General features: G+C 41.8%; 6 protein-coding genes across 8 annotated transcripts in view; 4 read left to right on the forward strand and 2 right to left on the reverse strand.

The window, feature by feature from the left end:
• Positions 1-9,960: 9,960 nt before the first annotated feature.
• LOC114433657 (putative gonadotropin-releasing hormone II receptor) lies at positions 9,961-12,803 on the forward strand. Its single transcript, XM_028402300.1, has 3 exons — positions 9,961-10,512; positions 11,251-11,455; positions 12,343-12,803. Exons 1-3 carry the CDS (start codon positions 9,964-9,966, stop codon positions 12,801-12,803), a joined length of 1,215 nt encoding a protein of 404 aa, XP_028258101.1. The 5' UTR covers positions 9,961-9,963.
• A 12,980-nt stretch (positions 12,804-25,783) lies between these two features.
• LOC114433159 (high choriolytic enzyme 1-like) lies at positions 25,784-26,557 on the reverse strand. The gene has a single exon (XM_028401533.1). The coding sequence runs from the start codon at positions 26,555-26,557 to the stop codon at positions 25,784-25,786; it is 774 nt and encodes a 257-aa protein (XP_028257334.1).
• Positions 26,558-27,802: 1,245 nt separating this feature from the next.
• On the forward strand, positions 27,803-28,576 carry LOC114433157 (high choriolytic enzyme 1-like). The gene has a single exon (XM_028401530.1). It carries the CDS (start codon positions 27,803-27,805, stop codon positions 28,574-28,576), a length of 774 nt encoding a protein of 257 aa, XP_028257331.1.
• Positions 28,577-30,457: 1,881 nt separating this feature from the next.
• LOC114433580 (high choriolytic enzyme 1-like) lies at positions 30,458-31,231 on the reverse strand. Its single transcript, XM_028402220.1, has one exon. The coding sequence runs from the start codon at positions 31,229-31,231 to the stop codon at positions 30,458-30,460; it is 774 nt and encodes a 257-aa protein (XP_028258021.1).
• A 2,111-nt stretch (positions 31,232-33,342) lies between these two features.
• LOC114433579 (solute carrier organic anion transporter family member 3A1-like) lies at positions 33,343-48,186 on the forward strand. Of its 2 annotated transcripts, XM_028402219.1 has the most exons (11): positions 33,343-33,519; positions 33,601-33,853; positions 36,026-36,485; positions 44,539-44,637; positions 44,786-45,055; positions 45,139-45,303; positions 45,411-45,609; positions 45,692-45,827; positions 45,943-46,115; positions 46,356-46,420; positions 46,699-48,186. In XM_028402219.1, the coding sequence occupies exons 2-11, from the start codon at positions 33,695-33,697 to the stop codon at positions 47,073-47,075; spliced, it is 2,103 nt and encodes a 700-aa protein (XP_028258020.1). In that variant the 5' UTR covers positions 33,343-33,519; positions 33,601-33,694; the 3' UTR covers positions 47,076-48,186. The 2 variants fall into 2 exon arrangements, with proteins under 2 accessions (XP_028258020.1, XP_028258019.1); XM_028402218.1 differs by having other exon boundaries at positions 33,343-33,853.
• Positions 48,187-57,604: 9,418 nt separating this feature from the next.
• The window catches only part of LOC114433303 (COUP transcription factor 2-like), a 3,987-nt gene continuing 1,540 nt past the window's right edge, over positions 57,605-60,051 (forward strand). Inside the window, exons 1-2 of one of the 2 annotated variants that reach the window (XM_028401797.1) lie at positions 57,605-58,160; positions 59,210-59,734. In XM_028401797.1, coding sequence (XP_028257598.1) covers positions 57,656-58,160; positions 59,210-59,734 — 1,030 coding nt within the window. In that variant the 5' untranslated portion in view covers positions 57,605-57,655. The remainder of the gene's footprint in view (positions 58,161-59,209; positions 59,735-60,051) is intronic. The other variant, XM_028401796.1, reaches the window with a different exon arrangement.

A 60,051-nucleotide genomic window follows, 5' to 3' on the forward strand; every position in this document is an offset into this window, starting at 1 on the left:
ACAGGCAATCTCAATATGGGGGAAATGGAAACTATTATGTAATAGTTAAATAAATAGGCCTTTTTCTTACCTATTGCATTATGTGAGTGGATAAAATCCTCTGCACTGAGTTGATGTAAAGGCTTCATACACTACACACACAAGAGTGTGAGCCAATGTTACTTAAAAGTGGCATGTAAAATTACTGAGAACATTTAAATTATATTTTGAATATATAATTAAAATATAATTAATTATATAATTATAAGTTTTATATAATTATATAAATATAATAATACGTTTATTTAAGTCAAGTAAATACAAAAAAATACATAAAAAGAGCACATTTGATTAAAATTTTCAAGACTTTAAATCTACAAATATTGTTTATCGAAGAGTAACAAATAACCATGCATGAAAAGAATGTTAGTTTACGCGTGTATTATCCTTCTTCAACACATCAGACCTAAATGACCAACAGAAATGCTGCTACTTGCTGCATTTGTTCATGTAACATGACATACGTGCATCCCTATCACAAAGTACTGTGTCCATCCATCCATCATCTGAACCGGATTGTGTCCTGCAGTGCAGGGTCACGGAGCGGCTGTGTGAAAAGCCTTTTTAACAGTGGCATGAGTTATTCACAGTGTCAGAATATCACTGGAGCAGTGAAACTTAAATCACTGACGGTAGAATGACAGGCTTAGACAGCTCTTGATAAATTACCCAAAGCCTCTCACATGATACTGACATCACCGGTCCCGTGTGATGTTTCAGTCTTGGTACTTTGTTCATTTGTTGTGCAGGAAGATCCTGACACACTGTTTCCATCTCTACCCTGAAATAAATTTAAAATATAACAATATAACAGCCAACTGGCCTTAGAACTTTGACCTTCAACCAGCAAAATCTATCATTTTTGTGTGGAGAATTTCTTTCATGGTATTATGTCACAGTGATGGGCACCCTACAAAAACATAAACAATAGTTCCTTTCAGTGAATTAGTGGGAGAAATATTGTTCTAACTGTATTATGTGTTATGACATGCCAGGTGGGACAAAGAGCGAGGGCAGAGAAACAAGGCTTCAACTTACATCGTGCTCTTTGAGTAGTTGATCTGTGGATTCTCTTTTGTTGGAGGCAAACAGAGAGGAAACCCTGCAGCTAGCGACAACGTCCCAGTGAGCTAACACCAACACAGAGATGCACCAAGCACAGAAGCACTGCAAAATTTGTTGACCTTACCTTACTCTTGTTCAAGCAAGAGCCTCTAAATATGCTTCAATATGAAGCCCGTCTAGAAATAAACCTAATTATGAGTTTTAAACCAAGCTCATGAGCAAGAATCTGTAAAGACAATGCTGAATCACATCACTAAGAAAAAGGAGTAAGAGGGTAATGAGCATTGCTATATTTGTTATTTTGTTGTTGTTGTTTTGTTTTTTGCAGTATATAATGATTTCATCAACTGTTTCAACTGTTGATTTCCTGAACAGTTCAATACTGTTATTTAAACACTTTATACACTTTATATAGTCCTAGTAAATAACCTTCAAATCTCTTTAAAATTATATTTAAAAATATTTTATTTGTTTTTTTTTTGTTGTTGTTGGAGGTATTACAGAAGATGTTCATGACTGTAGTTATGACACGCCTAAACCATCCAGAGTTTTCTTGTTGTCGGCGGCCTTGTGGTATGTCTGTGCAGACAGACTGATCTTTGCTGCTTTGGGGTATAGCTGGAGCTACATCTGTACACCCATGATGCCTTCTGGTACATTTACTACAACACCTGGCTCGTTGTTACCCTCTCTTAGAAGCAGCTCAAAATCCATTCCTTGGTAGTCTCTAAACATTTCATGCCAGTGGATGAATGGAATTTCTTCTGAACTGCCTCTGCTTAGCGGGCTATAGTCCTCCGGTGCATTGACAACACCTGGCTCGTTGTTACCCTCTCTTAGAAGCAGCTCAAAATCCATTCCTTGGTAGTCTCTAAACATTTCATGCCAGCGGATGAATGGAATTTCTTCTGAACTGCCTCTGCTTAGCGGGCTATAGTCCTCCGGTGCATTGACAACACCTGGCTCGTTGTTACCCTCTCTTAGAAGCAGCTCAAAATCCATTCCTTGGTAGTCTCTAAACATCTCATCCCAGCGGATGAATGGAATTTGTTCTGAACTGCCTCTCGTTGTAGCAATGCCGATGTCCTCATGGTTTTTCACCTCCGGTTTCATTATAGAGTTATCTTCATTGATGTCCTTGAAAAGATCAGCCAAGGAGGTACCGGTAACTGAATTTTGTTGTGAGGTGGGCCTGGCTGTAGAGATTGTCCAGTCTTGCTGGGTATTAACTTCTGGGGTAGCTATGGCACTGCTTAGTGGGCTATAGTCCTTTGGTGCATTTACAACACCTGGCTCGTTGTTACCCTCTCTTAGAAGCAGCTCAAAATCCATTCCTTGGTAGTCTCTAAACATTTCATGCCAGCGGATGAATGGAATTTCTTCTGAACTGCCTCTCGTAGCAATGCCAATGTCTTCCTGGTTTTTTATGGAGCAGTCTTCTTGGTGGTCCTTGAAAAGATCAGCCAAAGAGATAACTGAACTTTTTCCACTGTCTGCAGCTGAGTTGTCTTCTTGCCTGATTTGAAACCATGTAACCAAGGACTCAGCTGAATCTGGTACACTGTGTGAAGCCATCTCTGATTTTTCAATGTGGTACCAGAGAGGCTGCTCATCGCTGGTGTCTGCTATGGCGGAAGGAGGGTGGCTTGTTGAAAAAAATGGGTGCTTTAACACCTCTGAAGGCTTAATACGCTTATCAGGATCTAGCTGCAGCATCTCCTTGATAAGCTGGACCAGCAGAGACTGGTCAGGGTGGTATCCATCCCTCTTTGCCATCATATCTCCAATGTCATCAAGGCAGCTGAGTTTGTAATACCTTGTCTCTTTAGAACAATACTCATACTCATTGCTGAACTCGTCACATGTCTTGAATCTCCACCGCTGTTCGCTGTCTGTTTGGTGTTGGAAGTAGCGATTGGTTGCTGCCCCACGATCCAGGATGTGGTCTGCTGGCTGGCCCTGAGTTTCTATTATGAATCTCATAACATCATAGGGGTCATCCCCGGGATATGGTGATGCTCCAAGTGCCAGGTCCACAGCTATCACACCAAGTGTCCACATGTCAATTGCTTCATTAAACGGAGCTTCCACGATCACCTCTGGTGCCTGGTACCAGAATGTTTGTACAGGGTAATCGTATGTGGTCGATGACGAAAGCTGTGCCAGACCGAAGTCAATGACTTTGACTTTGATTGGTTTATCAAAGCGGTCCACAACCATGACATTTAGGGATTTCAGATCTGCATGAATAATCCCAACTGACTGCAAGTGAACCAGAGCTGTGGCCAGCTGATACAAAATTGACTTAATCTCAGCTAGCGGAATAGGGTCCTGCTCACATATATAGTCATCCAGGTTTTGATCGAGGAGCTCAAAACGAAGACAAACATTGTCCTCGTGGACGAAAAACCCATGAAACCTAACAATGTTGCAGGTATCTGGATCCAGGGAGGAGAGATGTCGTAACATTTCCATCTCATATTGTGCCAGCTTTGCGTTTTCGTCTCCTCTGTTTATCTTGACGGCTTCTTGCATGTTCGTTTTTGTATTGCGGCATTGGGCCACAACACCAAAACCACCTTCACCCAGGACTTTTTCAATCCTGTGCGATTCCTGGAGAGTGCTTCCAACTTGAAAAAGATCAGTCATCGACATCCTGTTTTCTTTTCCAAAACAATCTTCCAGCAGTATGTGTACGTATTCCAAGTAATGCAGCTAAATGCCGTGTTGACTCCTAGTGCAATTGTCTATAGGATAGAGTTAGGGACTTGCACTTATACCTTTAAGTCACATGATAACTGTCATTTTATGATGTCATCAAAGTAAACATTTTATGCCTTTAATCTTCAAAGACATCATCGCCATAGCAACTGAGCATGTGCAGAGATTGTCTGCAGAGAAAGACAAATTACAGTGCAGAAGAGCTCAGAGTACTAACCATATTAACCATGATGTAAATATGTTTCTAAACTTTTCTCTTCACTTCATTTAAACCAGCAAAAGTAAACAAAATCAAACAGAAAAACAAACTTCCCTTTATAACTGATAACATGCACTAAATATTTAAAAAAAAAACATTACAATATTTCTGATCAGCTGTTTGCACAGTAAATGAGAATGGATATTCCAATTTTCATGCATCTATCCTTTAATCATGTAGTGGAAATTTGGCATCTCTAGCACGTGCTAGTAAGGCAAACAAAGGCAAGGTGATATAAAGAATAGCTGCTAAGCTAGCAGTAGCGACATTAGCTAGCTTACACGCCTTGATACAAAGATGAGCATGTTTAAGCTAGCGCTAGCAACATTAGCTCCTCACATAGGTCTTGTAAGACTCCATATTCATTAGAATTTTAAAAATAGAAAGCAAACATAGTGTGTACATTAATACCGCAGATAGGGATGTCCCGATCCGATCACATGATCGGAAGATTTCAGACTCGATCGGAATCGGACATTACCTCCCGATCAGGACTCGGATATATACTTTTTAGGGCTGTCAAAGTTAACGCCTTCTGTGCAGGGTGGCTCTGTGTCTTGTAGTGCAGGGGTATGACAGCTGCCTTTGGTGCGACAGGTCCTGGTTCGAGACCTCGATGTGCTGCGTGTGTGACATCTCCCAGGTGTGGCGGCACACGCACACACACAGGACTGTCGCGATAAAACAATAAATCAATTAATTGCACGATAACCGCAATAATTACATTTGCACGCTTGTTTGTTTTTCTCTCCCTCTCTCTCCCCCTCTCGCTGCCAAAGAGGCTGGATGACAAAAGGCGTCACTCTGGTGCGTCGTAGCGTATAAAGTGTGCAAAGTCCGGCCGTCAGATCTAATATGGCCCGCGGCTTCTGACTTAAAATGTGTCAAATCAACAGGTAGTTCTTATTTTTTTTAACTCATTGCGTGACGTTTACGGGATGTTCTGAGCAGACCACGGTCAGCTCGCTGTCTGCGTCGCCACGGTGCGTCACAGTGCTGCAGGGCTTGGACGTTACAGCAACACAGAGAGCTGTGAAGCTGCACAACACCGGTTCAACACTTCGACACAATTCACCACAAGACTAAACATGCTCATGAATACAACGTGCCATCAGAGAGAGTTGTACGAGTGAAGTTCTCTGCCTTCTTACTGGCGGCGCCACCCAGTCTAGTCCTCTTGCCCAGTCCTCTTGTGCCATCTCTGCTATTTTTATATTATATTATTATTATTATTATATATTTTATTTTTTTCTGTCTACATGGTGGCGTTTTTAAAATTCGCTGATGCGCATACACACACGCAAACGCGTGCGCACACAAACACATGTGCGCACAGGTGAGCCCACTCCCAGCAGCAGGTAGAGTGCGTGTTGTTTGGCTCTGTTGCTCATGACGTGCTAGTTGGTTTGACTTAACTCCATTGACTATGCTCAGATAAGCCATGGTAATAGGCCTACCACTACTCATAATAATAATAATATTAATATCATTAATAATAACAATAATAATAGTGTTGATAATTGGGGGCCTTTCCAATGTTAAATGTTCTTTAGAAATTAAAGTTTATTGATCTTTGAAAGGGTGTACTTGCATTATATGTCATTATCATTATGTTAGTTGAACATTGATTTGACAATATTATCGCTTATCTCAATAATTTCTCTTGGCAATTAATCGCCCAGCAAAATCTGTTATCGTGACAGGCCTACACACACACACACACACACACACACACACACGGGTTTTGCCGCAATGAGTGCCTTTATAGAAAGTATCGGATCGGGACTCGGTATCGGCAGATACTCAAAATCAAATGACTCAGACTCGGACTCGAGGGCAAAAAAAACTGATCGGGACATCCCTAACCGCAGAGCTGCTACACCCATTGATAGTGCAGGACATTGTATGTTAAGTAGGATATTTAGAAAAATTAGGTGTAGGTAAAGTTTACAACACCAAATTACACCTAATGTTACAGTTAATGTATTATGTTTGCAGTAATACAAATATTGTGCAGAGTATCTGAAAATATCAATAAATCCTTCCTTCTGAGCAGGTTTTAGCTGTTGCTGTCACAAATGTCTGCATTACATTTGCACTTGAACAGATTTGAATCTGCTGTTCATGCTAATAAATTTGAATGTTTTCTTAGAGGGCAAATAAACTGTTTTTATGTCCCTTGCAAACTGTCATTGTCATGGTTTCAGCCAGGTCTTTTATTTTGTAGTTCATTTTCTGTTTGTATTAGTTTTAGTTTTACTAGTCACTTCCTGTTTTATTTTGAAACTCGATCTTCCCCTTGTGTTTCAGTTCTGTTTACTTCCCCTTCCTCATGTGTGCTCCCTTCCCCCGCCTGTGATTACCTGCTCCGCCCTAATGTGCTTCACCTGTGTCCAATTGTCTTCCCGCCCTCCTGTGTATAAAGCCTGTGTGTTTCCTGCCCTTGTTGCAGTTCGTTTTTGTGAGTTATCCTGCGACACAGCTGTCCAAGTAGCCTTCTGCTCTTGTGATTTCCCAGTGAGTTTTCGATGTGAACATTTACATTTACCTAAACTTACATTTACTAAGAAGTCTAACACAGTTATTTTGAGCTTTAACAGCTTAAAGTTATAGACATACTTAACTTTGAAATTTTGAGGCAATCGGTTTCCTTATTTTTTTTAAGTAAGGTCAACAAATTACATTTTACAGTGAGCCTATAGATAAAAAAAACACATGTATCAAAAGAAATAGTAAAAAAACTGCACGTACTCTGTTGTAGTTTTGCTGTGGAAAGGTGCTATTTTCTAATTATAGGGCATTAAATATGTATTAACAACTAATTATGTAAACATTAAAGACTAAATTGTAAATACAGAGGAATTTTTGTCGATGAAATATGTGAGGCTCAGATCGCCGCCATTTGCTTCTTCTGCCACTACAGCTCCATTGAAACTTACAGTGCAGTGAATAAAGTTCACTGCCCAAAGAAATAACACCTAAAGAACTCAGTGTAACTCCCAGTCAGTCACACCTCTGTGGAATCAGCCTGTCCAGTTAGGATCAACACTGATTGTGAATCAGTTTCAGCTGCTGTTGTGCAAATGGAGCAGAGAACAGGTGGAAATGAGAGACAAGCCCTATAAAGCAGAGGCTCTGCAGGTGCTGACCACAGACCATTTCTCTGCTCTCATCTTTTCTGCCTGATGTTTGACCACTTTTGCATTTTGTCAGTGCTCTCACCCCTAGAGGTAGCATGAGGTGGTGTCTAAACCCACACAAGCTGCTCAGGTAGTGCAGCTCATCCAGGATGGAACATCAATGAGAGCTGTGGCAAGAAGGTTTGCTGTGTCTGTCAGCACAGTGTCCAGAGCATGGAGGAGACACCAGGAGACAGGCCAGTACACCAGGAAACATGGAGGGGGCCGTAGGAGGGCAACAACCCAGCAGCAGGAACCGCTACCTCCTCCTTTGTGCAAGGAGGAGCAGGAGGAGCGCTGCCAGAGCCCTGTAACATGACCTCCAGCAGGACACTAATATGCATGTTTCTGCTGAAACCGTCAGAAACAGACTCCATGAGGGTGGTATGAGGGCCCGACGTCCACAAGTGGGGCTTGTGCTTACAGCCCAACACTGTGCCGGGTGATTTCTAGAGAACAAGATTGTTCACCCTGTGCTCTTCACGGATGAGAGCAGGTTCGCACTGAGCACATGTGACATGTGACAGACATGACAGAGTCTAGAGACGCACAGCCCTCCATGTGCTAGCCAGAGGTACCCTGACTGCCATTAGGTACCAGGATGAGATCATCAGGCCCATTGTGAGAGCATGCTGGTGCAGTGGGCCCTGGGTTCCTTCTGATGATGACGATGCTAGGCCTCATGTGGCTGAAGTGTGTCAACAGTTCCTACATGATGAAGGCATTGATGTTATGGACTGACCTGCCCGTTCCCCAGACCTGAATCCAATCCAGCACATCTGGCACATCATGTCTCGTTCCATCCACCAACATCACATTGCACCACAGACTGTCCAGGAGTTGTCTGATGCTCTAATCCAGGTCTGAGAGAAGATCCCTCAGTAGAACATCCACCGCCTTATCAGTAACATGCCCAGGCGTTATAGGGAGGTCATACAGACTGTTGGTGAACCTGCAAAATACAGTGGGGGTGAAAAGTGAGTGAAATAAATCCCAGTGAGTAAAATCCATCCATGTTCTAGATGTTTTACATTCCTGATAAAATCTAATTAAACTCTACTCGGTGTATAGAGCAAACTTAACTCGATCAATACCTGTGTAGAATAAATAAAAAATATATATTGAATTGAACTGATTTTTACTAATAGTTATTTATTAAACATGACCTAAACTCTTATTGTTTGGCATCACTGGTTGAACATAAATATTAGCAGCAGGTTTCTATAAAGCCTTGCTTTGATGGGTATATGGTCATTGTATCAGCATTACCTGGGCAGGATAAGTGAAAACAGTGCGTGGCTGCTCATGTTCATTTCAGACCTCAAAGCAGATGGAAAACATTCTTCCATTATTTCTATGTTTGAGCTCTGCTGCTAATGGAATCCTGATGTAAGACTGGAAAATGTCTCTGAAGCTATTACTTTGACAGGTAAAGAAAACCTGTCATGCACAACATCAACACATGGTCCTAAAATGTAAAAAATGTAAATGTAAACATCAGGCTCACATATGGTTTATATATATATATATATATATATATATATATATATATATAAATTTTGCCCACTCGTGTATGAACATTCAGGCTGGCGGACCAGTTCCATACGTTGGATCAGAGCAGGTCTTGGTGTGGTCTTCACGGCGGCCGTGCTGATGGGAGAGGCTGTGTCTCATTACATTTGTTCTGGTCGGGTTTAAATTTAGAAACTTTGCCGGGGCTCAGTGAACTGACGCCGCCGGGAGATGCGGAGATGCTCGTGACCGCGCCCACAGAGCGGCGGACGCGCACAGCGGAGGGAGAACAGAACACGGCACAGAACTCCTGCAGGGAAAACGGAGACACGGAGAAGAGTGGCCAGACTCCACACGGACTACCGGGCTGTTTACAAACTCAATACGGTACCACTCGCTTTCAGCAGTCCAGCGGAGACATGGAGCCGCGGCGCGGTTTGGGACCTCTATAAAAAAAAAAGATTACTTGTTTTTATCAGCGGGGAATTCATTCATTATACTTCAGGACTCCACGGACACAAAAGTGAGTTTTATGTAGCTTTTATTCTACCTATTTATATTCCAGAATTGTTACAATCTCCACAGTTATACGCGAAATGTCTTTTTAAGATGATTTTTACGCACAAAATTTATTCATTATTATTAAAAAAAATCTGGTTGACTTAGAGCCTAAGAGTTAATTTACATATTATGTGACAGATATCCCACATCATGCAAATGTTAGCCACAATTAGTCTTTTATTTATTTGAACTACTATAATGTAAACATTATATATAACTTCTTATTATTTTACTTAAATAATATCAACATTTCTTATTTAATAATGTTACAGTCAGAGGTCCTACACTCTTAGTGGTGCATTAGCAGCAATTATTCTGATTGCTTGTCAGGTGTTGCTGCAAATTCAATAATCCAGGGACCCCTCTATGCACATAATGTGATTTGTTAGAGGCAATCATAACGTCCTTCCACCTACTCACTGAGTATCAGAGATGTGCCCTACACAGCAGATTGCTCCCTCTCTGTCAGTTACTGTATTACTCACAGAACTATATTCTTATTATATAAATCCATGCAGATAAATGCTCATGTAAAGTACTGTTTTTTTTTTGCTTTATCTCCCTTTGGCAACACCAGCCTCCATGTGCAGCTCAACACAATGCTGACTCCTTGGTGAGGGTCAGAAGATGAACGCTTCCTCCTGCTCTGATCCTCCGGTCATCATGTATCAGCAGAACTCAGCATCTCAGCTCAATGACAGCTGTGACTGGCTGGCTTCTCACTGCAACTGGACGTCAGTGGACAGGGCTCCACAGCTGCCGACCTTTTCCACGGCTGCCAAAGTCAGAGTGATCATCACTTTCATCCTTTGTGGTGTATCCACTTTTTGCAATTTGGCCGTGCTTTGGGCAGCCAATGGGCACAAGCGCAAGTCCCACCTCCGCGTGCTGATGATCAACTTGACCGCAGCTGATCTTTTGGTTACCTTCATTGTGATGCCGGTTGATGCTGTGTGGAACATCACAGTTCAGTGGTTGGCAGGCGACCTGGCCTGCAGGTTCCTCATGTTTCTCAAGCTACAGGCCATGTACTCCTGTGCTTTTGTCACAGTGGTGATTAGTCTGGACAGACAGTCAGCTATCCTTAACCCTCTGGCCATCAGCATGGCCCGGAAAAGGAACAGGGTCATGCTTATAGTGGCATGGAGTATGAGCGCCTTGTTCTCAATCCCTCAGGTAAGGCCAGATGGCACAGAACTGACAAGACAGGTGAATACAACTTCTCTGAAAATTACAAAATTTGAATTGGGGAGGAAGTGTTGAGTGAAAATGAAGAATGAACAAACTGTTTTTTAGACCTTTCCTCATGAACAGCCATATAAAAAGCAGCAGGATAGAGAGGTTTTTATGTGATGGCAGATGGCTGCATTTGCATATATTATCTCAAGGAGCCACTAAATTGTAGTAGAAGAAATTAAAATCTTTTTTTTTTCAGCAGGCTGCATGCTTTTCAAAACCCACAAAGTCTCAATGTTTGGGATTAGCAGCTCATTCATGCAGTTCCATAAGATTGAGGATGTGTAATCCTGCTGCTGGTATAGATGCTTCCTCATAAACAGCGAGACATATGGTGGCTTGGCATGCGAAAACGTTGGCTGGGTTGTGACAAAATGACAAAAAAGCAGGAGCTTCACATCAAAAAGATCACCCATGATGGATGATGCTGAGTAGGACTGGAGGACACAATATAATGGCAACATAATTAAGGCTGTTCAAGGAGTCCTGCTATCTCTGCAAAGAAAATTCTAGGATTAGCAGACTAAATCATTTGGATATTAATCTGTAATTACTCAGATTACAAAAACTGCATCCATGTCCAGATTCCAACAAGCACCAACAGCCAGGGCAAATAAATTACTGGAAGACAATCACTGCCAGAAAAAGCCTAATGTTTCTTTCATTCTAATCCCACAGATGTTCATTTTTCATAATGTCACCATTACATATCCAGCAAACTTCACTCAGTGCACCACAAGGGGGAGCTTTGTTGCTCACTGGCAAGAAACTGCATACAACATGTTTACCTTCTCCTGCCTCTTCCTGCTGCCGCTGGTCATTATGATCGTCTGCTACACCAGGATCTTCATCCAGATCTCCAAACGGATAACTAAAAAGAACTGTAAGTGCACAGACGAGTCTTGCTTCAAACCTACACCAAAGTCTAAAGTGCAAATCGAATTTAGAGACCTTTGTTCAGCTCAGCCAGTTGTTTTTCTTTCCTTCATCTTTTGCCTTTCTGTACCATTCCAGTCATTTTGGACTTGCGCTGCATTTGCCTCAATAGCTCCTCCACATGCATCGCTATCTTTCTCACACACACATGCACACCTGCTGCTAGTCCTTTTTCATTTGCCGTATCTGTTTGCCTGTTGATTTTCTATCTGTGGCATGTCTCTAAACAAAGAGAGCCTCTTTTTACTTGTCATTGTGCGATGCTTGAGTCTCATCACCTGTCCCATCCCTTTGTGCTTTATTGTAGCCACACTGGCAGCACGGCTCTGTGTGCTTCTATATCATCCCACCACTTTAGTCCAGATTAAATCTTATCTATTGGGTGCATTTTTATAAGGATGAATCTTGTAGCCTTAAAGAGCACCGTCTTTGAATGCTTACATACAGCATGCACTTTACTGAGGCCAGAAACCTCGCAGACTCTGTGTCTTGTATATTTCTAGTTATGAAATGATCTCCTGGCCCAAAACCAATTCTCCAATCCAGACTTTTCACAAACAAAATCTCCATGTAATGTACACAGCATTATGCCAGGGGCTATTGGATTTAAATGCTGATTGTGCAATAGATACACTTGTTAAGTTTCTAGACAGCTCTGTAAATACCTGTGATACCCCCACTGCTGCATACCATGAAACATTACCTGTAAGGTTTGTAAGAGGAAAAGCTATGTGATTGCATCATGGATTTATGTTTGGACTCATAAAAATATAGATGGAAATCTTCGAAACCAAAGCATTTTAGATGATCAGTAATTCTCCTTCTCTCCTTCAGCATCTTCTGACGAGCCACATCTCCGCTGCTCAAGGAACAACATCCCCAAAGCCCGAATGAAAACTCTGAAAATGAGCATCGTCATAGTGATCTGCTTCATAGTGTGCTGGACTCCATATTACTTGTTGGGTCTGTGGTACTGGTTTTTCCCAGATGACCTGGAAGGAAAGGTGTCTCACTCCCTCACGCACATCCTGTTTATTTTTGGGCTTTTTAACGCCTGCCTGGACCCCATCATCTATGGCTTGTTCACCATACGCTTCAACAGGGGGCTGAGAAACTGTTACCGCAAAGCCGCGGTAATGTCCAGCCTGGACACTAACACAGTGACAACAAAGTCCTTTAAATGCACAAAAGAGACGACTATCACTGAAACAGACAGCAACTGTGAACAGACTGAACCAAAGTCCACTAACAGCTGTCTGACTGTTCATTATGGAGGAGGAGGGAGTGGGCTATAGTGCACTGAGAGCAACACATTATGAGGAACATAATGAATTTCTTCTACCTTCTTTTCGGGGTTACCTTTTTGTGTCGCTATCAAAGCATGCATGTGTAGAATAGGTCTGAGGATGGGACCTCTCGATCACTTCAGTGTTTTTATCTCCAGCCGTGTCTTTCTGTGTGTGGTGCTGGAGGCTGTCCATTGTACTTCAGGGTTACATAAGCCCTTTATGAAGAGTAAAAGATGTCTGGATCTGTTTAATGGTATGTATGTTGTGTAACATGCATTTTACTGCATACAATGCTGTACATTCATAATGCAGACAGCTTTAGTAATAAATGAAGAAAAAGAAAACCTTGATTGTCTGTTTGGATGGAGAGCTGCCTGCACTCTGCTGCGTGTCTGTATGTGCACAGCTATGGGTGTATACTGTAGAGCCAAAAGTAATGGTGAGCTACTGAGGTTATTGATTTGTCTTCCAAAACATTATCCAGAGTAACTTCTAAGGACAAACACTGACTCATTGATCTTAAGCCAGTTGACACATATATAGAGAATTCTGCTCTGAAACCAAATAAGCAAAAATGGTAAAAATCCCTTGATGTTGGATTCTAGCCAACTTAATACTGTATAGCTGCCAGCCATGAAGAAAATATGCAGGTATGACAATAGTGACAGTGAAATTGTGACACTTCATAATGAGTTGCTGCTTATAATTTAACTTTTACCCAACTAACTTCATGCAAATAATTGAGTGGTGGGCTGTGTAATGAGTTCTAAAGGCTTTTATTTGATGTGACGGCATCTCGGTTTTGTTTTTTGTCAGCTGCTGGCTTGACATAATGTAGCCATTGGGCTCCCCTACACATACATATACATACCTGTGGGTACACAGGTTGCAAAAATTGGCAGGTAGAGTTAGAGTGATGGCTTTACATTATGTAGGTGTTTCATGACCCATCACAAATGTAATTTCACTTTACTCATGGATGGTTACGTGCAGGTAATAAAGCTACTGGGTTAGGATTTAAAAGGATTTCTATTTTCTCTGTGTGGATAAATAAAATTAATCTTAATTTGGGGTAACACAAATCTGCAAATGGTTTTGTGTCATTTTTAAGTCCTACCAGGTTTTATCAGGTTTTTTATGACCAACCCTGCTCATTTCAATGGCCTGCACATCCAACTTCATGTTTTTCCTGGTTATGGATTGTAACACTTGTAATCCAACATCTTTGGAAATTATATAAAGTCTCCATCTACAACAGGCACATCTTGAACAGTACATTTGGTACAGGTATAAACATCTTGTTGTGTTTTCTTGGTAGAGACAGGCTGGAAATATACATAAGCAAATGAAGACTACTTGCTTCTCAGTTTGCAAGTATTGTCTTGGCCTGTCATACATGAAACCTTCCATTTGATAGCATTTATAGCATAAAGCCAGCCTGTTCTCACCAGGGAAAGGACAGTAATGCTTAACTTTTGAAGGCAACTTAAAAAACCAGTATCCTGTACTTGTTTGAAGACTGTAGAATGTGGCGATTGAAGCTGAGATACACAGATGCTCTTTTCGCCAATTAGTTCTTGGCTTAGAAAATATCAATTTGACTTCTCCCCCTAGCGCCAGGTGGCTCCTGGAACTCCCACTACATCTCATAAAAGTCTGTTCAATGAGCCCAGAACACCAAACACACTGGAGCTTACATGTTGTGGCAATGCAACAGACAGGCCACAAATCAAAGGCTCCCATCTCCCTCTGAACAACAAAATGGATGTCTGAAAACTATGAACATGACACAATCTTCACAGTGTGCGGTACTAAGAGTCTTCCTGACTGTTCCCTTTGAACAGCAAAGAGAGCTTTAAGAGAAGCTCAGTGCACTAAACTTCTACTCTTAAACACGAGTAGACTAATCAATATCTATATCCTATCTATATTCTGGACTAAATCAATATAAACTGGCTGGATCTTCTGGGGATGAACTGATTTGCCCTTTGATTTTTTTACTGTAGGAACCTTAACTCATAAAGGTCAACTGACTATCAGATACAGCTTCAGACAGTCTGAACATCACTAGTCGTACTTTGGCTACAGAAGGTACACAACCAGTGTGTACCTTCTGGTATGACCTGAGCGCTGATCTCCTGGTAATACTTAAGAAAGGTCAGTGACTTTCTGTGCTATTCCTCCTCAGGTGAGGTCTTCCTGTTGGCATAGAGCACAGCAGGAAGCATGGCTGCTCTGGTGCTCTGCCTCCCCTCTGGGACTCGCTGGCTGGCTTGTGATCGAAATGAATGTTATCTGAAAAGACTGAGCTGACAAAACCTTTTATAGAGAATTTTGTTAATATCTCTTGAGTCAGGTCTTATATAAGCCATGAGTTAAAAGTTTGAATTAAATAACCATCAAATGGACATTGATGAACAACATTATTACAGTAGAGCCTTAATAGTTATAGTAGTGTATCTGTCTGTGTGTCAGTGAGGGTGCACAAGCTGCATTCATGTGATGTTGTAACGTACACACATGGGCTGTAACGACAACGGAGCACATCTCTCATTTAACCAGACAAGATTAATTTCAATCCATTTTTAGATTAGGATGAATTAAGATTACCATATAGTTTCACACAAAGCTTGCAGTCACAAAAATAAATATGATTATATATTTATGAATATTCATGAGCTGCTGCGGGAGCTTCATGTTCCTGCATCTATATCACATCACATCCATAAGACAAGATTACATCTCTACTGATCTCCTGGAGGGGATAATTCAAGCTGATACAACCACCCACATGGAATAAGTGAATGAATAATCCAATATGGGAAAACAAACAAACATGCGGATCAATAGCATCCACTTGGTATGAATGGTTTATGAATAACTATAACTGTAAACTGGATATGTGCACACATTTTTATTAGATGATAGATGTGTTTATAAATGTTTGCTTCCATACAAACATGTCTGTTGCAGCAGCTTAAGGTTGTGATCCTCTGTCCTTGCCCTCGGTATATCTGCCAACACTCCCTCCCCTCTTCAGTATTTCCAATGCTGAGCTAAGGGGGAGCTGCTGTTGCACAGCGAAGGGTAACATGCTGAATGCTGCGATGTTGTGGGGTCAGAGGGCTGACGAAGCAAAAGTGACCCAAAATGTTTTGGGCGCATGGTTGGATAATGGACGTGCCCATGAGTCACATCAACCTTCTATCTTTTATCCTCTTCTCTGTCCGTCTTCGCTGGCTTTTATATTTTCTTGACACCTTAAGTCCTGGTGCCACCTCTGCAGCATGTAAGGGGAATCACAAAACAACATACAACAAGGTGAACAACCAATCATTTTCCACTGTGACAGTTTTGTATGATCAATATGTGTGTCACTTAGACAATATTGATCATGTTACAGGATCACTCTTACACTCTTAAGTTACACTCTTTAGATTGCTGAGGAAATTGATGAATTGTTTGTATTTCACATGGCATATTTTCTGATAGTTATGGGTCATACCCAATGCACTCAATGCAAACTTTATGTCCATTGTGGAGCTTTCAGGAGACAAGAAGTCACAATGGAAGACATAACACATGATTTTTTCCTTCTTGAGTGTGCTAACTTTGGCTAAGCTAATACTTTATTCCTAACTTAATTCAGCATTTGTGATAACTTAAGCTCCACTGTTCAGATGGGCTTCTACATATGCAGGGTGAGTCACAGTGTGATGTGGTCATACTGTACCTACTTTAACGAATGACAGTCGCCACAGTAGTCATCACATATGGTCAAGGACAGGCTATATAACTCCATTGGCTTAAAGCATTACATAGAGCTATAGTGACAGGCAGAGCTGTTGTTTAAGTCAGTATGGATACCTGCCAGGATCCATATCACTGATACTGGAGTAACTTGTTTTTTCAGCCAAAACGGAAACCTACTATGTTTGCTGTTATTGTTTTCCATCAGACTTGGCCCTGACATTAGTTTCTCATTTTAGCCGACTGGAGGATGCCAACTCATTCACTGCTCACTGATCCTACACAGGCCTGTCCGCTCCTATTACATCTCCTCTGGTGAGAGGGGAGAGCATCGTGTGATGAGCACGTCACCACACAGGCCTCCCTTCAACATTTATCCCAGTCATTCTGCTCTCAGGAAAACAGATGCACATACCTGTAGCTCACTATAGGCCAGCTGCTGCAGTGAAAAAAAAACATGCTTATTTTGTGTTTGCTCCTTTGCAACCGCTAATGCAATGGTACTGAAATCCAGCAATCAGCCAATGCAATCAACCTGAAATCCACACAGATGTAGACGTACTTGAGGGCGAGTTTCACAGACCACTGGCTGTGTGTAAGTTGTTCTTCCCTTACAGATTTCATTTAAAGCCGTGATTCACAGTGCTGAATCAGCCAGCTGCTCTGGTCAAGCTTAGCCTCTGGTGAAAGCACCACTGCTCAGTCTCTTTTCTCACATCATGACAGCTGGGTCAGATGATGCTCTGCCTGAGACAGCTAGCCTGAGAACATTATAGGACCAACTGTAGCTTAGCCACCATGAGCCTGAATAAACTTCATAGCCAGCAGAGTTCATATTTAACTAGTTATTTAGTTTGGGGTTTGTTCATGTCTGATCACATCATATCTGTTGTTGGCTGACAGTTAAACACTAAAGAGACCGAGGAGGCCAAATGTAACACAGCGCAGGGATGATTCCGCCCATCTCTCAAGTCAATCTGCTTTGTGAAAGGGAAGACATTTTTAAATCAGTAGTTATAATGTGGTAGAAATGTTTAAACATCGAACATTACAGAGGACAAACATGGCAGATTGTTCATCTTGTCAAGTACGCTGAAACTCTTTATATTACAGCTGATGTATGTATCTTAACTTCATTATGCTGGTAAAACAAAGATGAATACTAAGACACCGTGGAAGTGTTTTTGGCCACACTACATTAAGTCAGTGCATAGCCTGTACATCCAAAGTCATTTGGATCAGTCATATCCTCCACAGGCACTAAAGGCACAAGTGCTTTTGAGCAGGAGTAGACGCCATGATGAGGCCATAACAGTTCTTACTTTGAAGGCAGCAAATGTAGGACAGGGCAGGAGTGACAGATTATTAGGCCTCTTGTGAGGTCATTAAAGTTAATAGCATTGTCATTGGGGGTTGTTGACCCAACGTGTCCTCCATATGAGTTATTCTGTTTTTTTTCTTACAATCAAGGTGTAAATGGAAGGACCTTAAGTAAGCAGATGTAAATTTATGCAACATTTACAACCTCTCAGGATTGATTTTTATATCTACCCAGCAAAGGGCTGGTTAGAGCAAATCAAGGAGCAGGGTCAGCACACTGCTGGGCTGCTACAGTCTTTTAATGCTAACTGCAGCATTTTGATCAATAAAATTCAGGCACAAACATTTTTGAATTTGCACAATGTGTGGTTTGCAAAAACTGCCTGAAGCATGCTTGTGTTCATCTTTTTTTTCTTCTTCTCCAAAGTGGTGGAGACATTTCAGTGTGTATTATCCACATAGGAGCAGATGGAAGCTTCATTTCGTTCGTCACTCACTTGTTATTATTACCATGGTTTGGCACTTTGTAACTGTGTTTTACACAGGAACACACAGGAAACTACACTATCTACTTCATGCCATGTGTCAGAGCTGCTGAAGAAACAAAAGAGAATCTTGTTTGAGAACCCATAAAAAAAGCAAGACAGTGACTGTCCTTTTTATCTGCAGATTATTGGCTGTAGCCTGTGTTCGAATATGAGCATGAGCACAACTCAGGCAAACACCCTTAGCTCCCCTTCGCGCTCCGTTCAAACAGTTGATGTGGATAGCCAGGAAAATGAATGAGTAACAGTGATCAGTGTGTATGTGTGTGTAAATGGCGTGCTTGATGCTTGTCCCCCTCGTCTGTCAGTGATGAGGCTGCTCTGTCACAATTTGATATTGGACCATGTTAGTGAAGTTGTCCGACTCCTCAGTTTATGTTTGTGAGCCAAGTTATTCAAGGGTTAAAGCGATTTATTGATGTTGATGTTTCCAAGATACACCATTTCCTTTAATCTACACCATCAGGTGTAAATAAATACACTGATACAGGAGCTCAGTGCCTTCAGTCTTTTTTTGCCTTCGGTCAGCGAAAGCATCCTTCTTATCCAATAATCCAAAACAGGAATCATTGGAGACATTGGAGCTAAGCTTCTTTGCTTGTTAAAGGTCAGTGTGAGATATGTGTTGGGGTTTTTAGGCTTGGCCTTACATCTTAGCTGCTCTTTCACCACTTTAACAGGCTAATACAATTTTCTCTGTCAAATACTACTGCAGATAAAGTGCTCAGATAGGGGAGAGTCATTGGAAATACACTGTGAGCCGGACATTTTTTCCAGGTGTGGGACGCTGCGGTCGTTATTAACTGGTTTTGCTTTTTAAAGTGCCGTTTAACACATAGTGACATTTTCAAATGTGTCAACATACACAGACATGTACTTCTCCTCCTACTGTAAGTGATGTGGTCCGTTTCAGCTTCTATCTTTAGCTCTGGACTCTCCTGCATTTGCCAGGTGTCTGAAACTCCTTTGCCCTCCACTCTCAGTAACGGACTCAGACCTGCTGAACCCTCTAATACAGATCAGACAGCAGATCTCATGTCTTTTTGCCTCCTCTTGTCCATACACACACTCACACAGGGGACAGCACCTGACCTGGTTTAACCCTCGCCCTGACACTCAGGATTTAGTTTTCACCCACTCTCTCTTTAACCCTGTATCTACAGTCAGGATTCACCTCTTCATACTAGCTGTAAAGTACATTTTAATCATCATTAAGACTTGATCTTACAGCCTTAAAGAATAAAGTGAACATCTTTCAGTGTTGTGTGTGTGTGTGCAGCCAAAGCCTTACATAACTAACGTAAGCTATTAAAGCGATCCACACTGTTGCACTGCTACTGCTTCTATAAATAGAGAAGGAAACCTGCTGAAGTCTCCATTTAAAAAGTGCCTGAAAGTGTTTGGAGGATTGTTTTGGCTCTATAGCAAGTAAAGCTAAAAGTGATAACATCATAATCCTTATTCTGTAAGGCTCTCAAGAGCAGCCAACCAGAACCCCTGCTGCTGAAAAATAGTGAGAATTAGTCCCATTGCCATTCATTAGAATGCAAATTAAAAAGTTCATAACCATCTTAGCCTGTCATTAAGATTCAAAATAACACAATCCTCTGTAAAAACATTTTTGAAATTCAAACCTAAAGTTACACACTGACCATTTATCAGGAACTTTGCATTTATTAAATCTGCTTGTTGAAAGGTGAAGGATCATATTCATGTTTGTATAGAAGCAAGAGATGAGGATGAGGAGGATGCAGTCAGTGCAGAGCAGGGGATCTTTTCTTTTTTTTCTTTCTTAGGGAAAGGAATGCATAATTTTGACAAATGACAAGGTGGGTGGTAAAGGAAGCTTGGGTAAAAATCTGAAACCTTACAATTACTGAAGGGTAAAAAGGAGCTTGGTACCTCCTGGTATGAGGGATTAGCAGAGGCAGCCCCAGTGAAACCTGGTTGGTGTAAACTAAAGCCAGAAGTTTGAGAAAAGTGTATAATGGGTGAATGAATAGCAGGTAATGCACTTGAGGTCAAAGAAAGTGGCTGACATCCTTCCTCACCACATGTATGTTAGAGGTTCAGATGCACCACAGCAGGGAGGGAAGGGGATAAACATATAATGTTGTTTAGCTCTGCTTAGTGCGAACAATGTTATCTGTATTTTGTGCATGGTTGCATAAAACCTAATACTTTATCAAAAGACGGCTGGAGTTTCTGCTAATTCGAAAGAAAAAAATCCCATATATCTAATCTTGGTTTTCAGAGGCTCTGATTTGGACACTAAAAATATACGTAGCCTAACTGAAGCTAATGTTTTTTGCTTGTATACCTCACCTGACCATTACCCTAATGTAATATGACCTAATTAAGTGGAACACAGAATGCTGGGGGGAAAAAAAGGTTGTCGGATACCTAACATACCGATATAACATGGCTTAAAAATATCATTAGCACCATATTGATTTTCTAAATTACCCAGATGCCTTCTTCACATAGTCTTCATCAGGCATGGCAGTTATGTATGACTGAGTGCTTTTGTGATATAGAATTTCACAGGGTGGATTGGGCTGTAGTGTTCATTTAGAGTAATTTTACTTGGCTGTCCCCAAGAATAAAAATAATTTTTTTATTATTATTTCTAGTTCAAAATGGCAGAAACTAATGTGATTTTTTTGGTCCCTTTTTCTGCCATGATGTCATGACAGACACCCATATGCCTCCTGCTGCAGCCGCATGAAAGTCTATGCATCATGAGAAATGTGTTGTCTAGAACTGTCATGACTGAAGAAGACCAAACAGCATGTGAGCTAATGATATATGAATATGTGCATTCATTTGGTTACCAATGGACGTCTTTAATAACAGCTCCATGATAGACGTTCAGTATCAATGATCAATGACTATGGCAGTTTGATCTTCTGTCTTTGATCTAACCCTGGGAAATAATAGTACCCGGTGAAACACGTCATTATAAACCTGCAACTAATTGTGATGCCAGTAGCAAAAACATTCTTTTAAACCATACACACACACAGCCTGTTTGATGATTCATTTCTGCATATTTACATGACATCGTATAAAATGATAGCCTCTTACATTCAGAAGCTGTAGGTAAAACACATTTGCCAGCATTTACATAGCCCTGTATAAACAACTAGTCAAATACAGCGGTGCCTTATTACGGCAGTGTCTCAACATTAGAGATAAGTATTCTCTTCTAGCCGCATAGTCTGTGTTGTGGATGCTTCGCCTGAGACTTTAAACTGGAACTGTACGCCTGTGCTTTTAAAACACAAGAGCCTCTGCCTATAGGCAGATGAGGCTGATCAGGCAGTATATGTTGTACATTAGTCTGTGCACCTTGAATTTTCCTTATCAGGGTTTTATTACTATCTATAGATGAAAAGGCTGTGTAGGATCAAAGAACTTTGAAAGGGATTCAGAGGGGAGAGTCTGCACCATAGTAACACAAAATGTCACAACACAAAGAAAATGTGTGATGGACAGAAAATTGGTTTTCTCAGGCTGGATTTTTTTTCTGACAGATGTGGACATTTAAAGTGAGCTTGACATGCTAAGGGTCAGACCTGAAGGTCTGCTAATCAAAATTGTGAATGAAAAGCAGCTCTGTCCCAGCAACAGCAGCCATTTAGCCCAGAGATAATGGCTTGGTGAGGAAAAGAGCGCAGTGACATCTCAGTGAAAATTCAGGTAACTGTGACGGCCCTGTCCACAGTGTATTATATAATATAGCAATTTAATATAGTATGGTATATGCTGCGGTATGGGAGGGATGAGTTTCTCATTTCCTTCTCCAATCTGAACTTGTGACCTTCTACCATTTCAAGACCAAGAAAACAAAATAACACTTTAATGACCTCAGCGGAGGAAATTGGGTCAAAGCATAAACGAATAATAGATCTATCTGTGGAGAGAGAAAAAGCAAAACATAAAGCAAGGCAGGTTCAACAATAATAGCAATGCCAGATTCTGGAAACATACTTTGCTGCCATCTAGTGGTACAGAGTTTACAGAGAGTCCAAAGGGGCCTCACACAAAATACAATATGGCTTCTTCACAGGGCATTATGACTTAGAAAAGCTGCTGAGACAGTGAGGCAGCATGCACAAACAACACAATGTCAGAATGGACTCCAGCCATTTTGTCTGGTCTGTCTAGGACGCATTTACACAAAGCAAAATACACAAAAATAGAAACTGTTTGGCACAATGAGCACATATTCAATGCAAATTCATTCAATTTTATTTGTACGGCACCTTTTACAGTCAAAATTGTCTCTAGGTGCTTTACAGAGTCCCAGAGCAGTGGCATGGAGAAACAAAGGGAGAACCATCCTGCTGATAGTCAGCCAGGTAAAGGAGAAGAAGAGGACAGGACAGAGTGGATGAGAGAGAGAGAGAGAGAGATGCAATAAACATCATATTACAAAGCACAAACATGACAGGGTGTTATAATCGAAATGCTGAAAAACGATGTATTGTATTTGTTTTTTAGCTGATATGTTGTTCAACTTTATTACAGTGCCACAACATGGAAAACGACATATAGGCAAGTGTTGTAAATAGACACTGGGTCGGATGCAGTTGAAGGAGAGAAACCTGCAGAAAGATACACAGAGAGAGAGAGAGAGAAAGAAAAGTACAAGGAAGACGACTCACAGTCAGTGATGTAAAATAACACATCATAGATCGGCGTGATGAGAGATGGTGGTGGTGTTGAGGAGGTGGAGGAACTGCTCAGTGGATCATGTAGCCATGTAGTATTCTATTCTACCCGAGGCTGTACGTCAGGAAGTGGCTGTAACTATACCTATCAGCCCTACACACTTTGTTTGAGGCTAACTATATGCTTTACTGAACAGAAAGGTTTTAAGTCTGCTCTTAAAGGTGGAGGCAGTGTCTGCCTCTCTGACCCAGATTACTGGTTCCATAGTAGTGGTGTCTGATAGCTAAAGGCTCGTCCTCCCACTCTACTTTTATGAATTCTAGGAACTACAAGTAAACCTGCACTCTGAGACCTGAGTGTTATTAGGAACATATGGTACTATCAGGTCCTGCAGGTATAGTGGAGCTATCCATTGAGAGCCTTATAGTAGGAGAAGTCTATTCTGAATTTTACCAGGAGCTACTGAAAGGAAGCCAAGACTCAGATGTACTCTGAGAACAATATCAGAAAACTGTCTTTAAATAAATCAAGCATTATTGTCCTGTTGTATATTTGAATTCACTCTGACCCTCTGTCTAAGCTTTGCATGTCCTCTGTTATTTTTAAGAGCACACATTGGACTTGAGCACCCAGCTGGACCTGGTGCTCACTGATCTCTATGATCTGTATATCAGTATAGGTCTGCCTACAGAAAGCTGCAACAGAATTTCTGTTTACCATAAAAAATGGCCAAATCATTTATGATGTGTATGGATACAGTTTACAGTCACTGGTGTCTCTGAGCCACAGAAATACTGACATCTAGCTGTTGCACCCACCCCCAACAAGGTCTGTTCACTCTCCTCCCCTCAGGCCGGAGGCACAGGAGTGTGAAGTGCAGGACCAGCAGACACAGGAACTCTTTCTTCCCCTCCACCATCAGACCCCTCAACAGCTGACAGAGTCTGTAACAATGGACTGAACCCCGCACATACTGACTGTTTACATGCTGACATGTTTACATGCATTAACAGTAACTGCAGTATTGTTTATCTATTTATTTCTCTATGCACCTTAATATCCCATAACTGCACATGTACCCTGCTGTTTACCTTCGGACAGTTTTTGCACAATGACTCATTCTCTGCTCAATTTGCACAACAGCTGATGTAGCACACATGCACATTTATATGTATATAGCTCCATTTACTTTTTATTAGTAGTTTATATTTTGGGTACTTATTTGCATCTTTTTGCTCTTCAAATTGCTCTTTTGCAAATTATTCTAGTTTGTTTTTTCTTAAACCTTTATGGCATTCAGTGTGAGCAGCAAAACCAGTTTCACTCTGAGCATTGCTGTGTAAGCTTTGCATGTCCTCTGTTATTTTTAAGAGCACACATTGGACTTGAACACCCAGCTGGACCTGGTGCTCACTGATCTCTATGCAGAGCTGTGCTGATGCTGACTTCCGCTGGCATTCATTCTTTTACTTTCTTTTACTACTTTCTTTTTAAACATCCCTGACACTACCAATACCGACCTCCAGATGGCAGCACATAACACTGTATAAAATACTGTATAAAAAAGACCAAATGCACACAAGTCACTGATGTTGACATTTTTAGATATATTGTGATTATGTGTTTATCATCAAAATAACAGGCATGTTGTTATTTTACAGCCGAACATAAACACATATAGTGAATAGTCAGTTTTTGAGTGACACACTCAGATGCTGTAATGTGTCTTTGCCGCACAGACAATCATAAAAAAATCCTTTGTGCATTTTTGATATATATAAAAACAGCTTTTTCTATTGCATTAGCCAATATTTTTGTACTGTCAAGGTGTAGTGTCATAGCAATGACTGCTGCTCTGACGGAGCATTCCTTTACACAGATACAGACAGTTTTTAGCCTGTTTGGGATATGTTGGCAGAGGATCCTTCATATGCATTGCAGAGCATGTAGAAAAAACGAAAAAAAAAAAAAACCTACACTTCATGGCAGAGAGAGTTGGCAGGCAGGCATGTGAGGAGAGAGATAGCCCAGAAAGATGAAAACAGATGGGCTGAACATGCAAAGGCTTCCTCTCACTGATGAAGACTGAAGAAAAAACAATTGTCATGACCTCATAGCTTATCTCAGGTTCTTCAACTAAACAAGACCCCAAAGTCAGCTAGAACATTACCAGGCTTTAGAGATAATACACATTATCTATGAAGTGGATATTCAGTGTTAAATCAGCATATGAATCCCCATCCCCTGCCCCACCCCCCGCCCACCTTCACACGCCCACTCACATCACACCCCTACTGGGATTTAGGATCTGAACACCTGTTTCATTGTGGAGCTAAAAAAGGTCCAGTTATTCAGATGCCACTGTGAGAGGAGAGTGTTCCTCCTGTTACTTGAAAGCAATTTGTTTATAAGATGCAGTGACAGGAGCCACATTTCTTTTGTTTGAATATGTTTAACAATTAGTAGAGACAAAACAAATGGATAAACGTTAAAATGACCTTTTGACATCAATTTATTAAAGACATTTAATAGATTCAGACTGTTTGATTTATTCTGACAGTGGTAAAGTGGATGAACACTTCTGGGAACATGGATCTACTGATGTTGATCTACTAAAGTCATTAATTAGCAAAAATGTGTTAATCAGTTTACTAATTCGCATTTTTTAGGTCATGTCAATCAGAAGCCTGGTTATTAGCAGCTGTAGAGTAGGTTGATCCTGGTGATGTCCCAGTAGGACAGGCCCTCCCTCTGGCCGATCTGCACGTTGGGGTCAGGGATGGGGGTGATGGAGTCTTTTCCATACTGGATGGAGAAGGCTGTTCTTCCGTAGTGCATGATGGAGGAGTAGTCGTAGGGAGTGTTGAGGTTGTTGGTGTTCTGTTTGTAGAAGTTGTAGGCCATCTGCGGGTCGATGTTCTCCCAGTTGATCCTGACGTAGTTGTCGCGGTCGCTCCTGGTCTGCTCGTGCTGGAAGCCCAGAGCGTGGTTGATCTCGTGCTGGATGATGCCGTTGTAGAGGCAGCCCTGCCTGTGGAGAGAGAGCACCTGTGTGCCTCCCACTCTGCCCAGAGCGGAGAAACATCCAGCTTTGTTCTCGATGCTGATGTAGTCGTACTCGTTCTGACGGGGGACGAAGCGGATGCAGGTTCTGCTGTGGAAGGCCTGCATGGCGTACACAATCATCTGCCTCTCCGAGCTGGTGAACTCACTGCTGACAGTGTAGGGGATCATCACCAAGCTGTTGGAGGCTTTCTTCCACAGGCAGCTCTGGGAAAAGCACGTCATGGCATTTCTGGTTCTGGGAGCCAGCAGGTCTCCTTCCAGCAGGATCTCATTGGTGTCGTTGTTGGTGGTCAGAATCCTGGTGGTGATGTCCATGGTGTCTTGGCCTCCTTCCTCCTGGAGAGCATGTGCCTGAGAGAAGCCGAGCAGGAGCAGCAGCAGCAGGCTGGCAGAGGGAGTCATCTTCAGGTCAGTCTGGAGGCTGTGGAGCTTCTGTGGAGAGCTGCTGTGGAGAGACTCCTTGAAGCTTGATGTCTGACTCAGGTCAGTCCAGGGTCTTTATACTGTCCTCTGCAGGTGTGTCTGCAGGAGGATTATGGGCTGGGGTCCTAAATACACATCTGAAGGGAGGACAAACCTACAGTAACAACATGGTTTGTTTCATCTGGCATTAAATGGACGATGCTTCACTGTCTCAACACATGGCGTGTTTTTTTAAACGTTTAGTGCAAATTATGTATTATACATATTTCTCCCAGTTTTTCAAATTTAACCAAATATTTAAATATTGAAAAACTCAATGCTCCAGTTACACAAGAAATATCTACATAACTAAAGTATCACCTTGCAGCTTATTGGGTCCTCTGAAGGGAGGACAAAACTACTGTATCAACATCATTAAAAAGAAAAATACTTCTATACAAATACTTGATATATATATGGTATTACAACAGTACAAAGTGCAGCTGAGGCTGATAGGAATGTCATGAGTTTTGTGGATGTTTGGCCATAAGTCCAAGTTTTGCTGGTGACTACCAAGTCAACTGTAATCACCTGTAGGAAGGATCAGAGACTCACCACAGTCAGTGTCCTCACATCATATCCACACATCTTTCCAGTAGTGCCACCATGCAGGAGAATAATGTACATCATGCTGTGACACCTTGTCAACTGAAATGAAATTTCCCTGAGTTTAGTTATGACATCACTGAAGGCTTCCCACTGTACCACAGCATTGTTTTGGTTTATGATTAAATAACAACTTATGCACAAAACTAATTACCGTATATTATATATGATGTAATATTGTACACAAAATATGATGAGTACTAATTTGTTATAGTCTGTATAAAAAAAAAACGTTTCACTTTTATTACATAAGAGAAAGTGTTAAAGAAGAAGAACAAGCTATTGTGGGGATTTTTTTGACACATAACAGTGAAGTCCTGTTGGTAACAACAAAAAAGTGTTGAGATCGTCCATTTAATGCCAGATGAAACAAACCATGTTGTTACTGTAGGTTTGTCCTCCCTTCAGATGTGTATTTAGGACTAGCAGCAGAGACCCCAGCCCATAATCCTCCTGCAGACACACCTGCAGAGGACAGTATAAAGACCCTGGACTGACCTGAGTCAGACATCAAGCTTCAAGGAGTCTCTCCACAGCAGCTCTCCACAGAAGCTCCACAGCCTCCAGACTGACCTGAAGATGACTCCCTCTGCCAGCCTGCTGCTGCTGCTCCTGCTCGGCTTCTCTCAGGCACATCCTCTCCAGGAGGAAGGAGGCCAAGACACCATGGACATCACCACCAGGATTCTGACCACCAACAACGATACCAATGAGATCCTGCTGGAAGGAGACCTGCTGGCTCCCAGAACCAGAAATGCCATGACGTGCTTTTCCCAGCGCTGCCTGTGGAAGAAAGCCTCCAACGGCTTGGTGAGGATCCCCTACACTGTCAGCAGTGAGTTCACCAGCTCGGAGAGGCGGATGATTGTGTACGCCATGCAGGCCTTCCACAGCAGAACCTGCCTTCGCTTCGTCCCCCGTCAGAACGAGTACGACTACATCAGCATCGAGAACAAAGCTGGATGTTTCTCCGCTCTGGGCAGAGTGGGAGGCGCACAGGTGCTCTCTCTCCACAGGCAGGGCTGCCTCTACAACGGCATCGTCCAGCATGAGGTCAACCACGCTCTGGGCTTCCAGCACGAGCAGACCAGGAGCGACCGCGACAACTACGTCAGGATCAACTGGGAGAACATCGACCCGCAGATGGCCTACAACTTCTATAAACAGAACACCAACAACCTCAACACTCCCTACGACTACTCCTCCATCATGCACTACGGAAGAACAGCCTTCTCCATCCAGTATGGAAAAGACTCCATCACCCCCATCCCTGACCCCAACGTGCAGATCGGCCAGAGGGAGGGCCTGTCCTACTGGGACATCACCAGGATCAACCTACTCTACAGCTGCTAACAACATCTTAGAAATCAAATGCAGAAAATCCTGTTTTCTTTTTTTCTGTAATAAAAAGCTTCTAAAACCAGATTAAACACTGCTAGTACTGAATAACATGCTGTGTTTTGTGTATTGTGTGTGTGGTTTGGTATCAAAATAAATGGACAAAAAAAAATAAATGTTGTTTCACCTAAGTCTTTACAGCATGCATTCATAATAACTCACATTTAAGTAAAATATTCTGTCTACATAATGTCCTATATTTAATACTCACTGCACAGTGGTGAACTACATAATCAAACCACATCTATTAAGCAGTATTCAACATAAAAGTTCTTCTCAAAAGGTCATACGTCCAAACTATGCCTTAAAATGATGTTAGCTCCAATGTCTCTGGTAGTAGTCCCTCTTTCATTGATATTTCCACCCTAACAAACAGAATCTGAGAATATATATATTTTTGCACCAGTCCCCCGCTCACCCCTCCCAGTTTTCCTTGTAAAAAAGTGTGTAATGTTATCAGTTCATCTGTTTAGTATAATGAAAACATAATTAATTTCCTAGTCTCGAACCCCACCCACCCTCATACCCAGACGTTTTGCAGCTTTATGGGTCTTCCAAATGTGACAGGTTTTTTTCTGTGAGGACACGATTGAACGTATGTTTAGAAATGGCAGTGACACGATCACCCTAAACTGTCGCCAAACTTATTTACACCACTAAAAACATGAATATATATGAACCAGCTATGTGTGTTATAGGAAAGAGACGCTGAGCGACCTACAAAAAGTATCATTTCAAACTTTTTGTCTCTTTTTCTGCCATTTTGTTGTAATAGAATTTAATTTCTTCTTTCCCCATTTCAGTTTTTCTGTTGTTCTGCAGTGATTAATGTGTGACTGTTTCTTTTAGAAAGAGAAGAAGAGGAAGAAGAAGAAGAAGAGGGGGCTGAGGAGGAGACAACATTTTTTCTACATTTTGATGATGTTATTAACTGTTCTGCTCCTTTGTCATCCTTTAGGGAGAAGAGAGGCAGAAGCACACACCACAAACACAGATATTTATGTTATTATTATGAGAACTCAGATAAGTAAGAAGTGTTTCCTAATTGTTAAGGTCACTCACTAAATTTATATTTTCTTTTTCTTTTTACAGAAAATCCAGCAGGGCTGCAAAAGATAAGAACACATTTATTTACTTATTTATTTATTTTGTCCCACAATGAGGAAATCCTTCAGCATGCAAACATATTTTTTACATTAAGATAAGATAAAACTTCATTAATCCCGAAGGAAAAACATGTGAATAAATACCAGCTGTGCTATTGTGTATAACATGCTCATGTACTATGTTGCAGAAATATCTACTGAAGTTAGCAATGCTAAACAGCTAGCTACACACTGTGCAGAGATCTGCTGGGCAGGATCCACAATGATGTGTTGCCTGAAGCCAATGTCTGAGGAAGTGGTGACAACAAACTACCAGATGCTGCGTCTTTAGGCACATTCACCTCGCTTAGTTTTGAAGTGCAGCTCTGTGAGGTAAGGCTCACGTGGTGGCTGGTGTGTTTACACTTAGTTCTAGTTTATAGTTACTTCTTAGCACTGGTCATGTAGAACAGTCACTATGTCGTATGTTTTATAACTTGTATTTCAACCACTGTCCTCCAAGCCCTGCTGAAACCATGAATTATTGCCAGTTGTCTCGACCTATGGTTGTTTTTCACATACATGTTCTTGTGACAGGTGTTACTATTGAAGCTACGAGCTAATTTACATTAATAAATAAAACACCAAACTTCAGCTTATGCTAGAATTTTATTTCAAATCTTCACAAATTTCAGTCGACGGTGAGATTCTGTAGACTGACTTGTATATGACATTGAAAATCAATAAGTTGTTAGCAGCTGTAGAGTAGGTTGATCCTGGTGATGTCCCAGTAGGACAGGCCCTCCCTCTGGCCGATCTGCACATTGGGGTCAGGGATGGGGGTGATGGAGTCTTTGCCATACTGGATGGAGAAGGCTGTTCTTCCGTAGTGCATGATGGAGGAGTAGTCGTAGGGAGTGTTGAGGTTGTTGGTGTTCTGTTTATAGAAGTTGTAGGCCATCTGCGGGTCGATGTTCTCCCAGTTGATCCTGACGTAGTTGTCGCGGTCGCTCCTGGTCTGCTCGTGCTGGAAGCCCAGAGCGTGGTTGACCTCATGCTGGACGATGCCGTTGTAGAGGCAGCCCTGCCTGTGGAGAGAGAGCACCTGTGTGCCTCCCACTCTGCCCAGAGAGGAGAAACATCCAGCTTTGTTCTCGATGCTGATGTAGTCGTACTCGTTCTGACGGGGGACGAAGCGGATGCAGGTTCTGCTGTGGAAGGCCTGCATGGCGTACACAATCATCTGCCTCTCCGAGCTGGTGAACTCACTGCTGACAGTGTAGGGGATCATCACCAAGCCGTTGGAGGCTTTCTTCCACAGGCAGCTCTGGGAAAAGCACGTCATGGCATTTCTGGTTCTGGGAGCCAGCAGGTCTCCTTCCAGCAGGATCTCATTGGTGTCGTTGTTGGTGGTCAGAATCCTGGTGGTGATGTCCATGGTGTCTTGGCCTCCTTCCTCCTGGAGAGGATGTGCCTGAGAGAAGCCGAGCAGGAGCAGCAGCAGCAGGCTGGCAGAGGGAGTCATCTTCAGGTCAGTCTGGAGGCTGTGGAGCTTCTGTGGAGAGCTGCTGTGGAGAGACTCCTTGAAGCTTGATGTCTGACTCAGGTCAGTCCAGGGTCTTTATACTGTCCTCTGCAGGTGTGTCTGCAGGAGGATTATGGGCTGGGGTCTCTGCTGCTAGTCCTAAATACACATCTGAAGGGAGGACAAACCTACAGTAACAACATGGTTTGTTTCATCTGGCATTAAATGGACGATGCTTCACTGTCTAGGTCTCAATAAATAATGTAGTTTTAAGCTGCATGCTATCTATCAAAGCCTTTGTAACTAAATACTAATTAATACATTCTGCTCTTCACATGAGTTCTATTTTTTAGAATAATTCTATTATAATTCTATTTTTACTAGAATATCAACAATATGTAATAGAACTTACAGTCTGTTATTGCACCTGCTTGAGACTGCTTTATACTGCTTGAACCTAATATTGATATTGTGATAATTTTATATAGAAGACACTTTATTATGCCTTTATATACAGTAGTTTGCAACTGACTAAACACACAAATGTTATTATTTTTACTGGTATTAGGTGAAAGATATTTGACAAATAAACAGATTTTATTTAAAGAGAGATCAATAAATCAAAATTTCAGCTTTTTGGCCAGGTTCATGCATTGATCTCCTGTTGTCACAGCAAAAAAAAAAAACCTACAGAATAATGCGTTTCATACTGTATGCTGTTCATAAAAACAACAAGAAATTTACCAAACTCAAAAAATGAAGACAAATCTAATGATGGGAATCAAAAGCTTCGGCACTGCGAGCAAAGTTTGCCATACTTTAAGTCTGTGTTCCGTTGATTTATTTGTTTGTTACAGGATAAATGTATAAATGCATTCTTCATCCAGTGGACCTTGTGATTAAGAGGCATCCTAAAATAATGTCTTCAGTGAGCTTGCACTGCATCAGCAGGCACTGTGTGGTTGATCCTAAATCACCCAGAGCTCTTTGAGTGACTCCATGAGAAATGGACGCTTTACCTGCTGAGTCCACAGTTTGCCTGATAGATTGTGCTGCTTCAGATGCTATTGAATCGGTCCTGATAGACTAGAGCATCTGAATTGTCCGAGGTATATTGGGAGCCAAAAGCTGCAGGGTGAATGGTGAGTGACCTTGGCACTCAGTGCTCTATTATTTCAGGGTTATAATAAAAATAACACACATTTTTTTAATTTCTCTGCTGTCATTGTAGGGACCTATGTAAAATAATAACTGAATAGGTTAAATTGAGGAGGTATTATTTATTTATTTATGTGGTAAAATGAAAGAAGCACAATTTGTCCATTCAAAGCTATCGTTACCTTTTGGATTGGCAGTTGTGTGTTGTTATATTAAGTACTTAAGTAACAACCCAAAAAGAAGGATCTTATCCTTAAGTTGCTCTAAGGAACAGACTCATGTTGCCTTTAGTGTCAAACTGTGGAAGCTTCCAGCTTAAAGTGCGATGTGAGATCATTAAATAAACAAGGTGCACATGTAATCGCCCCTATAAGCTTTAGTCAATGCTTGTTTTCGTACCCTAATTTCCCCACTGTGGGGCAAATAGAGGTTCTTAATCTAAAGGAGTAGTTTATAGGGAACATTTCTGTATAAAACACTTGAAGCACTTGAACACAACACGGTGCTTATGTGTGTAGCTGCATTTTTAACCACCCTGAGCCAACAAAGACTCAAGTCAAACAGGAAGATGGATTCCTTTAGATCGAGCTGCTATTACAGTAATACACCAGCCAACCACTGATTTATTTAAGTTCCATTTTTTAAACCTATATATTTGCAGCCTCATAGAACACTTCAGCCACGCTGATTAATGAGCAGCGATGTTGCACAGAATTGTCTCTGTGTGGTCATGAGGATCCTTTAAAGAGGATTGTGATGAAACATTGCGCAGCAGTAGAACTGAGAGTCTGCACAGGTGAAGGATGGTGCGTAGAAGCACGTTTAAAGAGAGAGAGAGGGGGGGCAGTGAGGAAACAGCTCTCTCATTGGGCTTTGCTCTGTGGATGGGAGGAGCTCTGTAACACTGCTTGCAGGACGCAGAGCTGCGGCTCGGAACCGGGCTGAGAAGCCAAACCAGTTGGCGCCGGTGCTGATTGGAGATGTAACATCCCGGATGTGGTGAAACAGCGTGCTTTACGTCGGATATCAGAAGCCGTCATACATATATGCGTAACCTACGTATTTAAATATGATGTAGCCAATTCGCACCGGCTGGACAGGCGGCGGTGAAGAGAGGTCGAAGACGGACTGTGCGTAATGCTGACTGGACAGCAGTGTTTCTTGTTGTATATTCTAGCCTTGACAGGCTATTGACACGGGATCTCCTGCAGTGCACATCGTCATCATCATTACCAGATGCTCTCCGACGGACCGGACCCGTTCAGTTTCATGCCGTCCAACCTGGCCGGAGTCTGAGCCCGAAGGATGCAGGTTAAAAACCAGATCTGCACAGAGCGGAGCAGCACCGACGACCCGGAGCAGGATGACAACCAGAAAAAGACCTCGTGTTTTTCCAACATTAAGATATTCCTGGTGTCCGAATGTGCGCTGATGTTGGCACAGGGCACCGTGGGAGCCTATCTGGTGAGTCTCTCAGGCACAATGTTGGTATGAAGGATCGTCGTATCTCAGGTACCATAGGGGGGAAACGGAGCGTCCTTCAGATCTGCACGGGCAGACAGTGACTAACGATGCGGCGCTTCAGCTGATGCAGTAAATAGTCGTATTATTCTGATCACATTAGTATAATCACATCCTCCAGCGACCAGGGGACGCGCTGCTTTCACTGATTGATGTCTTGCTGCGTATGATCCATCAGGCCTATGCGCCATCTGCATGACACAAAACGCGTCACAGCGGTCGTAGGCTCCACGTTGTTTAGGAAATTTCTATATGCGTATATGGATGGTCTGCTGGAGAGGAGGTTACGAAACACTGGCCAGGAGGTCCATCCAACCTGCCGGCTCTGCCGCGCTGCGCTCATACGCCTGAATAATGCAGGAGGCGTTTGACACTGGAAGACATAGGCCCTAGAAGGAGATGACGTGATCTCCATAACAGACCAGACAAGAACATTTTTTTTAATTAACACTGCATTTCCTGTGAGAATTTGATTACTATAATGGGCTGTTTGTGCACTGATATCTTCAGATGAATGTCTGAAACTGTCATTAGATTAAGCAATAGGAGTTTAGAACACAAAACAAATCATGGAAATAGATATGAAAAACAGGGGTTAGTGTTGCAGAGGCATACATTTCAAAGTCTGTCTTTTTTTTTACTGTAGTACTGTAAATCTGCCTGAAAAAGAGAATGCATCTTAGTCAGGTTTGTTGGCCTGATCAACATTTCCCTGATAGGTGTCAGCACAGGCTTGGTACTAAAAATAACCAAAAGGTTCATGGGAGGTGAAGCTGGAAGTTATTTTTAATGAGCTCTGGGACACAACATCTTCACAAATGTCCTCTAAATATTCTGAAAGGTGTGTGAATGTATTTTCAGCTTAGTCAGATCAACACACTTAGATCAACAGAGGAAATCATTCAGACTTGGGACGCAGCCTTGCTGTAGCTCAAAGAGAAGGACTTGTTAGGAGAATTCTGCAGTAACCTCATAAAAAGGTCCTCCTGTGACATTTGTGTAACTCTGCAGTCACACCTTTGAATTTTAATGTGTTTTTGCAGTACTCAGGAATTATAGTCATTTTTTTCCTTTAAGACTGAGTTGTAAGTTTTAACAAAATCCCTCTGCAGATGAAAGCACAATACAAACACTGTCTGTCCTCTCCTGTATAAACTATTGTTTACCATGTTCTTTACTCAGCCACGTTTCTCCCGATTCACAGTGTGTGTGTGTGTGTGTTTTGTTTGTTTGTTTCTCTCAGGGCCAATTAATTTCAGAAAACTAGTGTTTTCTGCTGTCTAATAATTAGAGAGGATCACTAAATCTGGAATTTAGAGGTCACGTGAGGTCATATCTAAAGTCTAGACTCTAGTTATGTGGACTGCTGTGTATCATGTGCTGCACTTTTGGTGGTTCTTTTCAAATGAAAGGACCAGTACAACATAGGCTGACTAGATGTCACTCAGTTATTTCTACTTAGCATTCAGTTTTACTGAGAAGTTGTACTTTTATTAATGTGTTTAAAAAAATCTTGTATCACATTACATATCCTGAAAAATTAGTTGCAGGTAGGTGATAAAAAAACAAACAACAATACATCAATTACATAATACATACATACAATACATTGATTCTGAAAGGAAGCTTTTTTGAGCTTTTGGAGCTGTGGTGTGTATAATCATGATTTTTTTTCATAACACACCTTTGATTGGTGAATTCATGACCAGAAGGCAGCTGGTGTGTTGTTTGTGTCCATTTTGTACAATTAGAACAGCTGCATAAAATGTCTTGCCTAAAGCCACACACATGTACATATCCTTGTCTCTGGGGTTGCCACGAGGCTAGCCTCAGGGAAGCCTTGGGAAAATGTGGGAGGAGTACAGGGATGATGATGATGTTGGCCCACACTGCAAAACATTTACTATATGTTATCAACAGGTTGCTGATAGGAGCTTAGAGGGAGTGGCAGATGGCTGTGCTGTGTAAAATATATAAAAAATACTTTCCCATGAGAACAATCACAGCAATTAGGAACAATACAAAATCACCACATTGACCCATCTTGTACACTGTTGGGATGTTGTAATGTGTTTGGTTGCTAGTTGTAACAGTTGTTCCCTGTCTTTCTGTCAGGTGAGTGTTCTGACCACTCTTGAGAGACGCTTCAACCTCCAGAGTGCCGATGTGGGCGTCATCGCCAGCAGCTTTGAAATAGGCAACCTGGCTCTCATCCTGTTTGTGAGCTACTTCGGTGCCAAGGCTCACCGGCCCCGCCTGATTGGCTGTGGTGGGATTGTGATGGCGTTAGGTGCGCTGCTATCGGCGCTCCCAGAGTTCCTGACTCACCAGTATGAGTACGAGGCCGGGGACTCGTGGCACGCTGAGGACGGCAGAGATGTCTGCTCCAACACTTCCAAATCAGAAAACCAAGACTCTGGGTATAAATGTGGTAACCGAGCCAACACCAACATGATGTACCTTCTACTGATCGGAGCACAGGTTCTGTTGGGCATCGGGGCCACACCTGTTCAGCCTCTGGGAGTGTCATACATCGATGACCATGTTCACAGGAAGGACTCCTCACTGTATATAGGTGAGTTATACAAACACACTGCACATGTAAAAACACACACTCTCTCTCTTTCTCTCCCTCTTGTTAAACAAGGACTTAATTGTTGACAGATTAAGACAAAAAGATTGAGTCCAAGCAGCAAGAAATGTGGATTAGGGAATTTGTGGCCATCAACCACATAACAGGATAACATTAGAGGAGCAAACAGTTTGTTTTTAAATATATTTAAATATATTTGATGGAATCTAAGATTCTTAATCAGCATAAACATATCCAGAATTCATAGTGTAAATATATTTAAAATAAAGCTGTCAGTGTGAATCTAAGCAGCTGTCGGGTGAAAGAATATAAATATCGGAGAGGGAATGTGACTGCACAGAATATTAAGAGATGTGATTCACAGATAAAGACAGATAAAATGAAAAAAGAACTGTGACTCTTTTACTGAAGCTCTGCTGGTTATAGGCACTGTGTCTATGGATGTCATCCTTTTTGTAATCACCCCTTAATCATTATGAGTGCTTATTAGACGTACAAATGGTGAATAGCAGATGTGATAGCAAATCAGGTAAAAGACTGCAGTGGTTGGGAGATGAGGCAGGCTTGAGTATCTGAAATAAAGTGTTAACCCAAGGTAGTTGCTTATAAAATAACATCTATGTTCCCTCATAGAATTGGCCACGCTTAGATGACATGATAACACCATTGTCAGCAACACATTAATGTGACAAAGATTCCATTTTTATCACATCCCAGAGGTCTGCAGGGTTCAGGGTTGGGGGAGTGGGGAGTCCATTGTCATGGTCATGAGCCACAGTCTTTGTTTTCTTTCTTTTGCCCCACACTATTTAACCATCGGTAGTAAAAGTTGAGTTGAAGCCACATCCTGGTCAGCCCTCTGCAGCATCAGCAGATATGAAATTTCATCAGACCAGGCTATGTTTCATCCAGGCCTATCCACCTTTGGTGAACCTGTGGCCACTGCAGCCTCAGATTTCTGTTCTTAGCTGACAGGAATGGAACCTGACATGGTCTTTAGGCTCTTGGAGTCCAAATCCACTCGGCCATTTATTTGGAACTTGTGGCAACCATACTGAACACGCAGTCCACAAAAGTAAAGGTGAGGAAAAAATTGACAATTCTGATAAGACGTTTGAGCACACTGCTCCAGCTTGGAAGCAGTTTGCTGGTGTCTTCGGCTGCTAGTCAGAATATGTACGTGTAGAAAAATGTTATGACAGTTGTAGCAGACAAGAGCGTTCATCAGACTGTCGGGGGACCTACGATTAACTCCTCCAAAACATCCATAGTGTTGCTGGAGAAATACTCCATAAACAATTATGCATTATAGAGACTAGATATTTTGTAAACAGATGATTACTGATGTTACTAATAATTTAACATCAGATCTGCCTTGTCATGGAGAGCCAGGTTCTGGGTTATATAGTGTAGACCTTGCAAAGCTTCAGCAAAGCTTCACTTTGAACTTCAGCAGTGTTCATACATCAGCAGCAGAAGAGAGCGGTTAAAGCACCAACCAAGAGGTCGACATTATGCATTAAAGCCTGTCTGCCGAAGTTGCTAAGGCAACAGTTCAGACAGTTGCTGAAGCTATATACCATCCCTGTTCTTCTCACCACTCAGCCACCTGCAGGCAGCACAGCTCAGACACGTCGGTTATTATATAATATATAATACATACAACAATATGTAATAACTATCATTGTGTTTCTTCATATAATAGAAGCCATGACTTTTCTGTGACTGGATACAGTCAATGCAACCACAAACACAAACAGCTTTTCAGCAGGTCAGACTGGAACAAAGATAAACCATGAACACACATCATCTAAATGGAGTGAGTTTAATGTTCTTCTTCCTGGAGGTGTCACAAATTCTGTTCAACCATCTGTTGGGTTTTTGAACAAATGTGAATTGGTCGAACAGCTGCAGTGCTGGCCAATCAGCGTGGGCCATTCCTTATTATGTATATCAGAAACACATTTACTCACAAATGAACATCTGCATCTTTTTTTTTTTTACTTTAGCATGTGTTTAGGTGTTCCTCCTCCTCAAAGGATCCTGGTTGTTGTTGTAGTCCCTGCCTGTGTTTCTATACAGAGCACTTTGCAGGGTGAGAAGGCCTGTGGTTTGTTCAAGCTTTGATCTGCACATTCTCTGCCAGTAGCACTCAGAGCGGAGAGGAGGGAGGAAGGGGATGGACAGAGGAAGGAGGGCACACGAGGTTAGCACCAGCACCCAACAAGCCACCCTGCCCCCCCTGCGCCTGGCTACAGGCCAGCTCATAGCAGATGCCTGATGTTTGTATTTCCTTGCAGAAATGTTGACTTCACTTCAGTAGCTTGTTCTCTCTCTCTCTGTGCTGTCTCATGATGACGTGGTGGAGAGCACAGTTCAGTGGTTAGAAATGAGGGCTTGTCTGGTTCATTGGTTTAACACTACCAACCATCAGCTCTGCTTGCCAAATGGTAATCAACCATGTTGAGAATGATAATCTTATCATTGTGATGTTTACTAAAATGTCTACTATGAACATAATCTTATGTTACACTGATAATTTTGCTTACGTACAGTACCACTGCAGCTTCCTTCTCTTTCATAACACCCCCCATGTTTCTTCCTTTGACACTTACAGATAGTATATTATTCTTTTCTCTCTCAACCACCCCCTCTCTGTCTTCTCTCTCTCTCTCTTTTTTGACAATCCAGGCATGTTGATTGCCATGGTTACCTCCTACATTGTTTGCTGTTGTGGCTCCATAATTGCATGGAGCCTGGTCTTTATACAGTACATACTGTATGTGTTATGTGCTGCTGCTGTTACTGTTACTGTTACTGCAGCCCCTTCTGTTTTTTTTTATTTAACCCCAGTCTCAAGGAGTTGGTGTTGTTTGACAAGTTTTATGTGTAAAGACACATCTGCATTGTAAGAAAACCCCTTGAATAATGCAACATGACAGAGAAGCGGTTTGGAGTAGTTCAACAAACATCTAACCAGCTGATTAAATATTAAAGCAGCATCTCTTCACCAGCACTCTAACAATGCAATGATTGAAGGGGAGGCCGCTCTTTTGTGGACATTTCTTCAGCCCACATGAATCAATACAGAATGATTTGAAGGAGGCAAAAGAAATAATCAAGAGGAATACAGAAACCACTTAATAGTTGCTATGGCACATCATGTCCCCCAGCATGCACCTGTCCTGCGTCTGTTGTGTATCAACAGGATATTCTGCTCTCAAAATATGTGGGCTTTTGTTTGGTGTCCAGCACTTGTCTCTGTGTGCCTTTGTGTTCTAATCTGTAGTGAGCGATGGTCCAGGAAGCAGACTGGTCAAGAGAAACGGACTTCAGTTAGCCATCAGCAGCGGTTTACTTAACCGCATAAAAAAATAAAGTGACATTGTAGCAGCTCTATAAAGCTACGCTTGCTTTATCACTGAAGTGACACGTCTTCTGAAAGCAATCAAGCTGTTCTAATCCCATCCAATGATTGGTTTAGATATTCTAGCATGCACCAAATGATGAAGTCAAATGTATGTATTGTCATTAGCTTATAAACAGTTTATATAATATGTAAAGCCTTGACCTGTTGTGTGTCAGCTGTGTTGCATTCTTGAGGAGAAAATGGCTTCCCACAATAAGACTAACCTGCTCTTCAGCTCTGTGGTCTGCAGTATCTAAGCCAGATTGTAATGGGGTTATTGATTGCTGTCTCCTGTGTGACTGATACCCCAGGCGAAGGCAGCTGCCCCCCCCCCCCCTATCTATTGTATGTGTCTCACAGAGGGACCAACAGAAGAGCAGCTATTCAATTAGAGTATTTATGCTCTGTGCTGTTTCTTTAAAACAACGTAGCTGCAAACAGTTTCTGTTTTACATCCTGATGGCTTTCACTGTGCAGTGCTGTGTAAATGTTTGTATCCTGCTAATGGAAGATGTAAATCTTTACCCCAGTGCTTGTGAGCTTCAGAGCAGTGCTACAGCGGGCTACTCAAAGGTCTGCAGCATAAGACAGGTTAAATTGAAGAATTATTTTATGCCATATACACCTTGGATGGAATAATCAAACTATTTATTTACCACATTTGAACTAGACAGACATATTTTAACCTTCGTGGTCTTTAGGCCACTGATTTGTGTTGCTTTCTGAGGGGCATGTTTGTGGGTTTGAGACAAATACCTCAGCAACTGTTGGATGTGGCTCATGTTCCCCTCAGTGTGAAATACAGTAACTTTTAAATCCATTAATATTCCATGTAGCACCATCATCAGGTCAAAATGTTATGGCTTATATAATCCCATCAGTCCCAGCTCTGTGTGTAAAGCTTGGTATGCTAACACTTTTAAGAAAGATGAACTGATGAGGTGAACTGCGTATATACGACATGCTGACTTAAGCATTTTGTGCAAGTACAGGGACAGTATTTGTTGCTGTAAACTCTAAATATTATTGTGTATGTGTAACCCACCATCTCCATCCCAATCCCATCATCAAGCAAATCAACAAACATATAAGAGAGAGGTGCTAAATGGCATCGACAATGCAGAAAACTGCAGCACAGAACTATAAGTTGCAATATATTAAAGTAGAGTGAGACGCAGCCTGAGTTGCGCTCTGCTGGGTCAGCTTCTCTCGTCATATCTTAGCCTCTATTCATCTCTGTAATGTGTGTAATGAAGCAGTGTGAGGCTGCAAGTTGAGAGTCCACTGCAGCAAAATGTTTTTACTCCAGCGGAGTTATTACTCCTCTGCTGTAGGACAGCAAGGGTAAGGAAGGGGTGCTGACTCAGCTTGCGCTGTCCATTTAGGCCAGCCCACGCTGTTTTAATATGTGCACCTTTTAGGGGCACCTTTGCCAAGGTACAAAGTGTCAGTGATTGAACTGTGCCATAATGTGAATCTGAGTGTGAAATTATTCATGTGCTGCATTGTGGCCAGGTAGAAGAGTCTCGTCTCACACAGTATGACCTCTGCTGCTTTAATTACTGCTGGCTACCGTTAGCTTATGTATGATTTCCATCATTTCTGAATGTGCTAGTATGAAGGGGTTTTTTGCAGTCACTGTAAGCAAAAGTGATTATTAGAAGACAAAATGTATCAGGTTAAAATGAGTAAAACAAATAATTTAAGGAAGTATAGATACTGTTTTTCTTCCATATTGGGAAAAAAAATGATAAAAAAAGGCAGTCGATTACAACTCATAAATAAAATGTGTAAAACTATAAAAGTATCACATATATGGGAGACATGTAGTGTGTTTGGAGGAGGGTGCACAGGGAATTGGAACTATGAAATATGAAACTACTAGTTAATGATGCAATGGTGCATGTACGGCTGCACTATACTATCATAGTATGATATATAATGCAGCTGTACATGTGTTACAGTAGATGCCTTCACTATTTCAAATTTATAGCAGTAGTATATAGTATAGTATAGTTTTAAATACAAGAACAGACCCTAGATTTATATTTCTTAGCTCACTTTTTTCATAGTATTCAAACCTGTGTTAGGTCAGGCTATGGTGTAGACCTGTGTGTATCTGCTCACTATAACAAGGAGCCATCTGCCACATCCTCGAGTTCTTGGCTGAAGTGTCTCTACCTGCCATTTCCAAATGTTAGTCAGGCAGAAAAAGACTGAGCTGCTAGGGTTCATGTGGAAGTCACCTCCAAATTCCTCTTGTGTGTTTCTGTGCTTTAGTAAATAATCCTGTGAATTACATGATTCTCTTACAGTTAGGGTAGAAATACTACACTTTACACGTATAAACAAATTATGTATCAATTATGTATAATGTAAAATATGTATCAAGGCTACTCTACTGCTGAGAGAACGTATGAAAACACTGGGTTAAATAATGAAGATTAATCTTCACTTCAAGTGTTTTGTTAGTGTTATATTTTCTGTAATGTATTCTATAATTTCTAAATTAGACCCCCTGACCCCACAGTTTTATCATGATGACAACGTTTTGTGCCTCATTGTGTTGATTACATGTTGATTACATCAATCCATCTGTATGTGCAGATGCACTGCAGCTCAACCGTAGATAGTGTGAGCGGCTCCGATCCTCAGCTGCCTTGAGCCAGAACTACAATCACTGCAAAGTCAATAAGTCCTGATAGATTTACATTCTGCCTTTAATGAGCAATCCAAAGTTCAACCAATCCTGGGAAAGTTCATTAATGTCAGAGGCATTTGTTTTTTTTAAAGAATGCTTTTAAAATATGTGCACATCATCACTCCACACTGCTGGGAAGTGAATTATAAGGAAGTTTAGTAGCTGCTGATGTTTGCAAAATGTGTTACGGTGCAGCAATTTCAATTCCAAACACAATGTAAGAGTGGTGTTGTCAGTTTAAAATTCTAAAATCTCTTCTGAATCTGAGTCGGTAGAAATAATTTGACATTAGCACAAGCTGTCTGTCAGAGGGAGAACACTGCAGCTGCTTTTACTAAGCCAAATATTTTTTTCTAAATGCTTAACACTTCTTCACTGCACTACATACATTCTTCCACTGCCTTCACTGTTGAGTCCAGACAGCAGACTTGCATCAGTCTAGTATGTTTTTCTCGATGGCTGCCGAGCAGCTGTTGCTTTAGGCTTAAGAGCTTCTGTCCTTCATCCACAGCATAACAAAGCTGACTGCATAACTCTGTCATTGTGCTCATGCTGTTGTCATCAGCTGTTTCCCTTTGAAGTCTGCTCCTTTGTCTCATGTAAGGAGACACAGTAAAGCTGGTTTGTACCCATAGTAAAGTTTTCAGATTATTGAGCGTCAGTGTACTGTGAATCAGATTGGCTGTGGGCCAACATTTTCGACTGGTTCACTGCTCTGTGTGTGTGTGTGTGTGTGTGTGTGTCTTTGCCAGCCTCTCTCCATCACATACATTTATGGATTAGTTGTCCTGTGCCTGTCTGTGGTGTGATCCCAGTGGAAGGCAGAGGAAGATATAGGATGTTGTTCGTTGGATGGTCAGGCTGTAACTCCAGAGCTCCTCTATCACCTGACTTCAGCCGCACCAGCATTAGTGACTCTGCTGAAATGAACATTATACCCAACAGTCATTTGTCCATGCCCCCCACACACATTCATGTATAATGTGTATTTGCTTGTTTGCATCTACACATCTATACATACAGTGCAGTAAAAATTCGAGTGTCTACATCGGCTGTTTGAATGGAGCTCTAAGGGTGCTAAGGATGTTTACCTGTGTGGCGCTTGCCTCCCATATTCAAACACTGCCTACAGCCAATAATCTTGTAGGTAAACAGGATGTTCCATCTTCAAGTTGGCTCCCCGGCTACAGTGATGTACGCTGTGGACCTGCTCAGGACTGTTATGATATGCCATGAAAAATGATTCTGAAAGCATTACTTTTAAAGGGACAAACTATTTATAGTTGTATTACTTCAACAAATGGTGTCTACAATTTATTAAAGGATGCTTCAAAGATGTTTTTCAGACTTAGTAAATTCTCTCAACTCTATATGCATATATAACAATAGTCTGTCACATTTACACTGGCAGTGCAGGACTAATCATTAAATCGCTCAGAAATATTGACCGGCCCTTTCATCCTGTCAGTAGTGAGCAGTGCCCCGTTCTACTGGAACTACTGGTACTCACTCAGGTTGTTCTGCTTACCACCAGCATGGTGAACTGACTATTAGCTGCCACACGCAACATATAAATCTTTATGGAAACCTCTTAGCCTCTGTGGCAAGGCAGGGCAGCTTCCTGCATTCAAGAGATAGTCCTGAATATTTCCATTTCCTCTTAAATTATTTATGATCTAAATGGATAATGTGGTCCTACACTGTGCAGCCTATGGGCTGTAGTCATACAATGGATTTAACAAAAACATTCTGTGGTGGGACGCTTCATTTTCAAGAGCAGTGTTCAGTAATACGCAGCATGCAGTGGTGATACAATGCTGCCCTCTGCTGAGCAATGAGGTGAAGTGCATTTTAACCTCTTTCATGTTGGAACCTGCGTCTCTTTGACCTGTCTGACATTTTACATGCCTTGCTTTGCCTTTCAGGTATTTTATTTTCTACATTAGTGTTCGGCCCAGCCTGTGGCTTCATCCTAGGTTCTGTCTGTACCAAATTCTACGTTGATGCCGTCTTCATCGACACCAGTAAGTAAAATAATATGATAAGAATATTTTACCATGAACAATAGCCACTCAGTATGTTTGTTGTTTCAGTATTTTGCAACCTATAACTGCTTTTAACCACCCTCCCCTTCATTAATAGCTGTGGTGAATGTACCTGCCCCCTCTGTAGGTAAGCTGGACATCACCCCAGATGACCCTCGCTGGATCGGGGCATGGTGGGGTGGCTTCCTCCTCTGCGGTGCCTTACTCTTTCTTTCGGCCCTTTTCATGTTCGGCTTCCCCCAGTCGCTGGACGAGCAGAATATAGACAGTGGAGGGGAGAGTGAACAGGCCATGCTGCCTTCCTCCCTCCCCCTTGATTACCAGGGTTCAAAACCCAACGGGGCCATCCATGGCTTCGACATGAACAGTGGACTCTCAGTCTGTGAGCATCTGAGAGGTGAGGTGATGAAGAGAAATAGCTTTCATCTTTCTGTTTATACCATGTACTACCTTTGTTTTTTTCTTCATCCCTTTCTCTAGTCATCCCCAGAGTAACCAGGCACCTTCTTTCTAACCCGGTGTTCAGCTGCATCACGCTAGCAGCCTGCATGGAGATTGCTGTGGTTGCTGGCTTTGCTGCTTTCCTTGGCAAATACCTGGAGCAGCAGTTTAACCTTACCACCTCTTCAGCCAATCAGCTTTTAGGTAGACAGATCTTGTCTTAGTAGAAGAAGCACGTTTTCACAGACTAGGGGCTTTGATAAGGTTACATGAAATAATTTAAATCGATATCCTCATGTTTCCCTCTTCAGGGATGACAGCCATCCCCTGTGCCTGTCTTGGTATCTTCCTCGGGGGCCTCCTGGTGAAGAAGCTGAATCTGTCAGCCCTGGGTGCTGTCCGCATGGCCATGTTGGTCAACCTTGTGTCCACTGCCTGCTATGTCTCTTTTCTCTTCCTGGGCTGTGACACTGGACCTGTTGCTGGGGTTACGGTGGCCTATGGGAATGAGTAAGAGTGATATAAAAGAAAAGAAAAAACAAAAACAAAAAGTAATCTTTGATGGTAACATTGACTTTGACCCCCTCTATAGGTCACTGCAGTCCTGGCAGCAGCCTGAGTCCGCATGCATCAATAACTGTAACTGTTATACAGCATCAGTGAGCCCTGTCTGTGGTTCCAATGGAATCACCTACCTCTCAGCATGCTTTGCTGGCTGCACCAAACCAGTGAGTAGAGACTATAGCCTTGAAAGTGAAACAAGCTGTTTCATCACCACTGTGAAAATCTGAAGAACCTTATGTCACAGTGACATTTTGACCTCTTGTCTTGTCTCCGAGTCAGAACCTGACCAGCTGTACATGTGTATCCAGCACCACTGAAGAGGCGGTAGCTTTACCGGGAAAGTGTCCCAGTCCAGGCTGTCAGCAGGCCTTCCTCACCTTCCTGTGTGTTATCTGTGTGTGTAGCATGATTGGAGCTATGGCCCAGACACCCTCCGTCATCATCCTCATAAGGTATGAGAATTTCTGTAACAGTCCACAAGAGGGAGCTGGTGAAATGGTGACATTTATAGTTGATCAAAGGTAAACAGAGTCCTTACAACTGCCAGAGTGATTTAATGAATAACAGTTAAACAAATACTAATACACGTGGGACATTATTTCTGGCTCTAGATTTTGATCATAATTCCAGTTTATCAAAAACTAACTTGTCTGTAGACTTTGTATTGATGATTGTTGTTTCTTTATTTTCAGAACTGTAAGTCCAGAGCTTAAATCATATGCTCTTGGAGTTCTGTTCTTGCTCCTAAGGCTGATAGGTAAGAGAAGGAGACTTACCATTTACTTTTTAAGGTTTTCTTATATACTTTCTTATCCACACACTTCATTTGTGCTGGTGTGCTTTGTGCTATAAGTCTCTGTGTGTTTGTGCTCTGTAGTTTTACTCTGTGTGTTGTAAATGTCAGATCAGTTTTTCACCTTGCCTGAAACATTCATCAGCCTGTCTGCCTGGATAAAATGGAAAGTTGAACTCAAACTGGTGCTGTTCTTGACCTCTTTACCTGCTGTCTGTCCACAATCCCCCCTCGGGCTCTAGGCTTCATCCCTCCCCCTCTGATTTTTGGAATGGGTATCGACTCCACATGTTTGTTCTGGAGCTCTGTCTGCGGCGAGAAGGGCGCCTGCATGCTGTATGACAACGTGGCCTACAGGCATCTGTACGTCAGCATCGCCATCGCCCTGAAGTCATCAGCCTTCATCCTGTACACCACCACGTGGCAGTGTCTGAGAAAGAACTACAAGAAATACATCAAAAACAGTGAGGGCTACCTCACGCCCACCGAACTCTTTGCCTCCAATGTAACTCTGGACAATTTGGGAAAAGAAATCACTCAGAATCCAGCCAACAGGACAAAGTTCATATACAACCTGGAGGACCATGAGATGTGTGATAACATGGAGTCAGCGTTATAGTGGTGGTCTGCATTTGAACTGGAGCTGCTGATGTGCAACTGACCTAATGTGCGATATTTCCTTGGTGTCGTGTCCGTTTTAGAGGAATGTCCTCAATAAGGGTCTTCACATCTCCAACATCACACATACTGAAAAAAAGTGAGCTGATTCCAAAAATGCTCTATATGCACATTTTTGTTAGCTAAAGGCATCAGCTGGATTATATTATTTACCATTTTTGACATTTTCCCCTTTATAAACATGAGATGTGACAGCAATGGAAAAAGAAAGAAAAATCTTTAAAAAAATAACCTCAAAAAAAATTGGTGTCTCATAAAGCTTGGACTTATTGGAGGCTCAAGTTTTATTAGACAGATTATTTTCTTTTACCATTTCTCAGGTCTGGTTATCAGAAGATGCAAAATGGTTGTGGTTTTGAAAATTGTTAAGTAGCCTCTCTTCCAGAAGTAAACGTTTACAGCAATATTTGAACAAAAACACTTTTATTGTGTGTGTCACCAGTATTTTAGCAAGAAAATAGGGTTGCCCATTTTGGAACCAAAGTCTTGTGTGTGAATCAAAGCGGCAGGTGTTTTCCACACTCTTCCAACTAAAAATAAGATTATATAAGAAGAATATATTCTGTCACTGTAAATGCCCAATTTTCCTCTGTAGAATAGAAACATTTTAAAAGTAGAGGAGGGTTGAGATCTGATTATTCCTTTACTGTTTGATAATGTGGAGAAAATGCTGAATAGAATTCTGAGACCATTTTTTTGTAACTACATATTGATTGATTATAAGTGCAACTTCCAAAAGGCAAAACTCTTACTGTTTAAATAACAAGCTTGAGGTTAGGTGCCATATTAATTACTTATACAAGACATGAGGAGTAGTTGAACATGAGACATCTTAGTGATCTATTTAACTACAGATTTGATTGCATAATTCCACCAAGAACCACTCAATCCAACAAGCTACATGCAGTTGGACTTGGTGAAGCAGTTCTGCTCTTGGGTTCGCCCCCTCGCAGCAGTGATGCATGGAATACAAAGCAACATATTAAATAACAAGCAGGGCACATTGCAAACAATAATTGTTCAGGGTAGGTGTATGTAGAAGGGCCAAAGCAGGTGGAGGCTGTGGGGGGGGGGGGGGGGAGACCCAGTATAGTACCAGTATCAGATTGCATTATGAGCATGTGGACTGAGAGTGTGAGGGTGTTTAAGTAGAACCCCAAGTCACCACAATGAGACCTATTGATTGTGGCGGGCTAGCTGTCACGCAGCTTAGCATGACGCACAGTGTCCAGCCAGAATTAGTTAATTTAAGAGCATGCTGGAAATGCATGCATAGAAAAAAAATAATAAATATATATATATATATATATTCAGTAGTTGCACATACTCTGTGGTTAAATATACATTTTATTCAAATGGCCTCCAAATTCTATTTTTGACCATGGAAGAGCCTTTATAATGCATACTGCATTGTGATGACTTTTTTGCTTTCTTTCTTTGTTTTGGTTTTGTTTTTGAAATCAAACCTCAGCTGAATCATAATGACTCACACTGAAGTGATTGTTTATTCAGATATATATTTTTATTTTTTGTTTGTTTAGGAATTCTGTGGGATTCTGATTTCAAACATATCCGGTTTATATAGAGAACAAATGTAGTGTTTTTTTCTGGCTTACTTTGTAAGTATTTGATATATTTTGCATCAAAAAAAATGCACAGACCATTCATCTATTCATCGCTGCAGTAGGTTTCAGTAGTCATCTCTCTGATGTTTTGGGGGTAGTAAAAAAAAAAAATCCAATAGTAAACATTTGGGAAATAGGATGATTCACATTCTTGCCCAGAGTTAGGTGAGAAGACTGATACCACACACTGTATAGTAGTTATAAAGCCAGTTAGCTCAACTTAACATAAAGACTAGAAATCGGCGAAAACAGCTAAACCAAGCTCCGGTCAAGTATAACATATGTACCAGTAGCTCTTTTTTCTTTACTCCATACAGAAACTGAAGCATTTAAGCCGTTAGAAACATCAAATTCTAACACACAACCATGCTTTCTGTTTATTTTGGATACACAGTTATTGTTTCAATATGTTTTAGACTTCCAATTAAATATCATATATAAATATATAAACAATAAAGAGAATAATATGTCAAGTGGGGAAAGCAAAAAACAAATAATGGACCTAAAAAAAGAAAAAAAGAAGAATAATGGACCTACATTCACCACCAAGCCATGCCAGCAGACCAAAGTCTGCTAAGTGTTTTTTCTGAGACCACTTGAGGTACCAAGAGTTAAATCCTTAACATTTAAAAATGGAGCAGTTACAGCCTTTCCAAGCTCTGTATGGGAAGACTCCACAAACATTTAAACAGAAAGCTTCCAAACAGAGAGGATGGTGGTCACCATCAGCAGTTGCCCACCATCTCCTCTTCTTTAACCCCCCCCTCCAAACAGGTGGCATTGTCTTTGATATGTGTACTATCCAGTGTGTCGTAGTGCTGAATCCTCTGTACATAATAGTGCCATACAAGTGCCAAAGTGACACCATAGAAGTGTTCTGTAACATTCTGCGGACAGCTTTGTCTCAGCGTGCTGGAGCTCAGAGCCGTCCTCCAGCTGTATGTAGCCTTTCTGTGATATCCCTCCACTTTCTTTCACCATATCATACAAAAGTCTCCCAAAAAACATATTGCCTATAAAATAGTGTATATTGGTCTAGAAAACTGTAGGATGTAATAGCTGTTAATATCTTGGACTTTTCTACTATAGTGAAAGTATTGTCTAATTTAGACTAATCTGTTTTTGCATCAGCGACAAAGCCAACGTCCGTTGGTTGCTTTGGTCGAAATAAAAACAATACTTTTCCTTGAAATAAGTGGCATCAGTGTTGAGCTGTGACCTTGTACAGTAGATATGGTTGATTGTAGAAAATCTGCCGAACTTCACTGAATTACAGTCCTGCAATTGTGCCTGGATGTTTAAAACCTCTCCTCTGAGACTTTCTGACAGGAGCCTGTGTCGTGCCATATCAACTTTGTGCACTGTAACACTGAACACTAACGAATCCTAGGCCTGACCAATGCGCCGGGCAAGTGCGACCGTCACTTGCTCACCATTGTATTTACCTGTGGCAACAGGACTGTTTTGTTTGGCACCTAAATGTGCTTGATATGTTTTTGCCTTGCCATGAGAAAATAACCTTAGAACATCATCTTTTTTTTTTTTAACATTCTATTTTTCTTTACTATTCTCTTTCGATGGCCTTGTTTTGTGGCAACAGCAGGTTATTCTTTCTATAGTTGATCTTTAGTGACGGGAGTATTGGCATATAAAGAGTTTACTGCCAGAATATGACACATTATGCTCCATTTTTTTTTGCCAGTAGTGAATAGATGTCTTGTAAATAAAGTACTGGTTTAACCCTTTTGGTTTTTTTTTAATACCATAATTCATTTCCTACATTTGCTTTTTTAAATGAATGGATTTTATTTTGGAAGAAAACTCTTCATATGCCTGTGGTTGGAGCCAGCATGTTGCCTTTGAGTTTTTTGGACTAATGTGTCTGCTTATGTTTGTTGGTGGTATTCAGTGTCTGAATTTCTCTTCGCAGGGGACGTGGGGCATTGAAATAAGAAAATATCACCAATATTTTCAAAAGCATTACTAAAGATTTTTTAGATACACTCTGTTCCTACTTTGGATTACTTTTCATTTCTTCATTTTAAATGAGTTTTGTTTTCTGTTCTGCATATTTCTTGAAAGATTTCATGATTGTACGTTTATTGTAAAAACATTAAATATACTATTTTTGTTTTTAATATGACCTCTTCTGCCTGATAATTACCAGGGAAACCAGTAGTGGTGCATGTGATAACATTCTATCCTGGAGAGACATTTAAGAAACTACAAAGAGCATTTGAGGAAGAAAACACATTTTAATGTTGCTGCTGAAAATCTGAACTGAAGTTACTGAGAGAGCGTGGATCTGAGATGAATTTGCAGGTTATAAAATAGTCAAAATGGACTTTTCATGTACTACATAGATCTGTGATAGTGAAGCATGACCAAAACTACACATTTTAATTCTTCCTCTTAAGTTAACGGCGGCGAGCAGTATGTGTTGGCACGACCACACACTGTATACAAAAAAATGTAAAAACCTAAAAATATATAGGTAAATAAAAACAGATTTTTGGAAATTCTACATACTAATGCATATTGAATACAACTATTTCTGCATGAAAAAGGTAAAAACAGCCCACCTTAACTGAACAATGTAAGACTATAGTCTTACTATATCCTCACTATATTGTGGCTTTTTTTAGATATTGCTAATGAAAGTAATCCAGAGGGAAGAGATGAGGAAATGAGGCAAATCAACCAGTTCACCATTCTAACCTCAACCTGTAAAACCTCATCAACCCATGTGAAGTTAGATTCGCCATGCACTGCACGACCATCCATGGTTTTTCTTGGTAAACACCATTCTTTTAAACTGGTCATAATCCCCTCTTGGAATGAATGTAATCTCTTCTTAGAATCACAATCTAATCATAATGTAACAGCAATGAACATTTGTACCAGGATCCTTATGATAAAGGGCTATTCCACTTGGTAAGTATTTGGTCAGATAGGATGAAAGGTTAAATTTTTTTCCCCTGAAGACAAAGATAATTCCTGACATTACTTTAATCAAAATGTACTTATGCTGTGCCATGATCTAATTTCCTGTCATCCAAGCCCTCTGGTTATTCATGGGCCTCCCCACCGAGCTACAACAGCCAGCGGAGATAATAGCCAGGGTTATGGATTGACCGGTGAATCATCATGTACTGCTTCTTTGAAGGAGTGATATATGTGTTCAGGGGCCAGGTTGCAGCGTTGCTTTTATGCAAGGGCTTCGGCTCAGAGCTCTCCTGTTTCTCGAGTGCAGACGGGGTCTCGCCAAGGCCACGGTGCAGTGAAATGGAAAGCATGCCATTCCCTGTTCCGCTTGATGCCGAGTGACTGTGAGAGGTTGTGTCATGTTCTTTGGCTATTGACTCAATGACTTTGGACTTCGCGACAAAAGCCTGAACCCGTGCGGGATCTCTGCGTGCTGACAGAGAAATGTGTCTTCCACTTGTCTTCACATTGACCCAGGGATTCTGCGGGGCTGACGTGTCCATATCCCCAAAGTCTCACCTCCTGAACCTAGAAATAACCTTTCTACAACCTCGCTGTCTCTCATGCTCTGTTAGCCTTGGATCTGGCTGCCATCTAAACAATTCACTGAACTCATGTGTGTGTTTTTTTTTTCCTGATATAGCTATGGATTACCTGTCTGTGGCTAGTCGGCTTCCGCTACATGGATGACATGGCTGAGAATTCAACCTAACATGCAGCATATTATTCACTGTCACAATGGGTTGAAAAGTCAAGGCACAGACTAAGCACAGGCCATTAGCTGGTACTGAAATGACAGCACAAAGAGCCAGACCTTCATGGCTGCCTCTGCCCTCACGTTCACGTAGGAGACAGACAAATCACCATACGCTCTTCATTTGGTGGTAAAATTAGGAGATGCACTTGTCAAACTAGTAGTAAATTATGATGTATTCTTCACATTGTATGCAAAAGTATTATTCTGCATATCTGACTAATGCCTTGTCTTGTGACATGGCTCAGACAGCTGACCTGATTTATTGCAAGCTTGCCTGCTTTGTTAAAAAAAAAAAAAACTATCTCTGAGTCAGTGACAACAGCCCAATTAGGACTATTCCTTTCATGCAGAAAAGGTCCATCTATAAAAGAGGCTGTGAATTGCAAATCCAGTTGTAGTCTGTCCTTGTTCTTCCCTAATCTAATAATGTGATCCATCATCTCAGCGCCGATGGCTCTACAGCTGAGGCAGGGAAAGAATCCCACAGAGGATTTGCATCAAGATGTTTGCATATTTGTATATGCAGGCCTAAGAGGTTCTGGAGAGAGAGAGAAACATTTCAGAATAATGTATCAGTCTTAAAGAGTTTTGATTGCATTTCTCCAGATTTATCTGTTATTTGTTGTAACCTCCAAATATACACTTGACATCCATAACCATCAGAAAGCTTGATGGTCTGGTTTCAGTCAGAGATAAACTGCACAACTCTGCTCACCGCTCGGTGGTGGCGCTGTTGGTTGAAGCATGGTCCTGTTGCAGAATCATCCATTACCCTGATTTGCCCGCAGCCTGGAACTGTGACAGCACAGCCACACGATGAGCGAGACAGCAGACTGCCACTATTTGTTCCGCTAAAGCATTCATCACACTAATTACCCATGGTGCCAAACAGCGCCTGTTGCCCAGGAAAGCTTTGGCTGCTCGTTTGTAGCCGAGGTGAGGTGGTGGGGAAATCTCGAATGAGTCTAAAGAGGGAGCTGTCCTCTTTTTTTTTTTCTTCAGGCTCTCTTGCACATAATTTACTCAGCACTCCTCCAGCTTGACAAATTGGAATGATGAATCTAGCCTCTACGAATAGACACAAATACATGATCAATCAATTGGCAGCACTCCCTGTCTGAGGAAATGTGGCGCTGTGAAGGACAAAGGAAGTGTCTTTGCTTTGACTGACATTTGGCCCTAGGAGAGTGAAAATTCAGTGTTAAGTGATTGAATAATCGTATCATTTCTTCATGTAAAATGCAAAATGAATTCTACTAAACCCAAATTTCTGGGCATAATGCCTGTTTTAAAGGTCTACACATGCAACTTTTTATCTCCTTCCAGACAGATGCAAAAGGACAGTCACTTGAGTTACAGTCATGTGGGTCACCTGACCTTGAAAGCACCATGTTTTTTGAGCTTCTGTGTCATTCACACAAGCCTTCAAACTGACCATGTCCCTCCTGGCCTTCGCACACAGCTGTCTGAACTAATGTAACATCCAGCACATCACAACATCCCTGCACCACCTCCCTGCTGTGGCCAGAGGTCAGTGGATCAAGTACAAGCAGAATTTCCTGTAGACACCAAATCCTCCAAGACCACCTTACAGTTGTACTTTAGGAGTATCACTGCTACTCACCGTAGGACAAGAAAAGGCAGTGACACAGACTACACGTGGCAAAGCTGGGACACACAATTAATACGTACATTCAGAAAGTGTCAAAATATCCAGTACAAGAAAAATACTATGACAAAAGTATGAATTTGGTCATTTTGAATACTACAATATTAAATAAACGTATTTTTTTAATCATGTCAAACTTGTTCTATCGTCTTTCTAATAAAAACTACTTGTAGCAAACAAAGCTACTAAGCTACTTAGGATTAGTCATTTACAGTAAATAAGCTGACAAGGTAAATACTGGTTTATATATATATCTCAAGTCAAGTCAAGTCAAGCTTTATTGCCAATACCTTATGTACCAGTCATAGGAATTGAAATAGCAATGTTCTCTACGGTGCACAACATCAAATAAACCATTTATAATACATATACACACACAAAACGTGCACTGATATGTCCCTGCTAACGGTTATGGAGAGTCATCCTAGCAAAATGTTGAGATCTTCATTAGGGCTTTTACAAAATCCTGCTTAGCCTTTGACCTCCCTCAGCCTGGAACTCATTAACTGGAACGAGATTAACCCACATTTGTATGTATGTGTTTGCTAAGATGACTCTGTTCATAACCATTAGCGGTGACGTATCATTGCACATTGCCCTACAACACAATGTGTCTCCCAAGCATGAAATTCACCTCTTGAAGGATGCTGTGGCGGCACAGAAACAGGCGGAGGTCAGCAGTCTGGGGTTAATGAAAGGTTAGAGACGGTCTGGTGGTCACAGGTGAATCAATGGCTGGATTGAGCTAATCTAACTGACAACCTAATGCTGCTCCTTGACCAGAATCTTAAACTTCTACTAAAAGGTTCTTGATTTGTTTCGTTGGCTGCCAAAGTCCAATTCATTGTCCAATGTCAGAAATCTGAGATCTGTTACACCACAATCAATAGCAGTGCAATGTTCGATGATAGGGGATGCATTACAAACCATAGTTAACAATATTTGTATTGATGTTCACATTTAAATTGTTCATTTTCAGAAATCAGGTTCAGCCAATCAAATGTCTACTGGATCATTCACTGGACTCATCAATATGTTTAAAGACCTCATTAGCTTCTTCAAAAGAATTGCAATGCAATAAAAATCATCCTAGAAAGCCTCTTTTTTTCTAATATTATATAAATATTTATACATTTTAACTCAAATCCCATCTGAAGACAGTTTACGTTATCTTCAATATCTCTGTAATTAAGTTTGTTGCTGGGAAATTTAGAGTTGATTGAAGTTGATGGAAAACAATTAAATGAATTAACTCAGAGGTGAATCTATAATATGATCCATCAATAATACACTTATTTGCTATACTCCAAAGGAGTCTCAGGGCAGAGTCATAGACACAGTCAGTCACAGGAGCCGTCCAGCAGAACACAGGCTGTAGTGTATTTCTGATCACTCCATTAATCTCATTAACCCAATGAGCTTTTGCCTCACCCATTACCTCTGAATGCCAAGAATACTTGTATATTCCTGGAGGATTATCATGAATGTGATTTTAATAGCACTCTCAGCACCAAGTGTTTTCACTGGCATGTAGCTCTTCATTGAAAAATGTATTTCTATTGCATCGAATAAACCAAAATTAAATGTTAGTGTGTGTGTGTTTATGTGTTTTTTCATTCATTTATTTATTTTTTTGAATTTCAGCAAAGTGGCATCAAGCCTGTATTATAAATGCGTCAGAACTCTGAGGAGCTGTCTCCCACTGCACTCTAAACAGTCACATCCTGGTAATTTTGCTCGTGCAGGTCTCTCTTGGCCAAACTCTCCCTCATGCTGTCTCCAATTAGCTCACTTTCAGCTCGCCACTGGTGATAAATCTTAAAGGGCACCACATCTTTAAACTCGCAAATCTGTGATTTAAATTGACTGGGCTTGTTACCACGAAGACTGGGAGAGGGGGGAGGTCAGTAGAATAACCAGTGGAGGAATGCATCATCCCCATCTAGTGTGTCCAACACATTAGCCTTGACCTTCCACTGTTGATTGGTATTGGTGTGTGTGTGTCTGTGAGTGTGTGAGTGTGTGTGATGACAGCATACTTGGCCTCAGGACTCATGGAGTATGAGCTAACCATACAGACATTTTCACATGGCACTGACTTGCTATCAAGGCCTCCACGGACATCAGAATGATTCCATTTCATCTGGAATAAACCCACAACAAATGCAAAGAACAGTCTTAGTGACAACGGTGTAACGCTCAAACAAATCAAAAGCACAACATTACCACAGACATCAGAAACCACACTGCAGCAACAAAACAGGATTCCTCCAAACCATGCACACTGAGAACAGTGATGTCAAAAAGATGCAAAGGGTGATTCTTTACTTTGATTGGTTGTGGTTATTAAGTGAGTACCTTTACATTAAGGTCCACTGCACCCCCATAATCAGATGCAAAAAATACATGCAAGAAAGAGAAGGGGGGGTGGGGGTGGAGTGCATTACACATGTTGATCATACATAGTGATAACATTTTATACCCAGTATGAGGACAGATCATTAGAAATGTAATAGATTGATCTTCTTAAGCCCTGTGTGTCAAGCAGCCTACATCTTAATGTGGACTGCTGCATAACTTAATGGAGACACTAGGTGGCGTCAAATAGCTGCATTCAGATGATCACTCCCTCAGTTGTCTTGCAGGCGGAAGTATTTATATAGACTTCAATAAAGTCTGAGCTCCTGCTACACGTTTATGAGTAGATAGAGGCGCGCGCACACACACCGGCATGTGCGCGTGCACACGCACAGAAGAGAAGACAGACAGAGGAGAAAACGGGGAAGGTGAGAACTCTAACCACAAATCCAACTGAGCTCCCACGCTGCTGCAACCTCGCGTTAACTCCGCCCCGAACACACGTCACGGACTCACAGTCGGTGACGCGCGGACGCACCACTCTCCTGGGTCCCGGAGCAAAGCATCATCAAAATCATCATCCATCACACACGCTCTCGTATCTCTCTCTCTCTCTCTCCTCCGTTGTCTTTTAAATGTAACTTCTGACTGATCGGGAGAGCAGGGACCGTCTGGAAAGCCTGGTCCGGTGACTTCATTTCTGATGAAGGATCTGCTCGAGCGGCATTCTGCGTAAAGCTAAAGAACAGAGAGGATCAGATTGTGTGCTTTGTGGGATAACGCTGTTTCCCCGTGTGGATTTTGGCTCTGTCTGCCACTGTGGATGTTACAGTGCATTGTAACGGTCTGAATGAAGCTGTCCTTGAGGATTGCGACCACGCCGAAGCTGTTTCTGGTTGACTGCGCGTTCTTTACTTGTGAAGTCGCGCGTTATAATTTTATTACCATTATCTCATGAGCGCTGTTTATTTTATTACAAACTGTAGGTCTGTTTAAATGTGTAAGAACTATGACACACTTTCTTTGAATTGCGTGTTTAGTGATTCATGTTGACTATTCGCGTGCGTTCGCAAATTACTGCTTAAAAAGAGGAAAGTTGGTCGCGTAAAGTTTTGGAGACGGTCGATATGGCTATGGTGGCGTGGAGAAACACCGAGGGCGTCGGAGACGCTCAGGGGACCCTCTCCTCTCCGGTGTCCCAGGTCCCACCTCTGTCCCTAACTGGGGAACTGACGGGTCACTTGAACCCGGTTCCTTCCTTAGAAATAACCCAGGCAGCGGGAGCACCCCAGGGAGGACCGCCGCCTAATCCGTCCGGCACCACCGCCGCGTCCACCGCCACCACTAACAACAACAGCACCTCTTCCTCTTCCTCCTCCTCTTCGTCCATGGACAAACAGCAGAGCCAGCAGATCGAGTGCATCGTGTGCGGGGATAAATCCAGCGGGAAGCACTACGGACAGTTCACGTGTGAAGGATGTAAGAGCTTCTTCAAACGCAGCGTCAGGAGGAACCTGACCTACACCTGCAGGGCCAACAGGAACTGTCCCGTAGACCAGCACCACCGCAACCAGTGCCAGTACTGTCGCCTCAAGAAATGCCTCAAAGTCGGCATGAGGAGGGAAGGTACGGGTGGGCATCATCTTTTTTATTATTATTATTGTCTGTATTATCCGGCACTTCATAATTCAGGACGCATTAACCCTTTACTAAACTCCAAGTTATTGTTCTGGAACACGTGCCTCTTATAGTTCTGTGAACTGTATAGCCTAGCTTATAATTTCTTTGGGAACATATTAGCTTGATTTAAACTGCATGCTATCTCATATACCCTTTTATTCCTTTCTTTATATTTCTATAATGCGTGGATTTTTATCACCCTCGTCTCAGATCCTAGCTGGACACTGAGCGGCAGCCTGCTGCTGTTTACTACGTGATATTACAGAGATTAGAGCGTCAGCTAGCCTCATGTAGCATGTTTATTGTTGCTGCTCTGCCGCCGTATGTCGGTCAGTGTGCCGCTGCCTGGCGTCTTACACCGTCACAGTAACGGTGTGCTTTGATTTTAGTCTTAATTCTTCTCATTTGTAACCTTTAACGTGCGTAAAGTTGTGGCTACATTGTGTGTATTCATGATGCATTCTGCTCGTACAGGCCCAGCTGTTGCTACTGTTGCCTTGTGCTGCTGCCCAAATAATCAATGTTAATTAAAATAGGATTTAATATTACGTAACAGTTAAATAAACTATAGAGCCACTCGCGAGAAAGTAGGAAAAATACTAAATGAAATAATGAGTTGGAGACAGAAGAAGCCCGTAAACACGCTGAATAACGCGGCACGTCATTATCTCCAGGTTGCGGCCTAGAAATAGATTTCCAAGTAGCAAGCTGAATGTGACATTTCTTTCCAGGAGCTGTCTAAATCAGTTATTCATGTCTGAAGAGCCAAGCGACCATAAGCCTGGCCACTGGCCGCAGAAAGCTCTAATGGACTGAAGAAGCCTGTGTGTGTTTGTGTGTAAGAGAGGGGGGGGGGGTATAAATGTAGGCCATTGCAGTGTTGTTTAATTGACATGTGTTGTTGTAAAAGTCTTGGTGTGTTTTTCCTTCAAATGTCGTGTGTGTGTGTGTGTTTTTAGCTCTTCTAGCTTGATGTGACATGTGTGTGTTCTTCGTTGCAGCCGTCCAAAGGGGCAGGATACCCACGCAGTCCTATCACGGACAGTTCGCCCTGACCAATGGAGACCCCCTGCAGTGCCATTCCTATCTATCCGGGTACATCTCTCTGCTTCTGCGGGCCGAGCCCTACCCGACCTCCAGGTTCGGCTCTCAGTGTTTGCAGAGCAACAACATCATGGGCATAGAGAACATCTGTGAGCTGGCGGCCCGTATGCTCTTCAGTGCCGTGGAGTGGGCCCGAAACATCCCTTTCTTTCCGGACCTGCAGGTATCTGACCAGGTGGCTCTTCTCCGCCTCACCTGGAGCGAACTGTTCGTGCTGAACGCAGCTCAGTGCTCCATGCCCGTCCACGTAGCCCCGCTACTGGCCGCCGCGGGCCTCCACGCGTCACCCATGTCCGCGGACCGAGTGGTGGCCTTCATGGACCACATCCGGGTCTTCCAGGAGCAGGTGGAGAAGCTGAAGGTGCTGCACGTGGATTCGGCGGAGTACAGCTGCATCAAGGCCATCGTGCTGTTCACCACAGGTAAAGTCACTGTCACTTCCACGCACACTGTGGCCGAGCGAGAAAAGAAAATCAAACAAGCAAGAGTGTTAGTCATACACCCGCCATGATGGAGGAAATATAAATCTAAAAAAACAAAATAAATAAATAAATAAGCTGCAGTGGACTGCGTCACAGCCCCCCATAGAAAATAAAAGGATATACAATATAGCTACGTTCCCTAAACGGAAGGCTCAGGAAATAGATCTGTAAACACTGGTGTAGTGGTATATATATATATATATATATAAAATGAGGTTATATACAAATCCTAATTAAATTGTTATATTATTAACATG

Source organism: Parambassis ranga, chromosome 3 (assembly GCF_900634625.1).
Source record: "Parambassis ranga chromosome 3, fParRan2.1, whole genome shotgun sequence".
Classification (NCBI taxonomy): domain Eukaryota; kingdom Metazoa; phylum Chordata; class Actinopteri; family Ambassidae; genus Parambassis; species Parambassis ranga.

Bases quoted from the DNA above. Each gene is read 5' to 3' on its own strand.
- LOC114433657 (XM_028402300.1), top strand. From the start codon at position 9,964: ATGAACGCTTCCTCCTGCTCTGATCCTCCGGTCATCATGTATCAGCAG. The intron at 10,513-11,250 runs GTAAGGCCAGAT...CTAATCCCACAG, and splicing joins CCTTGTTCTCAATCCCTCAG to ATGTTCATTTTTCATAATGT. The intron at 11,456-12,342 runs GTAAGTGCACAG...TCTCTCCTTCAG, and splicing joins ACGGATAACTAAAAAGAACT to CATCTTCTGACGAGCCACAT.
- LOC114433159 (XM_028401533.1), bottom strand. From the start codon at position 26,557: ATGACTCCCTCTGCCAGCCTGCTGCTGCTGCTCCTGCTCGGCTTCTCT.
- LOC114433157 (XM_028401530.1), top strand. From the start codon at position 27,803: ATGACTCCCTCTGCCAGCCTGCTGCTGCTGCTCCTGCTCGGCTTCTCT.
- LOC114433580 (XM_028402220.1), bottom strand. From the start codon at position 31,231: ATGACTCCCTCTGCCAGCCTGCTGCTGCTGCTCCTGCTCGGCTTCTCT.
- LOC114433579 (XM_028402218.1), top strand. From the start codon at position 33,695: ATGCAGGTTAAAAACCAGATCTGCACAGAGCGGAGCAGCACCGACGAC. The intron at 36,486-44,538 runs GTGAGTTATACA...TTTGCCTTTCAG, and splicing joins GGACTCCTCACTGTATATAG to GTATTTTATTTTCTACATTA. The intron at 46,421-46,698 runs GTAAGAGAAGGA...CTCGGGCTCTAG, and splicing joins CTTGCTCCTAAGGCTGATAG to GCTTCATCCCTCCCCCTCTG.